Source organism: Chelonia mydas, chromosome 1 (assembly GCF_015237465.2).
Source record: "Chelonia mydas isolate rCheMyd1 chromosome 1, rCheMyd1.pri.v2, whole genome shotgun sequence".
NCBI classification, from domain to species: domain Eukaryota; kingdom Metazoa; phylum Chordata; order Testudines; family Cheloniidae; genus Chelonia; species Chelonia mydas.
Genome location: NC_057849.1, coordinates 217,708,800 through 217,780,888, shown reverse-complemented (window position 1 = coordinate 217,780,888; position 72,089 = coordinate 217,708,800). Strand labels below are relative to the sequence as shown.

Genomic DNA, 72,089 nt, shown 5'->3' with positions numbered 1-72,089 from the left:
TGTTCTGTTATTGGACTATAGACCAGCCAACACTGTTTCAGCAACAGATAGCTCCTGGGGGCTATCAAACCTCAAATTATGCCAGGCTTTATAAAACAGACAAAAATCTGCTAGGCAAGACAATGCTATTCTGCAATAGGTGCAGTACTGGGACTATAAACAGATGGATTATTTTTCAGTCATAGGTGTCACAAGACTTAGCACTTCTATGCAGCTTCTGCTCTTCCTCTGAAACATTTTACTGCCACCCACAATTTATTTAGCCTGCTACGTCGTCACAGCTTCAAAACAATATAAACATATTAAAGGCCACATTGTTCCGCATTTGATTACAGGGGACTGAAAAAATGATGAAGGTGGATTCTTGGAGCGTCTGCTTGATTATCCCCTCTGGGGCCAGTGTTTGATCCTGCACCTGTAGCGAGATGGTTTGTGGTTAAGGGCTGGGACTCAGTAAATCTGGGTTCAGTGGTCTGCTCTGCCACAGACTTCCTGTGTGATCTTGGGCATGTCACTTAGCCTCTCTGTGCCACAGCGCCCCATCTGTAAAATGAGAGTAATAACTTTCCCTTTCTCCCACCATTTGTCTGTTTTTGTATTGATTTTAAGTTCATTGGGGCAATATGTTTGTACAGTGCCTAGCACCATGGGACCCCAATCTTGGTTAGAATCATAAACTTTAGGGTCAGAAGGGACCATTATGATTGTCTAGTCTGACCTCCTGCACAACGCGGGCCACGGAATCTCACCCACCAACTCCTGTAACAAACCCCTAACTTATGTCTGAGCTACTGAAGTCCTCAAATCATGGTTTAAAGACTTCAAGGTACAGAGAATCCTCCAGCAAGTGACCCATGCCCCACGCTGCAGAGGAAGGCAAAAAGACCCCAGGGCCTCTGCCAATCTGCTCTGGGGGGAAATTCCTTCCCGACCCCAAATATGGCAATCAGCTAAACCCTGAGCATGTGGGCAAGACTCACCAGCCAGACACGCAGGAAAGAATTCTCTGTAGTAACTCAGATCCCACCCCATCTAACATCACATCACAGGCCATTGGGCATATCTACTGCTAGTAGTCGAAGATCAATTAATTGCCAAAATTAGGCTATCCCATCATGTCATCTCTTCCATAAACTTATCAAGCTTTATCTTGAAGCTAGATATGTGTTTTTCCCCCACTGCTTCCCTTGGAAGGCTGTTCCAGAACTTCACTCCTCTGATGGTTAGAAACCTTCGTCTAATTTCAAGTCTAAACTTCCTGATGGCCAGTTTATATCCATTTGTTCTTGTGTCCACATTGGTACTGAGCTTAAATAATTCTTCTCCCTCCATGGTATTTATCCCTCTGATATATTTATAGATAGCAATCATATCTCCTCTCAGTCTTCTTTTGGTTAGGCTAAACAAGCCAAGCTCCTTGAGTCTCCTTTCATAAGACAGGTTTTCCATTCCTCAGATCATCCTAGTAGCTCTTCTCTGTACCTGTTCCAGTTTGAATTCATCCTTCTTAAACATGGGAGACCAGAACTGCACACAATATTCCAGATGAGGTCTCACCAGTGCCTTGTATAACAGTACTAACACCTCCTTATCGCTACTGGAGATACCTCTCCTGATGCATCCCAAGACTGCATTAGCTTTTTTCACGGCTATATCACATTGGCAGCTCATAGTCATCCTATGATCAACCAATACTCCGAGGTCCTTCCCCTCCTCTGTTACTTCCAAGTAATACGTCCCCAATTTATAACAGAAATTCTTGTTATTAATCCCTAAATGCATGACCTTGCACTTCTCACTATTAAATTTCATCCTATTATTATTACTCCAGTTTACAAGGTCATCCAGATCTTCCTGTATGATATCCCGGTCCTTCTCTGTATTGGCAATACCTCCCAGCTTTGTATCATCCACAAACTTTATTAACACATTCCCGCTTTTTGTTCCAAGGTCAGTAATAAAAAGATTAAATAAGATTGGTCCCAAAACCAATCCCTGAGGAACTCCACTAGTAACCTCCTTCCAGTCTGACAGTTCACCTTTCAGTGTGACCCGCTGTAGTCTCCCCTTTAACCAATTCCTTATCCACCTTTCAGTTTTCATATTGACCCCCATCTTTTCCAATTTAGCTAATAATTCTCCATGTGGAACCATATCAAATGCCTTACTGAAATCGAGATCAATTACATCCACTGCATTCCCTTTGTCTAAAAAATCTGTTACCTTCTTAAAGAACGAGATCAGATTGGTTTGACATGATCTACCTTTTGTAAAGCCATGTTGTATTTTGTCCCAATTACCATTGACCTCAATGTCCTTAACTACTTTCTCCTTCAAAATTTTTTCCAAGACCTTGCATACTACAGATGTCGAACTAACAGGCCTGTAGATTGCTTTTTTTACCCATCTTAAAAATAGGAACTATGTTAGCAATTCTCCAGTCATACGGTACAACCCCTCAGTTTACAGATTGACTAAAAATTCTTGCTAACAGGCTTGCAATTTCTTGTGCCAATTCCTTTAATATTCTTGGATGAAGATTATCCGGGCCCCCCAATTTAGTCCCATTAAGCTGTTCGAGTTTGGCTTCTACCTCGGATGTGGTAAAATCTACCTCCATATCTTCATTCCCATTTGTCGTCCTATCAGTATCCCTACGCTCCTCATTAGCCTCGTTAAAGACTGAGGCAAAGTATTTGTTTAGATATTGGACCTTGCCTAGATTATCCTTAACCTCTCCTCCATCCTCAGTGTTAAGCGGTCCCACTTCTTCTTTCTTGGTTTTCTTCTTATCTATATGGCTATAGAACCATTTACTATTGCTTTTAATTCCCTTTGCAAGGTCCAACTCTACATGGCTTTTGGCCTCTCTCACTTTATCCCTACATGTTCTGACCTCAGTAAGGTAGCTTTCCTTGCTAATCCCTCCCATCTTCCACTCCTTATAGGCTTTCTGCTTTTTCTTAGGTTTCAGAGTAGCAGCTGTGTTAGTCTGTATTCGCAAAAAGAAAAGGAGTACTTGTGGCACCTTAGAGACTAACAAATTTATTTGAGCATAAGCTTTCATGAGCTATCAGCCAATGAAGCTGTAGCTCACAAAAGCTTATGCTTAAATAAATTTGTTAGTCTCTAAGGTGCCACAAGTCCTCCTTTTCTTTTTGCTTTTTCTTAATCACCTCTCTGAGTTGCTTGCTCATCCAGCTTGGTCTACAAATCCTGCTTATGAATTTTTTCCCCTTTCTTTGGATGCAGGCTTCTGATAGTTTCTGCAACTTTGACTTGAAGTAATTCCAGGCCTCCTCCACCTTTAGATCCACAAGTTTTTCAGTCCAATCCACTTCCCTAACTAATTTCCTTAATTTTTTAAAGTCAGCCTTTTTGAAATCAAAACCCCTAGTCACAGATCTATTTTTGTTTATCCTTCCATTTAGTTTGAACTGAATTAGCTCATGATCACTCGAACCAAGGTTGTCCCCTACAATCATTTCTTCTATGAGGTCCTCACTGCTCAACAAAAAATCTAAAATGGCATCCTCTCTGGTCGGTTCAGCAACTACTTGATGAAGGAACCCATCAGCTATCGCATCCAGGAAAATCTGAGCCCTATTATTATTACTAGCACTTGTCCTCCAGTCTCTATCTGGGAAGTTAAAGTCTCCCATGATCACACAATTCCCATTAGTATTTACTTCTTTAAAACCATTAAAGAGGGCTCTATCCATGTCCACATCAGATCCCGGTGGTCTGTAGCATACCCCAAGCACGATCCCAGGGCAGGCTCTAGTAGCTTTCTTCCCCAATGTGATTTTTGCCCAGACAGACTCCGTCTTATCCATTCCATCACTTCTTATTTCTTTACAGTCTACCTCATCATTGATATACAATGATACTCCACCACCTTTGCCTTTATTTCTGTCTTTCCTAAACAGCACATACCCTTCAATACCCGTACTCCAGTCATGACTACTATTCCACCACGTTTCTGTTATCCCTATAATATCTGGTTTCACTTCCTGCACCAGTAGCTCTAGTTCCTCCATTTTGTTACCTAGGGTCCTCGCATTGGTGTACAAACATCTTAATTTTTGCTGTTTGGCTTTGCTCACATTCTTTACCCGATTGGGCACAGACATTCTACATCCAATCTTACCTATTAGATTGTATGTACGCTACCCTTCCGCCTTATATCCATTCTCCTACCCATGGCTGTATCCTTTCTTACTTCGTTTTCTTCCGTCTCAAAGAGAATAACTGGCATGGAGATTACCTGAACATCTCCCAGCCATCTCCCCCGAATTCCTAGTTTAAAGCTCTCTTGATCAGTTCTGCCATCCTCCATCCTAGAAGTCTATTTCCCTCCTTACTCAGGTGAAGTTGGGGGAGCTAAGCACTACTGGCAAACAAACAATAAATAAGTAAAGTAACTAGCTGTCTAAAATGGATCCCCCTCCCCTCCCAGAAATGGCTCTAGCATCCAGTAAATCTTCTGAGATCTGTGGCTCTTGGAGGCTGAACTCCATTCTAGATTTGGTGGAGGTGAGGCGGGGTGGGGGAAGAAGGGACTGGAAAGGATCATACTGGAGCAGTAGTGTCACAGAAGTAATGATTATCCTTCCTGACATCATATCCCCAAATCCCTCAGGGTGGAGTTCGCATTGCAGGCATGGTGGAGTCTGGCACAGATTAATGCTTGTGGGGCCAACATTCAAAACACACTGGGAATGCCCACAAAGCAGAATGTAGACAATGCCATGCCATCTCAGGGAGGTAGAGATGGATGAGTAAAACAGAGAGGTGAAATGACTTGCTCGGGTCACAGGGTGAGTCGGGGGCAGAGTTCTTAGCTTGCAAACCCATTCCCAGGACAGAATTCAATGCTGTTGGATAGATCCTTCTTCTTGGATCTGATCTACTCCCCAAAACAGTCTTTCCTCACACCTAGCTAGCACATACCTCTATATTAGGGTGCCGACAGTCACCAAAGTACTCAGGTCCAGGTCCACAAAAGAACTTAGGTGCTCACCTCCCAGTTCAGGCACCTAAATCCAAAATTTAGGCACCATGGAGATCCCCAAAACCCCTGATCAGCTCAAGCCTAACCTTGTGTAGGTGCCTAAACTTCCCATAGGCATCTATATTTTTGCTCTTAAAAAACCCCAGTCGGCCAAACTTCCACCTCTGGGCATTAGGACTGCTGCCTCGGGTGGGTGGCCAGATGCTTATCCCACACCTATGCCCCAGTTCAATACGCAACCCAAGTGAAGCTAGGCGCCCCCCCACCTATCTCACCGTTCGAGCTCAGTGTGGTAGGTGTGCTCTGAGAATGCCTAACTCTGCACAATAGGTCTGGGATGAGGACAACAAGGCAGGCTCCCTTACAGCGTCTAGCCCAGGGCTCAGGGAACTCACGTGGGAGGGGGCGCCACAAGGGGCAGCGCGTTAATGTCGGCTGTGTACGGGCCAGTACCGGCGGCCACTTCTCAGCGGTACACCATACCGGCCCGTACTGGCCCACTTTCACCTCTGGCTGCCTCCCAGGTGACCGTGCTAGCTGCTGGACTATGGCATATTATAACGTAGCGCTCTCTTAATCTCTCCTGTTAAAGCTATTCCACTTGGTATCGTAATTAAACATGCAGCGAGCCAGAGAGCATGCGAGAATGACTCGACGGGGAGCCACCTGAAAGGTAGGGTGTGACTCGGGCAAGGGCGCCCTTTAGGGAGGGCAGGGGGGGCCGCCGCCCCTCCCTAGCAGCTGGGAGCAATGCTGCTTGCTCCTCTGCCTCCTCCCCTCATCAGCCAGGAGCAACATCGCTCGCTCCTCTCCCTCCTCCCCTTCCTGGGCGGGCTATTTTTGCTCAGGAATACAGAGGTGTATCCGGCAGAGCCAGCAGCAGGGCGGGCAGCTTCTGAAGCACTTTTTTCAAGTTAATTCCTGAAACAAACACTCTCAGGGAGTGGGGCGGATGGGGAGGAAGCTCTGTGCTTAGGTCACAAGACGCTTGCTGCAGATTTCATCAAGATCTGCCATTCATCTTCACACGTGGACATGTCACAAAGGCAGGCGCAAGCCCCTTGTGACACCAGTAGACACAGGGCTGCTCAGGCAAGGGAGGAGGCTGCTGCCCCAGGCAAATTCAGGGGATAATTAGCCCTACAGCCAGCCCAGCTTTGGAAGTTTCAGGCTGCAAGAGCAGTGCTGAAGAATGACTACTGGGGATCTTTCCCTGCTGTCAAGAAACAAACACGTGCTGTCACACCACAAATATTGTTTATATTACACTTAAAACTTTCCCCTTTTTTTCCCCAACTCTCTAAATTTGCAGTGAATGGCAGTACCCCAGTGTGGTCATTTATTCTCACCTGTCTGTGGGAGTTTTTCCTTTGCCAACAACGGGCTTTGGGTCAGGTCCATCGGCAGTGACACAGAAACACAGATTCCTCTGTGAACGCCTGGATTTTACCAAATCTCCCCATAGCGAGGTTGCACTTTTCTAGGACCTTTTTCTCAAATGCCTTTTGAGGAGCGACTGCTCCTCAACTACTACCCTTAAGCAGCCATTTTTAGCTTTCTGCTGTATTTCCTCTCTTTCAGCTGGTAAATATTCTTATCTCCTGTTGTACTTACTGTTTAATATTTCTGAGGGTGACAGAGTCTCTCAAACTTCTGTACCATCAGTGAATTTCATAGAGGTGATGTTTACTCTCTCAAATCCTTACAGCAACACACTAGAAACCTCCTTCCAACTTAATCCTTTCTATTTATCATAACTTATTTGTATAAACCCTTCAGTGAACATAAACCCAAGCCAATCTGAACAATTTGTAAGATTTGGCTGCCAAAATTTGTTATAGATCTATGCGGCTAACATCCATCATTTAATGATACTCTAAATAGTGATTCTTTTTGAAAGTATAGACTGTAGTATTAATAAAAAAAATTGTTTAAATAAATAGATTGGGCTAGTTTTTAAGCGACTATGGAGTATTGATGCAGTAGAAAACAGCCCCTGGAATCATGGTTAAAGTCGCCACCCCCTATCAAAATCTGAAATGGCACCTCTTCTGGGATGCTTAGAGCAGCCCTCACTGAAAATGCCAAAATCAGCGTAGGCTGCAAAAATGGGAGCAGATTCTCCCCCAGACTGGTGGCTAACATGGAAGTTAAACTCACCAACCATGCGCCTGATCCCCGACACTGGTCATCAAGAAGCTGAAAAAAGAAATCACAATGCCCCCTTTATTGCATTTCAATGCTTTGACTCCCAATCAGCAAATAGGTCCGGTACAGTGAGAAGTTATTTAAAAAGTCTGCTCACTATACAAAATGTTCTTCTGACCCCAAAGGGCCAGCCATATTGCCAGATCAGAATTAGTTTGGATCTTACCCAAAATACCATGCTGCCAGCCAATCCTTTAGTGTCTAAAACTAAAGGAAAAAAGAAAGAACAAGGAGAAGTTGTTAAATGATAAAGCACTCAGATACGTACAGAGACTTCAAAGTCCATATATCAGGTTCTTAGCAGTACTGGTGAGTTTGCTGGCTTCAAAGTCCCTCTGGAAAACATCCACAGCTTGGATGGGTCATTCAGTCCTTTGTTCAGAGCTTCAGTTTGTAGAGAAGTTGCTCCAGAGGTAAGAAGACAAAACTGAAGACAAAATGGAGAAGATGCAGCTTCCTTTCTATATCCTTTGCCATATGGCCTGTACTTCCTTTGTCTCAAACACAAGCTTCACAGCACATGGTATGGAAAAGCCTTAAGCTATGTCTACACTGGCAGAATTTTTTTGCCGAGAGTTTGGTTGATGATCAAAAAGCATTTAAAGAAAATTGTCACTGTGTGCTCACATTATCTTCCACTGGTGGCATAGCGCATTCACACTTGGGGCAGTTGCATCAACAGTGAGAGCAATGCACTGTGGATAGCTATCCCACAGTGCAGCTCTCCCCCTTCTGCCACTAGGTCTTGTGGGAAGGCGGAGGGGATTGCAGCACATCAGGGGTCTGGGCTCAATGCCCCATGATGCATTGTTTTCCGTCCCAGCATTCCATGTGCTTTCGTCTTCAGTTTGCTGCATTTTTCAACGTCCCTTATTTTCTGCTCACCCCACCACATCTATCTGCAGGATTGGATGCCACGCTAATCTCCACTGTTCTACTAACTGTCACTTGCACACTGCAAATGGCAGTGGAATTATTCTTGAAGTCACGAAGACAACGGCAGTCATATTTGCTCAATGTGGTGTCCGACATGGACAGCAGCAACATTAGATTGCTTTTGGCATTCACGGAACAGCTGAACACAGAGGAATGTAGCTTTTAGGCTTGGAAAACTAGCACGGAGTGGTGGGATCACATCGCTATGCAGCTCTGGGATGACGAGCAGTGGTTGCAGAACTTTCGGATGCTGAAAGCCACCTTCCTGGAACTGTGTGCAGTGTCGCCCCAGCCCTGCAGTGCAAGGACACCAAAATAAGAGCTGCCCTCTTGGCGGAGAAGCATGTGGTGATTGCAGTGTGGAAGCTGGCGACTCCAGACTGCTCCTGACCAGTTGTGAATCAGTTCCAGAGTGGGAAAGTTGACCACTGGGGCTACGTTAATGCAAATGTGAAGGGCCGTTAATTGTATCCTACTGTAAAAGACAGTGAGTCTTGGCAACAAGCGTGAAATTGAGGATGGCTTTGCAAAAATGTGTTTCCCTAACTGCGGAGGGGTGATAGATGGAACACATATTCTAATTCTGGCACCGGACCACCTTGTGATGGAGTACATCAATCAGAAGGGGTACTTCTCCATGATGTTGCAGGCGCTTGTGGATCACCGCGGACATTTCACTGACATCAACACAGGGTGGTCCGGAAAAGTGAATGACGTATGTATCTTTAGGAACACTGTCCTGTACAGAAAGCTACAAGCAGGGACTTTATTTCCAGACCACAAGATCACTGTAGGGGACGTCAAAATGCCCATGGCAATCCCAGGGGACCCAGCGTACCCCTTAATGCCATGGCTCATGAAGCCGTACATAGGAAACCTAGATAGCAGTAAGGAGCGGGTCAACAATAGGCTGAGTAGGTGCAGGATGACCGTGGAATGTGCATTTGGCAGATTAAAGGTGAGCTGGTGATGCCTTTATGACAGGTTAGACCTTAATGATGAAAATATTCCCATGGTCATAGCCGCGTGTTGCCCGCTGCATAATATTTGTGATGGGTAGGGTGACAGGTTTGCTCAGGGATGGACTGCCAAGGCAGAATGCCTGGCTGCTGATTTTGAGCAGCTAGATACCAGGGCTATTAGAAGGGTACAATGGGGGCAATAAGAATCAGGGAGGCCTTGAGGCAACACTTAGAAGATGAAAACCAGTAACGTTTGTTGCTATGCTTGGGACTGCAATGGTTAATGAATTTTGGTAGGCTAGGAAGCAGTTGTGATTGTTCAGGCCTAGGATTCAATGTAAATAACTGATAAAACTGTCTGTTGATTTGCAAGTGTCATCTGCTACCATAGCTTGCATGGAAACAAATAAAAAACGCTTATCATTGAAACAACTTTGCTTTTATTGCCAATAAAAACCACAACACCCACACACAGAGTCTCTCTCTCTCAGGGGGAGAGGAGGTAACAGGGGAGGGCTGACTTTCAGAGCTGAGTGGAAGTCCAGCTTTCATTTGAAAAGGTGTCTGCAGAGGTGGAGCATAGGGGAAAGTGCCCAGACACTGGAAAGGAATGTGAGGGTGGAGTTTGGGGAGAGTATGGGAAAGAGTTCTGAATGTGCTGAAGGGAAGGACGGGCACACATCTCCTCAGTCTGGAGTGTAAGGAGGGACTGCAGCATGTAGGTTTGCTGCTCCAAAACTTTTATCAGGCTCTCTGTGGTGTCACTAGTATACACCTCATTTTCTTTCCTTTTCTGCTTGTCCCTTTCCCTCCACTGCTTGCATTCCATCTTTTCTGCGTCTGAGTGCTGCAGCCCCTTCCAGAACCTTTCTTCCTTGATCCGTCTTGGGCACTTTCTTATCTGGTGCAGGCGCTCTGTTGCTGTGTGTGTGTGAGTGTGTGTGTGTGTGTGAGAGCTTTCAAGGACATATTTACAGAAGCACAAGTAACAAACAGAAGCACTATTGTTAACTACACGCAAAACATTGAAACACTACATGAAAATACACCGCTGGTGACATATGTATCACTTTCTCGGTGACCCTAGGCAAACACCCCAAGCATGGTGAGTGCACCCAGGGGAGGGACATTGTTCATTGCAGAAAAGCAATGTGAAAGGGTTGTGGGGCACTTATGAGGGGGCAACACACTAAACTTTCCCACTGTTTTCCACAGGTGGAGGTCATTATGGATGATATCTCACTCCTGAGGGTAAGCAAGGAAGCCAAGGGTGCATCTACTACACACTTGTGGCTTCCGCCCAGTCCCTATGCTACTCGCCTGTGTGCCGCTTTGGTCCCTGCACAAGTGATTGCAGGGTGTGGCGGGAAAGTGTCCCTCAATGGGAGAAGGAACAAAGCAGCTCTGCCAAGGAACCTTCAGCAGACGATTACCGAGTACCTCCAGGAAAGTTTCCTAGAGATCTCTCTGGAAGATTCTCATGAGATCTCAGAGTGCATCAACACCCTATTCTGCCATATTGACTGGACGCAGCACCAGACGACCCCGGCACAGGCTCCACATCTTCTTCTGCCTTCACCTCTTCATCGATGACTTTCTCCACTTTCCACTGGCTCCAGACCCACCTAAGTATCCACGGAGGTCTTGGCAGTGGAGCTGGGGTCGCCACCTAGGATAGCGTCCAACTTCTTCTAAAAATGGCAGGTCTGGGGCGCAGCACCGGAGCAACAGTTTGCCTCCCTCCGCCTTCTGGTACATGTGCCTCTTCTCCTTCAGCTCTGCACTGCAGTGTATCCTGATCATAGCCCTTTTTGTGCAAGCTGCATGCAATCTGGCCATAGATATTGAAATTCCTATGACTGGAGTGCAGCTGGGACTGGACAGCCTCCTCTCACCAAATACTGATCAGATCCAGTAACTCCACAGTGCTCCAAGTGGGAGAGCATTTGCTGCATGGAGCCGCCATGATCACCTGGGAAGGCACAATGTGAGCTCTCCATGCCGAGCAAACAGGAAGGGGAATTTCAAAATTCCCAAATTCCCAGGGCTTTGAAGGGGGAGGGGCAGAAGGTTGTTTACCTAGCAGCAGGGTAGTGGAGTTGAAACTGCTGACCAGAGTGGTCAGGATGGGCATTGTGGGACACCTTCCAGAGGCCAATTACAGCAATAAAATCCAGGTTTTCTCACCCCCCCCCCACACCTGGATTTGTGCTGGAAATGGCACAACTTGATTATCATACACATTGTAAGGAGAGTGATCACTTTAGATAAGCTATTACCAGCAGGAGAGTGGGGTGGGAGGAGGTATTTTTTCATGCTTTGTGTGTATATAATAAAATCTTCTAAACTTTCCACAGTATGCATCCGATGAAGTGAGCTGTAGCTCACGAAAGCTTATGCTCAAATAAATTGGTTAGTCTCTAAGGTGCCACAAGTACTCCTTTTCTTTTTGCAAATACAGCCTAACACGGCTGTGTCAAGGTTCCTCCCCCACTCTGAACTCTAGGGTACAGATGTGGAGACCTGCATGAAAAACCTCCTAAGCTTATCTTTACCAGCTTAGGTCAAAACTTCCCCAAGGTACAAAATATTCCACCCTTTGTCCTTGGATTGGCCGCTACCACCACCAAACAAATACTGGTTACTGGGGAAGAGCTGTTTGGACACGTCTTTCCCCCCAAAATACTTCCCAAAACCTTGCACCCCACTTCCTGGACAAGGTTTGGTAAAAAAAGCCTCACCAATTTGCCTAGGTGACTACAGACCCAGACCCTTGGATCTTAAGAACAATGAACAATCCTCCCAACACTTGCACCCCCCTTTCCTGGAAAATGTTGGATAACAAGCCTCACCAATTTGCATAGGTGACCACAGACCCAAACCCTTGGATCTGAGAACAATGAAAAAGCATTCAGTTTTCTTACAAAAAGACTTTTAATAAAAATAGAAGTAAATAGAGATAAAGAAATCCCCCCTGTAAAATCAGGATGGTAGATACCTTACAGGGTAATTAGATTCAAAACATAGAGAACCCCTCTAGGCAAAACCTTAAGTTACAAAAAAGATACACAGACGGAAATAGTTATTCTATTCAGCACAATTCTTTTCTCAGCCATTTAAAGAAATCATAATCTAACACGTACCTAGCTAGATTACTTACTAAAAGTTCTAAGACTCCATTCCTGGTCTATCCCCAGCAACGACAGAATATAGACAGACACACAGACCCTTTGTTTCTCTCCCTCCTCCCAGCTTTTGAAAGTATCTTGTCTCCTCATTGGTCATTTTGGTCAGGTGCCAGCGAGGTTACCTTTAGCTTCTTAACCCTTTACAGGTGAGAGGAGATTTCCTCTGGCCAGGAGGGATTTTAAAGGGGTTTACCCTTCCCTTTATATTTATGACAGGCTGTTACTCTGAAACCTGTCATCATATAAAGTGTCTCCCAATTCCATACAGCATCTCATGCGAAACCCCTGTTCAAACCCCTTCTCATCAGGAAAAGGGGGGGAATTGAACTGTGGTCTACTATATCCCAGCTGAATGCCCTAATGACTGGGCTAAAGGTTATAAGGGAGGTCACCTCCTCCCACACCCAGCCATTGTGTGTGGCATGAGGTGTGCACTGGTACTGTTCTTGCATGAAATAGGTTGGTTGCCTGACTCCAGGAGGGGGTTCCCAGCTGTGGATCCCAAGCAGACATAGGCTAACTCCCTGAAAAGGGAAGGGCTTCAGATGCACCCCTCCCTTTGGTGTCTGTGATTGGCTAGCTTATGCAGCTCCCCACCTAGATGCTCCTTTTTGTGGATCCCATTATTAGGCACTTATCTCTCCCCATGCATTGTATCGGGAGTCTTGGTGCCTAGCCCAGCATTTATGGATTCCATTGGGTGGCTAGGCACCTAACAGCTAGGCACGGCCATTCTGATCATTGCACCACCTAAGTCCAGACCTTAGTTCCTTTTTTGTACTGGAGAAAGGCGAGGCATCCTTTGCTGTCCTCCGCCTCTGGCTGTTTCTTTGCCTGCATGAGGAAGGACACTCTCCGCTTTTTCTTAGCCTGTCAAATATAACTACATTACATGTTCTTTATGGTCAATAGATGGCATAAATCCAAATCAATGTTTGATGTGCTAGAGCTGCAACCTATCATGCCAAGCCCATTTCCAGATTTAAGTGCAAGATTTGAAGGCAAGCCCAAGCTGATTCTTTCCCCATATCTACTGCAAACTACATTCATAGTCATGAATTAGTCACTTAATCTCCACACACCTCTGCTTCTTCATCTACAAAATAGTGACACCACCAGCTCCGTCACACAGGCTACATTCCTGAATGCTTTCACAGCACTTTGAAATTCTTGGGTGGGGGGCACAGCAGTTGTTCCCTACCCTGACTACACTCTCATATTCCCCGATTGTGGATGAGGAAGAAGAAAGGAAAATAGAGCAGGAAGGCTCAGGAGGTGATCAGACACAGGAAGAGTTGACCTGGACTGTGGATTCCACCAGAGGGGAAGGTCTCTGAGCCTTTCCCCGACCCACATGGTGGATCAGCAGAGACTGCAGGGATTGTTTTCCTTCCTTTTCCCCATGCTGGCAAGTGATGAGGTTATCTGCGTAAAACAGCAGATTTGAGCCACAAAAGTGGCCAAACTGAGGGCTGCCGTGAATCTCTGAGGAGAGCAAATCTGCCAATAAGTGCAGGACCCACCAAGGTAGAGGAGGAACTTTGTCACACAGCTTAGGTTAAAAGCTTCCCCAAGGCACAAATCCTTTCCCTGTCCTTGGACAGTATTGCTGTCACCACCAACTGATTTAGACAAACATTCAGGAAAAGGAGCATTTGTAGTCCCTATTTCCCCAAAATATCCCCCCAAGCCCCTTCACCCCATTTTCTGGGGAGGCTTAAGAATAATATACCAAACAATTGCCTTTAATATAAGTACAGACCATAGATTCATAGATACTAAGGTCAGAAGGGACCATTATGATCATCTGGACCGACCTCCTGCACAACGCAGGCCACAGAATCTCACCCACCCAGACCAGACCTTTTATCTTTAGGACACTAAAATCAATCAGGCTTTTAAAAGAAGAACTTTATTATAAAGAAAAAAGTAAAAGAAGCACCTCTGTAAAATCAGGATGGAAGGTAACTTTACAGGGTGATAAAAAGATTTAAAACACAGAGGACGCCCCTCTGGACTTAGCTTCACAGTTCTAAAAACAAGAATAAACTACCTCTTAGCATAGGGAAAAGTCACAAGCTAAAACAAAAGATAATCTAATGCATTTCCTTGCCATTACTTACAATTTTGTAATCTTAGATGCTCATTTCAGGTATGTTTTTAGAAGATGTTTTTCCAGCCTGGTCTCTCTCTCTCTCTCTACAGAGAGGGAACAAAACAAAGAGAACACAACAAACCCTCCCCCCTAGATTTGAAAGTATCTTCTTTCCTCATTGGCACTTTTGGTCAGGTGCCAACTAGGTTATTTGAGCTTCTTACCCCTTACAGGTAAAGATTCAGTACAGCTACCCAGGAGGGATTTTATGCTACCCTTAGCTGTATGTTTATGACACGCCCCCCAAATCATAGACGGTGCTGGACAGCCTGTTCCACATTGGCTGTGATTTTTTCCTGGAGCTCTAGGAGAAAACAGAGCTAATAAGACACATGCACCTCTAGATATACTACTGATTATATAAAAACTAACAATATTTCCCACATTTTAAGGATGATTTTAACCAGTTGATTCTGGGAAACTTTCATAAGAGAGTGCATCAGCCACTTTGTTAGAAGCTCCCGAAATGTGTTCTATTTCAAAATCAAAATCTTGGAGAGCTAAACCCCACTGAAGAAGTTTTTTGTTATTTTCTTTCATGGTATGAAGCCACTTCAGTGCAGCATGGTTGGTCTGCAGCTGGAAATGTCATCCCCAAACGTATGGGCGTAGCTTTTCCAGAGCGTCCACAATGGTGTAACATTCCTTTTCAGTGATTGACCAGTGGCTTTCCCTCTCAGACAGCTTCTTGCTGAGAAACACGACAGGATGGAATTCTTGATACAGTCCTTCCTGCATTAAGACTGCTCCCACACCACACTCAGATGCATCTGTGGTTACTAGGAAACGTTTGTCAAAGTCTGGGGCCCTTAGCACAGGGTCAGACATGAGTGTCGCTTTAAGCTGGTTAAAGGCCTTCTGATACTCTTCAGTCTACTGAATTGCATTTGGCGGTTTCTTTTTGGTCAGGTCTGTCAGTGGGGCAGCAATTTGGCTGTAGTGCGGTACAAATTGTCTGTACTATCCGGCCAAGCCTAAGAAGGATTGGAACTGTTTCTTTGATTTTGGGACAGGCCACTTTTGGATAGCATTCACTTTGGCCTGTAGGGGGTTGATAGTTCCTTGACCCACCTGGTGTCCAAGGTACATCACTCTGTTTAGGCCTATTTGACACTTTTTAGCCTTAACAGTTAGTCCTGCCTCCCTTATGCGCTCAAAGACTTTTCGTAGATGCTCCAGGTGTTCTGCCCATGAATCAGAAAATATGGCCACATTGTCAAGATAGGCAACTGCAGATTCTCCCAATCCTGCTAGGAGACTATCTACAAGTTTCTGGAAGGTGGCAGATGTATTTCGCAGCCCTAAAGGGAGCACATTACATTCATACAGCCCCTTATGGGTGACGAAGGCTGACCTTTCCTTGGCAGATTCATCTAGCAGTACTTGCCAGTACCCCTTGGTTAAGTCTAAGGTAGAGATGAACTGTTCACATCCCAGTTTCTCCAATAGCTCATCTGTGCGTGGCATTGGATAGTTTTCTGGGCGAGTTACAGCATTTAGCTTACAATAGTCCACACAGAAGCGTATTTCCCCATCTGGTTTGGGAACTAGAACCACTGGAGATGCCCATGCACTTTCAGAGGGGTGGATTACATGCATCTGTAGCATGTTCTGGATCTCCTGTTCTATAGCAGTTTTGGCTTGAGGAGCCACCCGGTAAGGTTGGGCTCTAATTGGGTAAGCATTACTTGTGTCAATGGAGTGGTATGCCTGTTCGGTGCATCGTGGGGTGGCTGAGAACATTGGCGCGAAGCTAGTGCACAACTCCTTGATCTTTGCATACGTCCGAGGGTCATGGAGAGTTTACCTCTTCCACGCCACCAGCACTTTTTCCTTCATAGTAGACACCTTTAGGCCACTCAGCATCGTCTCCTCCCTGGGCTGCAAATTGAAGAACTTTTAACTCTCTGGAATAGAAGGGTTTTAGAGATTTAACATGGTACACGTCAGGCTTTAGGTTTGAGGCTGGGCACACTATAAGATAGTTAACAGCTCCCATGCACTCCTGGATCATAAATGGCCCTTCCCATGATGCTTCCATCTTATAGGCCTGGAGCACCTTCAAGACCATGACCTGGTCCCCTACTTTGAAGGAATGCTCTCTGGCATGTTTATCAAACCAGGCCTTTTGCTCTTCCTGAGCATCTTTTAGGTTTTCTCTAGCAAGGGCTAAAGAGTCTCAGAGGGTGTTTTGTAGGTTGTTTACAAAGTCCAGAATGTTAGTTCCTGGAGAAGGCGTAAACCCCTCCCATTGCTGCTTCACCAACTGTAATGGCCCCTTAACCTTGCAGCCATACACATTTTTCAAATGGTGAAAAGCCCAAATTGTGATGTGGTACAGCCCTGTAGGCAAAGAGCAACTGCTGCAACACTAGGTCCCAATCATTGGAGTGCTCATTTACGAATTTACACATCATGGCCCCCAAAGTTCCATTAAACTTCTCCACCAGGCCATTTGTTTGATGATGGTAAGGGGTGGCAACCAAGTAGTTCACCCCATGAGTTTCCCAAAGACGTTTCAGGGTCCCTGCCAGGAACTTAGTTCCTGAATCCATAAGGATGTTGGAGGGCCAACCTACCCTGGCAAAAATGTCTGTTAATGCCTGGCACACCCTTTTAGCCCTGGTGTTGCTTAGAGCTACTGCTTCCGGCCGTCGGGTGGCAAAATTCATGAAAGTCAGTATGTACTGCTTTCCTCTGGGTGTCTTTTTCGGAAAAGGACCCAGAATATCCGCAGCTACTCGCTGAAATGTAACCTCAATGATGGGGAGTGGCTGGAGAGGGGCTTTGACCTGTTCTTGGGATTCTCCCACTCTTTGGCACACCTCACAAGACCAGAAATAAGTAGAAACGTCCTTGCCCATTCCCTCCCAGTGGAACGACTTCCCCAAATGGTTTTTGGTCCTGTTCACCCCAGCATGGCCCTAGGATGATTGTGGGCTAAGCTTAAGAGCTTTACCCGGGACTTAGTTGGAACTACCAACTGTCTCTGAGGATGCCAGTCCTCCTGGTGCCCACCAGAAAGAGTTTCCTTGTATAAAAGTCCTCTTTCTACAACAAACCTGGATCGATTAGAAGAGCTGAGAGTGGTCACTCCAGCCCACTGTCCAAGCTCTCTGGAGGCTTTCATCTGCTTCCTGCTCTGCCTGGAACTGTTCTCTTGATGCTGGAGACATCAGTTCTTTACTGGATTGTGGACCTGGGCTTGGTCCCTCTGGAAGCGATGCAGGTGATGGGGCTGTTTCTGTTGCCTGTGAACCGCTCTCCGCGGTTGCACTATGGGGTATTTCAGGCTCCAGCTGAGCCTCTTGCACAGGTTTATCTGCTGCTGCCAGGGCAGGCTCGGTGGTGCCCTCTGGTGTCGGGGTCGCAAGCACTGGATTCAGTGCTGGCAATGGTTCTGGTGCTGGTTGCTCCACCAGTTCTGGTTCTGGGAAATCTGTCAGCTATCACATCCAGGACAGTCTGGGCCCTACGATTCTTAGTAGCACTTGACCTCCAATCTACATCTGGGATATTAAAATCTCCCATAATCACACAATTCCCAGTAGTATTTATCTCATTAAAAACAATAAAAAAGGTCTCTATCCATATCAGGTCCTGGGGGCCTGTAGCATACTCAGGCACTATCCCAGGGGAGCATCTGGTAGCTTTCTTCCCCAAAATGATTTTGATCCAAACAGACTCTGTCTGATCTGTTCCATCACTTCTAATTTCTTTACAGTCTACCTCAGCCATGTCTACACTTACCGGGGATCGATGCTGCTGCACTAGACTCGCTACATTGACCACAGAGCGCTCTCCAATCAACTCGGGTACTCCACCTGACTGAGAGGAGTAAGGTAAGTCAACGGGAAAGTGTCTCTTGTCAATGCAGTGCAGTGAAGACACCGCAGTAAGTTGATCTAATTATGTCAACTCCAGCTATGTTATTCACATAGCTGGAGTTGGGTAACTTAGGTCAACTTACCCCGATATTGTAGATAAAGCCCTCATCATTAATATACAATGCTACTCCATCCACCACCTTTACCTTTATTTCTGTCTTACCTAAACAGCACATTCTCTTCAATACCTGTAACTCCAGTCATGACTACTATTCCATCATGTTTCTGTTATCCCTATAATATCTGGTTTCACTTCCTGCACCAGTCGTCCTAGTTCCTCCATTCTGTTACCCAGGATCCTTGCGCTGGTGTACAACCAGCTTAGTTTCTTCTGTTTGGCTTCACCCAGATTCCTCACCTGATTAGATACAGTCATTCTATTGCCAGTATCACCTACCTGACTGTTCATTCTCCTACCCACTGCTCTATCCTTTCTCCATTGCTGTAATCTCTTTCTTGATTTTCCTCCCAGTCAATATTAAGAGAGATGACAGCTGGGAGCTGGAAACCTTTAAGTGAGTGTCCTTGGTGGACCACGGAGGGGGAATAGTTTCTGGGCAACAGCACCAAACTTTTCTCTTTGAGCTGTCAAGGAAATTAAATGGAAGTAAATGGATAAGCAAGTGCTGGATCCCAGAACAGGGACTACTGGACCTAGGAGGTTTCTCCCATCTCTAACATCTGCATTTCCATGAGCTTCAACAAAACCGCCATACCTCACTGAAGCTGGAGAACAGGAACCCAAACAGCCTACACATAGGCATCATCACTACACAAGTGAGTTACAAAGTGACCGGAGAGGGCCCAAACATAAGCCTAACTGACTGGAAACTCAAATTGCTGGTAGAAGAGGCTCTGATTTAAACATATACCCCTAATGGTATTTTTAAAAATTACTTCCTCTCACCTCCAAGTCGTTTGAGTATCAAGAAAACCAGATGGCTTAGATTCTAGATTTCTTCAACTCAGTGAACTACAAAACATAAGACCCAAAACAAAACAAAAACCCACTGACAGATTAACCCCACGTCCCAGCCAATTTGGGGGCTCCCACAGGCACACCAGAACTTGGGTAGAAGTGGCAGAGCCCCACTAGCTCCAGAACTGTGGCCCCATCCCCTGCTCCCTGGCCAGGCTGGAAGCCAGAGCAAGGCTGTAATAAGAGCCTACCAGGGAGCCTGGGCCTCTGTGGGGAGCCCTGGTCCTTCCACCTGCCCTGGGAGGGGACCAGGATGCCAGAAAGCAGCCCTCAGCCTCGGATCCAGAGGCAGGGGCTCCAGTCCGGCCTCCTGCCCCTTCCCCAGGGCCTGCAGACATGGGGGAGAGGAGACCCTGCCCCGGCCGGGAGATGGAAGAGCCCTGGGAAGGTCACAGGCAGTGAGAAGCTGGGCAGGGAGAGCTCCTCCGGTGCAGCTCCCGCTGCTATTGGCCCTGTCTTAGCAGCAGACCTGCTGCCCCCTGCTGGGTCCCTCCTGCTCCTAGTGACAGGCTACCCCCACTGCCACCTGGGCTTTGTGCTTGAGGCAACCACATGCGGTACCACTCCTCCTTTTGCCTCTGAGCCAAGGCTTGCAGTTTGGGGGGCAACACCCTCTTACCCCTCCAAACTATTCCCATGCCGCTGCTGCTTTGCACCTGCCCAAGGATACTACATCCAGGTTAAAAAGTAGGGGGCCATGGGCCCCCTGGAACTCCGGTTCTGGCACTTCTGGGCCCCCAGAGTGTGGGGGGCCCAAATGTTCTGTGTGTCCAGGGCCCAATAAATCTTAACCTGCCTCTGCAAAAACCCCTGTAGAAACATTGATCAATAGTGATTGAATATTTTTTCTTAATTCCCAAAGATTCCAAATCAGAAGTGTGAATAGTCTTTCTGGTTATGATTTACGTATCAAATCTTAGGAGTTAAACCTAAACTTTTTTTCCTTTTGTGTTGCATAAAGAGAGTCTGAAGATTGATTGTTTTTAAATTCTAAATTAATTATTATTATTATAACACATTAGAAACTCAGATCCTATATTTTAAAGCAAAGAGGAAGAATGACAACTCTGGCAATTATTGCATGGCAAATCTAACATAAGAACGGCCATACTGGGTCAGACCAATGGTCCATCTAGCCCAGTATCCTCTCTTCCAACAGTGGCCAATGCCTGGTGCTTCAGAGGGAATGAACAGAACAGTAATCATCAAGTGTTCCATCCCCTATTTTCTTTACTTAGTAAAATGGTGAAATAATCAGTCTAATTTAATATCTTCATGAATAGTTTTGAAGGGTAAATAAAGAGCATGTTAATGAAATAAACAGATGATACTATCATGGAAGTGTTGGGAAAACTAGTGGGTCTGAAAATGAAGAGGGATTTAGAAAAATTGGAAACATGGACAGAGAGCAACAAAATTAGATCATCCAGGAAAAATGCAAACTAACAAGGCTGTAGTAAATTAACGGGAGAAGCCTAAAAGTCAGTATATCCTGGGGTGATAATGATCAAATTAGATACAATATGGTAAGGTGGGGGTGGGTGGGGAGGCAGTGTGATTCAGGATTTAAAGTACAGTGGCATCCCATCACAGGCCAGGGATATCATAATTCCGGGCTGGTAAGACCATGTCTGGAATATTGTGCTCAGTCTGGACATCTTATAATTACAAAAATGTAGACACACAAGGTGGGTGAGGTATTATCTTTTAGTGGATCAACTTCTGTTGGTAAAAGGTAGACAATTGGGAGGGAGTTCGGAGAAGGTCATGGGGCAGAAGGTATTGATTTATGGAGACAGAGAAATGTGGATAGCTGTCTAAATGATTATGTGGCACGATAGCCATCTGCAAACATTTGAAGGGTGTCTGCAGCAAGGGGAGAAACTGATACTTCAAATGGCACAATGGGCATCTATAACTAGAACTGCTTTGAAAAGAAAATTTAGGCTAAATACTGGGGGAGAATGGGTATGCTAATTCCTGACATTAAAGTTTTTAGGTCTGATGCTGAGGGCTGCACAGCACCTTGCACTCCCATTGAAGACACTCAGGATGAAACAACAGATCAGTCTGAATCAGGCAGAGCAGGGGCTTAAACCTCAGTCTCCCACATCCCCAACCAGCTCCCACATCACCAGGCTATAGAGTGCAGTAAAGTCTGTCTCTCAAAACCTTTCCACACAATGTTTCAGCTTTGACAAAACAGCATATTGCCATGAAATGTAATTTCACCAAAAAGGTTCCAACCAATTTTTCCATCATGGAACAAGAAGCCGGTTCGGAGCCTTTGATTTTAAGGTCATGGGGACAGAGATTGTGTTTTCATCTGTAAAAAGCATTGTGAGAGACAACTAATAATAAAGCAGACATGAGAAAATAAGGTGAAATGTAAATACACACTGAGCATAAAATACAAATAGGGCCAGTACGAAACTTGCTGCATGAGAAAAGTATTGAGGGCCACAAATTTGACTGTAAGATGGTTCCTTGTAGGTCACCAACTCCTTTTGTTGCACTAAAAGGACACAAGCAACATAAAAATAAAGAGCCTCTCTGCCTCACCATGGGTTTAAGAAAGGTTCTTTGAAGAGAAATTTAATATTCCAATCCCTCCTATAGGCCAGCAGAACTATGGGACACAAGTGAGTTGCAACAGAAGTTTCAATGTATATGGAAAATGTAGAGATGAATTTGCAATAACTATCACAGACTGAATATAAATTAAAAATCCTACCAAGGTTCTGGTGATCTAGAGAGTCACACACCTTGTTGCTTTTATAGGCCAGCTGTACACCCAGCCAGGCCCCTTTACTTCTTTCCCATGCTGGTCAGAAACCTACTGATTATGATGAAAATCAGAAAGCAGGGAAAGCCTGATTTCCACTAAAATAAGGCTATTCCAGTTTTCTGACTTTCATCAAAAATCAATATGAGACTACTCATTGATGCCTAGAACATTCTCTTAAAATTTTGGAATTGATTGGTAGTGCATTACTGACAGTCAGAGAAATACAGCATAAAAATAAATAGCCTTTCCTCCTATCCATAGCTTTAAGGAAAGGGGCTTTGAAGAATATTTAATACTTAAATATTTAATATTATTCCAACCCCTGCTATCGTCTCACAGGATATGGGAAAAAAGTGCGTTGCAAGAGAAGTTTCAATGTGTATGGAAAATGCAGATGTGAATTTGTAACAGCTATCAGTAAATGAAGAGCAATCAAAAATCCTACCAAGAGTTGAGTGTAGGGCTTCGATTCATTCAGCCTAACAAGTGTAAAAATAAAGGATGGACTCTTGGAAGGATTGAGAGATCTAGAGCTTTTAGTTTTAAAAACAGGCTTCATGCAGAATTTAGTCCACCTGAAGGGGGCACATGGCTCACCTACTCAGGCAAAAAGAGATGGTTTTGAGGCTTAAATACAAGATTAGAAGGCAGGAGACGATGGTTCTAGTTCCAGCTCTAACACAAAATTCCTTTGTAGTCATGAATGAGTAATTTAACCATTGATAACTACTCTTTTAAGTACAGTCTTTCAACCAGTTGTGCACCCACCTTATAGTAATTTCATCTAGACTGTATTTCCATAGTTAGTTTATGAGAATGTCATGTGGGACTGTCAAAAGCCTTACTAAAAACAAGACATATCAAGCCTTCTTTCCCCCTGATCCCCATCCACAAGGTCAGTAACCTTGTCAAAGAAGGAAATTAGGTTAGTTTTGCATGATTTATTTTTGACAAATCCATGGTGGCCATTCTTGATAACGCTAGGTGCTTACAATTAAATGATCTAAGTGATTGTTAAATAATTTGTTCCAGTATCTTTCCAGGTACTGAAGTCAGGCTGACAGTCTATAATTCCCCAGGTCCTCTATGTTTGTACTTCTCCAGTTGTCTGGGATCTCACCCATCCTCCATAAATTCTCAAAGATAGCTGCTCACAGTTCCGAGATTGTTTCCGCTAATCCCTTAAGTAGCCAAGGATGAATTTCATCAGGCTCGGCTAACTTGAATACATCTAATTTATCTAAGTATTCTTTAACCTCTTCTCTCCCTGTTTTGGCTTTCATTTTTTCCCTCTTGTTAATAGTGCATTGAATATCAGGTCACCATTAACCTTTTCAGTGAAGACTAAAGCAAAATAGGCAAACTCCTCAGCCTTTTTGATGTCATGAGTTATTAGCTCTCCTTCCTCACTAAGTAGAAGACCTACAGTTTCCTTCATCTTTCCTTCTCCTCATGTATTTAAAGACCACTTCTCATTGCCTTTTATGTCCCCTACTTGGTGTTTCTGATTTTGTCCCTACATACTTGTGCTATTCTTTCGTATTCCATCTCAGCAATTTGTCCCTGTTTCCAATTTTTGTAGGACTCCTTTTTGGTTTTCAGGGCATTGATGAGCTTCTGATGGAGCCATATTGGCTTCTGTCATGGAATGTGGGGGAGTCCAGGCCCTGCACCCCTCTTCCTGGGATTCACTGAGACTCTCAGCCAGCCAGTAAAACAGAAGGTTTATTGGACAACAGGAATACAGTCCAAAACAGAGCTTGTGGGTACAACCAGGACCCCTCAGTCAAGTCCTTCTGGGGGAGCAGGGAGCTTAGACCCCAGCCCTGGGGTTCCCTGCGTTCCTCCACCCAGCACCAAACTGAAACTAAACCCCTCCAGCAGGTTCCCTTCTCCAGCCTCTGTTCACATTCCTGGGCAGAGGTGTTACCTCCCCCTCCCCCTCCCGGCTAGGTTACAGGCTCTCAGGTCTCCCATCCCCAGGGCACATTCCCAGGTCAACACTCCCCCCTCCCTGCTGCGTCACATCGTCACAGCTTCTTACTATTCTTCCTAACTTTTCTTCACACAGGGATAGTTGAGAAACTGCCAGCTCTCCTAAACTCCTTTATCTCTTAGATTTTCTTCCCATGGTACCTTTCCTACCAGTTCTCCAAGTTTGTTAAAATCTGCCTTTTTGAAATCCATTGCCCTTGTTCTGTTGCTTTCACTCCTTCCTTTCCTTGGAATGATTAAAACTATCATTTCATGACCACTTTCACCCAGATTGCCTTCTACCTTCTGATTCTCAACCAATTCCTCCCTGTTAGTCAGAGTCAAGTCTAAAATGGCTGTCTCCCTAGTTACTTCTTCCATCTTCTGAAACAAAAAGTTGCCCCAATACATTCCATGAACTTATTGGAAACTTTGTGTTTTGCTGTACTACTTTTCCAACAGATGTCTGGGTTGTTAAAATCCCCCATCATTACCAGGTCTTGTGTTCTGGATATTTCATAGTTTGGGTCCATCCCTTATATACAGGCATCTCCAGAGGTGTTCCATAGGATTCAGCTGAGCGGCAGCGAACCAGCTGAGCAGCGGGGACAGCAGAGCAGCTCACAGCAGGAGTTTGCCTGGGACTGGTAAGTATCCGAGTGTGTGTGTTTGCTTGCTGAGGAAGTATCCGAGCGTGTGTTTGCTGGGAGGGCAGGGAGAGAGCCTGAGTGAGTGTCTGATTGGCTGCTAGCCTGCAGGGGGCGGGCATTAGGGTGTCTGTGTGTTTGCGTCAGGGAAGCCTGGCTGTTTAAAAATAGCCAGAGCCTGGCGAACCAGCTGAGTGGCAGCGAACCAGCTGAGCAGCGGGGACAGCAGAGCAGCTCACAGCAGGAGTTTGCCTGGGACTGGTAAGTATCCGAGTGTGTGTGTTTGCTTGCTGAGGAAGTATCCGAGCGTGTGTTTGCTGGGAGGGCAGGGAGAGAGCCTGAGTGAGTGTCTGATTGGCTGCTAGCCTGCAGGGGGCGGGCATTAGGGTGTCTGTGTGTTTGCGTCAGGGAAGCCTGGCTGTTTAAAAATAGCCAGAGCCTCGTGAACCAGCTGAGCAGCGGGGACAGCAGAGCAGCTCACAGCAGGAGTTTGCCTGGGAGTTCCCCTGGAGTGAGCCCAGTGAGGCTTACATCTTGCCAACGTCTCTGAGGAAGCTCATAGTAGGTAGGTGATATGGAAGGGGGGGGTTCAGCTGTTGTGACCTGCACTGGATGTGCCATGTTTGTCTTTCTTCCGCAGGACAGAAGCGACTTTGTCTGTACAAAGTGCAAGCTGGTCTCCATACTGAAAGAGAAGATTGAAGGTCTGGAGCAACAGGTAACGACCCTGCGTTGTATACGAGAGACTGAGGATTTTCTGGACAAAACTCAGGATAGGCTTCTAGGGGCACAAAGCTCTAAAGATATAGAGCAGGTTGCACAGAGGAGCCAAGAGGCCAGTGAAGAAGCTTGGCAACATGTGACCTCCAGAAGAGGTAAGCGGAATGTCCGGGTTCCAGTAACACAGACACAGGTAACTAACCGCTTTCATGTTCTCTCCACAGGTACCATTGAGGAGAGTGGACCAGATGATATGTCTGGGGGGAGAAAGCAGAAGGAGACTCCGCTGGTTGGAAGGCATGAGATGCGATGTCCTGAGGTTGGGGGTTCCACGACCACCACTCCCAAGAGGAGAAGGCGGGTGGTGGTGGTCGGGGACTCTCTCCTCCGGGGGACTGAGTCATCTATCTGCCGCCCTGACCGGGAAAACCGAGAAGTCTGCTGCTTGCCAGGGGCTAAGATTCGCGATGTGACGGAGAGACTGCCGAGACTCATCAAGCCCTCGGATCGCTACCCCTTCCTGCTTCTCCACGTGGGCACCAACGATACTGCCAAGAATGACCTTGAGCGGATCACTGCGGACTACGTGGCTCTGGGAAGAAGGATAAAGGAGTTGGAGGCGCAAGTGGTGTTCTCGTCCATCCTCCCCGTGGAAGGAAAAGGCCTGGGTAGGGACCGTCGAATCGTGGAAGTCAACGAATGGCTACGCAGGTGGTGTCGGAGAGAAGGCTTTGGATTCTTTGACCATGGGATGGTGTTCCATGAAGGAGGAGTGCTGGGGAGAGACGGGCTCCATCTTACGAAGAGAGGGAAGAGCATCTTTGCCAGCAGGCTGGCTAACCTAGTGAGGAGGGCTTTAAACTAGGTTCACCGGGGGAAGGAGACCAAAGCCCTGAGGTAAGTGGGAAAGCGGGATACCGGGAGGAAGCACAGGCAGGAATGTCTGTGAGGGGAGGGCTCCTGCCTCATACTGGGAATGAGGGGCGATCAACAGGTTATCTCAAGTGCTTATATACAAATGCACAAAGCCTTGGAAACAAGCAGGGAGAACTGGAGGTCCTGGTGATGTCAAGGAACTATGACGTGATTGGAATAACAGAGACTTGGTGGGATAACTCACATGACTGGAGTACAGTCATGGATGGTTATAAACTGTTCAGGAAGGACAGGCAGGGCAGAAAAGGTGGGGGAGTAGCACTGTATGTAAGGGAGCAGTATGACTGCTCAGAGCTCCGGTACGAAACTGTGGAAAAACCTGAGTGTCTCTGGATTAAGTTTAGAAGTGTGTGCAACAAGAGTGATGTAGTGGTGGGAGTCTGCTATAGACCACCGGACCAGGGGGATGAGGTGGATGAGGCTTTCTTCCGGCAACTCACGGAAGCTACTAGATCGCATGCCCTGATTCTCATGGGTGACTTTAATTTTCCTGATATCTGCTGGGAGAGCAATACAGCGGTGCATAGACAATCCAGGAAGTTTTTGGAAAGCGTAGGGGACAATTTCCTGGTGCAAGTGCTAGGGGAGCCAACTAGGGGGGGCGCTTTTCTTGACCTGCTGCTCACAAACCGGGTAGAATTAGTGGGGGAAGCAAAAGTGGATGGGAATCTGGGAGGCAGTGACCATGAGTTGGTTGAGTTCAGGATCCTGACGCAGGGAAGAAAGGTAAGCAGCAGGATACGGACCCTGGACTTCAGGAAAGCAGACTTTGACTCCCTCAGGGAACAGATGGCCAGGATCCCCTGGGGGACTAACATGAAGGGGAAGGGAGTCCAGGAGAGCTGGCTGTATTTCAAGGAATCCCTGTTGAGGTTACAGGGACAAACCATCCCGATGAGTCGAAAGAATAGTAAATATGGCAGGCGACCAGCTTGGCTTAATGGTGAAATCCTAGCGGATCTTAAACATAAAAAAGAAGCTTACAAGGAGTGGAAGGTTGGACATATGACCAGGGAAGAGTATAAAAATATTGCTCGGGCATGTAGGAAAGATATCAGGAGGGCCAAATCGCACCTGGAGCTGCAGCTAGCAAGAGATGTCAAGAGTAACAAGAAGGGTTTCTTCAGGTATGTTGGCAACAAGAAGAAAGCCAAGGAAAGTGTGGGCCCCTTACTGAATGAGGGAGGCAACCTAGTGACAGAGGATGTGGAAAAAGCTAATGTACTCAATGCTTTTTTTGCCTCTGTTTTCACTAACAAGGTCAGCTCCCAGACTGCTGTGCTGGGCATCACAAAATGGGGAAGAGATGGCCAGCCCTCTGTAGAGATAGAGGTGGTTAGGGACTATTTAGAAAAGCTGGACGTGCACAAGTCCATGGGGCCGGACGAATTGCATCCGCGAGTGCTGAAGGAATTGGCGGCTGTGATTGCAGAGCCCTTGGCCATTATCTTTGAAAACTCGTGGCGAACGGGGGAAGTCCCGGATGACTGGAAAAAGGCTAATGTAGTGCCCATCTTTAAAAAAGGGAAGAAGGAGGATCCTGGGAACTACAGGCCAGTCAGCCTCACCTCAGTCCCTGGAAAAATCATGGAGCAGGTCCTCAAAGAATCAATCCTGAAGCACTTAGAGGAGAGGAAAGTGATCAGGAACAGTCAGCATGGATTCACCAAGGGAAGGTCATGCCTGACTAATCTAATCGCCTTTTATGATGAGATTACTGGTTCTGTGGATGAAGGGAAAGCAGTGGATGTATTGTTTCTTGACTTTAGCAAAGCTTTTGACACGGTCTCCCACAGCATTCTTGTCAGCAAGTTAAGGACGTATGGGCTGGATGAATGCACTATAAGGTGGGTAGAAAGCTGGCTAGATTGTCGGGCACAACGGGTAGTGATCAATGGCTCCATGTCTAGTTGGCAGCCGGTGTCAAGTGGAGTGCCCCAGGGGTCGGTCCTGGGGCCCGTTTTGTTCAATATCTTCATAAATGATCTGGAGGATGGTGTGGATTGCACTCTGAGCAAATTTGCGGATGATACTAAACTGGGAGGAGTGGTAGATACGCTGGAGGGGAGGGATAGGATACAGAAGGACCTAGACAAATTGGAGGATTGGGCCAAAAGAAATCTGATGAGGTTCAATAAGGATAAGTGCAGGGTCCTGCACTTAGGATGGAAGAATCCAATGCACCGCTACAGACTAGGGACCGAATGGCTAGGCAGCAGTTCTGCGGAAAAGGACCTAGGGGTGACAGTGGACGAGAAGCTGGATATGAGTCAGCAGTGTGCCCTTGTTGCCAAGAAGGCCAATGGCATTTTGGGATGTATAAGTAGGGGCATAGCGAGCAGATGGAGGGACGTGATCGTTCCCCTCTATTCGACACTGGTGAGGCCTCATCTGGAGTACTGTGTCCAGTTTTGGGCCCCACACTACAAGAAGGATGTGGATAAATTGGAAAGAGTCCAGCGAAGGGCAACAAAAATGATTAGGGGTCTAGAGCACATGACTTATGAGGAGAGGCTGAGGGAGCTGGGATTGTTTAGTCTGCAGAAGAGAAGAATGAGGGGGGATTTGATAGCTGCTTTCAACTACCTGAAAGGGGGTTCCAAAGAGGATGGCTCTAGACTGTTCTCAATGGTAGCAGATGACAGAACGAGGAGTAATGGTCTCAAGTTGCAATGGGGGAGGTTTAGATTGGATATTAGGAAAAACTTTTTCACTAAGAGGGTGGTGAAACACTGGAATGCGTTACCTAGGGAGGTGGTAGAATCTCCTTCCTTACAGGTTTTTAAGGTCAGGCTTGACAAAGCCCTGGCTGGGATGATTTAACTGGGAATTGGTCCTGCTCCAAGCAGGGGGTTGGACTAGATGACCTTCTGGCGTCCCTTCCAACCCTGATATTCTATGATTCTATGATTTACATATGGGGACCTCAACAAGCATACAATATCCCTTTAAAATAATTTGCAAAGCCCCTAAACACACACTTCTCCCCACCTATTTATTACACTAGCAACTAGCTATGTCAGCATTAGAAGACAAGGGCTGCCAGAATCTCCAGTGTAAGCCAAAATCTGCAATAATGCCCTTCTAATTGACATTTTGCATGAGTAACACCATTAGTATGTGAGCACACACTCAGAAAATACCTGTGGGAAAAATACCATATTGCCCTGATCCATACACATGCAACCCCCATCCAGATCAGTGACAGCGCTGCTGGTGCCTGAAGGCAGTATATGACACGGAGAAGTTTAACATGCCTTCCAAATATCACTGTCCCCCTGCTGAATGGTATTACTCAGGTGTGTGTGTGGTGATTGCCCGGTGGTAAAGTTTTCTCTTTCTTTTTAATCCTCTCAACCTTAGCAGCACTGTAACCTCAAGAAACATGTGTTCCCCCATTGTTCCTAGACCCCACATAGCTGAGTCTGTTCCCACTTCCAGCCCTGAGATTGAGCTGGAAGAGTACTTTGATGAACTCTAGCTGACTGCAGGCAGAGCACAGAGATCATGGATGGCAAAAATCAGTGGGCAAAGCATGCAGAGGGTATGCATCCGATGAAGTGAGCTGTAGCTCATGAAAGCTTATGCTCAAATAAATTGGTTAGTCTCTAAGGTGCCACAAGTCCTCCTTTTCTTTTTGCGAATACAGACTAACACGGCTGTTACTCTGAAAACTGTCAGAGGGTTTAGATGAGCCCAGCTTTACAAAAAAGACCATCAGTCTCTGCTCTCGTAGTGCCCTCCTGTGGTCAGTGTGGCAAACAACCCTTGTGTTCTATATGAAACCTTAGTTTCACTGTTAAATTGCTTTGAGCAATTTCCTGTAAAGAGGAAACAGGATTGGCTACATTTTCAAGTGCCTGCAGTTGAAGAGCCTTCTGCAGCAAAGTGTATAGCTTTGCTGTACAAATTCATTGTGGGCTGAGAGTTAGTATCCAAGGTCTTCACTATTGGAGTAATACTTTTTCCACTACAAAATCATGAAAAGTCAATTGTGTGTTTTCTAATAACAATTAAATGAAATATGACAAATAGAGAAACCAGGTCCTTTCTTCTTCCCTGTTCCTGACTTTGTAAGCATCAAGATGTCTCCCCCACTCCAAGCCCTCCTGAATTTAAAATTTAGGAAATTTTTACATGAGCCAACACCACTCTCCTGACCAAAAACAATACTCTTCTCAAGTGACAAAGAGAAACAAAACCAGAATCAGCACCACACACTCCATATTCTGTGCTACCAGACATTTTACCAAACAGCACCTCCGTTGGAATAATTTCAAACATTATTAATAATTAATATGGGAACCCAAAAATATTTAACTATAAATTCCTTTATTAAATCCAAAGGCCAAATGGTATGTATACAATTGCACTAAACATGCCTAGAAAGCCTAAATGATAAACAATTTACTATATCCAAGCAGTATCAAAACATTTATAAGCATTTAATCAAGATACTTTTACAAACAGGCTAAACCAAAGGGTGCTTATTGACAGTGGTGAGCTGGAGCCGGTTTGCACCGGTTTGCTAGAACAGGTTGTTAAATTTAGAAGCCCTTTTAAAACCAGTTGTTCCGCGAGGGACAACCGGTTCTAAAAGGACTTCTAAATTTAACCAGCCAAAAGTGGCGCCTTAGGCACCAACTCCATGGGTGCTCCAACCCTGGAGCACCCAAGGGGAAAATTTGGTGGGTGCAGAGCACCCACCGGCAGCTCCCCGCCCCACCCCCAGCCCCAGGTCACCTCCGCCTCCTCCCCTGAACGCGCCGCCCCGCTCTGCTTCTCCGCCCCCCCAGGCTTCCTGCGAATCACCTGTTCGCGCAGGAAGCCGGGGCAGGCAGAGAAGCAGGCCGCGGCTTCCTGCTCAGGCCCAGGGAGGCGGAGGTGAGCTGGGGCGGGCTGCCCATGCGGCAGCAGGTAACCGGGGGTGGGGGGGACACGCAGGGGAACCGCTCCTTGCCCCAGCTCACCTCCACCACCCTTGGCCTGAGTGGGAAGCCGCGGCCTGCTTCTCAGCCCTCCCCGGCTTCCCTCCGAACAGCTGATTTGCGGGAAGCCGGCGGGGGGGGGGGGGGGGGTGGTGGTGGGGGAAGGTGCAGAGAAGCAGAGCGGGGCGGTACGTTCAGGGGAGGAGGCGGAGGCGGAGCAGAGGTGAACTGAGATGGGGGCGGGGTGGGGAGCTGACGGTGGGTGCTCTGCACCCACCAAATTTTCCCCGTGGGTGCTCCAGCCCCGGATCACCCAGGGAGTCGGCGCCTATGGCGCCACTTTTGATGTGATCAGTGGGGGGAGCAGCTGCTCCCCCTACTCCCCACCTAGCTACGCTGCCCCGCCCCTAGGAGCCAGAGGAACCTGCCAGGTGCTTCCTGGGAGCCGCCCCAGGTAAGCACTGCCAGGACTCCCCACCTCGCCCCCTGGCAGGTGCCTCTGGCTCTTAGGGGTGGGGTAGGCACCCACTACGGTGGCCCACGAGACCCTCCTGTCCGGTTCTGGGGGCAGTCAGGGGACAGAAGAGGGGTTCTGGGGGGGGGGGGGCGTCAAGGAACGTGGGGGGTTGGATGGGGAAGGAGTCCTGGGGGGGGCGGGGGGGGGGGGGCAACGACCCCCTTGTGGGGTGAGGAGGGAACCCGTTGTTAAGATTTTGACAGCTCATCACTGCTTATTGGTCAGCTCCAGCGTGGTCAGGCAGGTATTATCAACAAACTGTTAAAAAGTCTACTCTTTATACTCTTTAACCAACAAGTGATCATTGCCAGTTACTGATGTCAGCTAAAAACCAATCTGAGACAGTTCACCCTTATTTCCAGTCTTAATCAGGAGAAGATTTACAACCTCTTTTCTTCCCAAGGCCTTTCCTCCCCTGGGTTCACACAAGCTAACACGGGTGTGTGGGTAGCTAAGGGCCACGTTGTCTCATTTTAAGACAGATTCTCTTTGTTTGATTTAAAGCCATTTGCACTCACTCATCCCTATTGGTCAGAGGCCTCCTTTTTAGAAACTTCCTCTTATCTCATTAGTTATTCTTTGAACCAGACATCCTCCCTACTTCATTCCTTCTAGCCTTATAACTTATTACTTTCAAGGCCTTCCCTCTACTTGCTACTCAGGACCTTTGTTTACAACACACACATTTCCTTAACCAAACTTAAGCTAACTTTAATTCTTTTAATTTTATACCTATCCTACAACCCGTCCCAGACAAGAAATTTAATGCTTTAGTCTAACCCAGGGTATTCAGCTCATTACTGGAATAATTGGGTGGCGGTGATGTGCAGGTTACAGTAGGTCCTTTCTGGACTTAAATTCTATGAAACTAGAATCTCCTCACAGAGGAACAAATCCTGAAAGGAGCAGAACATGTGCAAATTGCTCAGAAGCCAGTGGAACTTGTGGATGCTCAGCATCTGGCCCTAACTGTATTTTGCACCATATATTTCTACAGTAAAATTCTTTGACATTTCCCGTTTCTGGAAAGTGTCTTGAAAGTTTCACTTTCCAGGTTTACATTTATTCCCCCCAAATAATAATTCCTAGCACTTACATAGAGCTCTTCATTCCAAGATCTCAGACATTACAGAGGAGACTCGCAAATATCATTATCCCCATTTTACAGATGGGGATATGGAGGCACAAGAGAGGATAAGTGACCTGCCCATGATCACACAGCAAACAGAGGGTAGAGTTATGAACCGAACACAGCTCTCCACACGCCCAGTCTAGTGCACTAGCCTCTGGACCATGCTGTCTTTTGAATAACCAAATGTTCTACCATGAATGAGTTGGGAAGGCATGATGGACTATATGCCATCCCTCCCTCATCTTAGCAGATGCTTCAGAGGTTTTGTACTATATTTACCATAGAAATGTTATACCAAATCTGACAGATGGAGGCAACCAGAAAACTCTAAGCTAGTTGGAATACAAGTGGTGAATGAGAGTGTAATGAAGGGATTTAAACTATGGAATAGGGCATATTGCGAGGAAACAGTGTAAAGAATAATGTTAAAGTGTGACTTGATCACAGTCTGTAAATACCTACATGGAGAACAGAATTTGATAACAGAGGGCTTGTCAGTGTAGCAAACAAAGGCACAAGATGCAATAGCAGAAACCTGAAGCTAGACAAACCGAGGCTAGAAATAAGGCACATCTTTTGGACAGTAAAGGTAATTAATCACTAGAACAACTTACCAAGGCTTTTTGTGGATTCTGCATCACAAGAAATTTTCATATCGAGATTGGATGATTCTCTAAAAGATATGCTGTAGTTCAGTGGTTCCCAAATTTCATTGTTTCACATACAATATTTGTAAAGAAGATGTTTGAAGTACCACATGCAAATTTCTCCATCTTGTGCATTTATTTTAGGCCTTAGTAGGCTTAGCTTAAGTATTTACGAACTCCTTATAAAAAAAGTTTTGAATTTGGTTGGTGGAGATCTGTCTGGAGGAAATCACAGGTGAAGAGAGTTTGGCTGGGGGAAACTGGGTGGGAGGGTTGTAGGTCATGAGATTTAGAGATGGCTGGAAAATGCCTATTTGTCAACACTGAAATTTTGCAGGAACCTACCTGTTTTGATGAAAATTTCATCACAAAAGATTTCTCAGGTCTAGGATGGAACTTATGGTCAAGGCCAGAGAGAGAGAAAGAAACCCACCTCAGAGCAGCCTGGTAGTCAGAGCACACACCTGTAGCGCGGGAGACCATTCGCTCTGCTCTGCCTGATTCAGATGAATGCCCTGGCCACCAGGCTATTGGCTACTCTGGGTTGGATGGGTCTCTTTCTCTCGTGTGCACTCGCTGATTTTTCATGAACAACTTTGAAAGTTCTGCCATCAGGATGAAACCGAGAATGAAAAGAATTTTGACATCACAAAAAGTTTCATGTAATGAAGAACAATTTTCCACCCAGCTCTAATGAGGTTAGATTGAGACAAGATTCTGGATGGAGAGCAAGGGGGCTTTTTTGGGGTGGGGTTTAGAGAAAAAGAAAGGACAGGGAAGACTCTGGTGGTTGGTGTGTGTGACTCAGGCAGGAGGGGCATAGAGGTGTGGGGAGTCTTGGCTGGGAGTGAGGGGCTTTACCTGGGCATCAGGCTGCTTCAGCTCCAATTCACCCTCATTACAAGGCTTCAGGTTCCCAATCTCCCTCAAGCTCCTTCTGCGCCATGGAGCTGAGGCAGTGCCAGTGTAGCCCTTGGATTCTTTGGAGTCTTTCCCACAGGTCTCCTCTTGCCTTGCTCTCACAACTCCTTCTCTTTGGATAAGGGATTCCACAATCCTCTTCCATGGGGGTATGCTGTGATTCAAGCAGGCTTCCCCAGCCCACCAGTATCCAAGTTCCAGCCCCACTTCACGGAGCTTGCCTTGGTCCTTGGACTCAGACTATTCATCCCCTACCAGCCCCCTTCTTGTGGCCGTCATTTGATGGAGGCAGGTTTCCCCAGCCCACCAGTCTTCCTGCTGCTTTTGGTTCCCTCCCCAAAGAGTTTTACTCCAGACTGGATGCCCCTTGCAGTTCTCCTCTCCAGGCTGTCTGTCCTCTTCCTTTTCCTAGAAGTTACCGATCAGCTGGGTTTTATCATGTTAAGGAGATAGCTACTTTTCTCCACTACTCTGCTGCCCCCTTGAATACCTGGTTCCTTAAAGAGGCCAGGTCCTATAATAGGGACTGGCTGGCCCCAAGCCCCACTACCTCTTCAAGGGAACAGACCACTCTGTTACAGCACAGAATCCTAGAAATGTAGGGCTGGAAGGGATCTTGAAAAGTCATCTAGTCCAGCCCCCTGAGCTGAGGCACAACCAAGTAAACCTAGACCTTCCCTGGCAGCCATTTGTCCAACCTGTTCTTAAAAATCTCCAGTGATGGGGATACCATAATCTCTTATGGAAGTCGATCCTAGAGTAGCATGCCTCTTCCAACAAGCTCATGTACCACTAGTACACACGTCACCGTTTGGGAACATCTGCTGTAGTTCAAACAGGTATTAATGCAAGGGAGTCCTGTGTTATACAGGAGATCAGACTAGATGATCACCATGGTCCATTCTGGCTTTATGACATATGAATGAATGTTTAATCTAGAGGTAAAATTTGCATCTAAAGCCTTCTCTAGAACTATCAAAGTACTTCAGAGAAACTGAATCACTGTATTCAAAGTGACATGGATGCCAACTATAGGATTAAAGTCACCCTGTGGATTTTGTTGCATTCTACTTGCAAAAAGCCTTCACGGTTTATTGGATATGCAGCTATCTGCAGTCAAAAAGCCAAGTAAGAGCCACCAACTTACCCGATATTCCAATTACACGAACAAAAACTATGTTAAAAACTCCATTATTATGGTCGCTAAGTGAAGCACTCAAAAAACAGGAAATGCCAGAATTAAGGTTTCCCAGGAAAACTTAATGCAGCCTCCTTGTGCACATGCATGATGATAGTTTTTAATGACATGATCACATACTATGTTTTCCACAGGCATGCTTCATCCAATGCTTAGAATAGATGATGGCCACTGAGCTGCTGTTCAATATTTTGTTTTATCCTCATTGCTCAACATGTAGCTCAGGCCTTATGCACTGAACACTAGTCAAATCCTGCCCTGAAGACAGAATTACTAATTTCCTCATGGGTTTTGTTATGGTACTCAACAGTATAACATCTGAGCGCTTAATAACCTTTAATCTGTTAACAATACTCCTCTGAGTGGAGGGGTTATCATCCCGATTGTATAGCTGGGAAACAGAGGCAGAGATTTCAGGCCCAAAGTACCTACTACTGCGGTGCCCAATTTGAGATGCCCGGTATCTGATTTTTCCAACTGTCTCTCATTATGTACCACTTCATATGCTCAAAGCACAGCTCCCACTGATTTCATTTGCAGTGAGAGTGCTCAGCACTTCTGCAAGTCAGACACCAGGAAATGAGGAACACACAGTGACCACATGTGAACAGCCTGGTTTAAGTGACTTGTCCAGCATTACACAGGAGCTCTAACAGAGGCAGGGATAAAATGTAGTTCTCATGGGCAGCATTCAACTGCCTTTACCATGAGCCCTTACTTTCTCTTCCTGCAATCCTTGGCCTCATTCTTGGCACACCTTCAAAAAACTGAAACAGGTCCTACAGAAACAGCCTCTTTCACTACATACTGCTAATTCAACCCCAGAGCAGGTCCCTCGTGGGCACTGAATAAGGCGGGGGCATCTGAAAAAAACAGTATTGATCATGTAATTAAAGACTGCATCATAATAATTCTGTGCAACCTTTATTCTGGCATTTCGTAACTTCTGAGAGCTTGACTTTGCAACCTTACTATTCTTTTAACTCTTTTATGTGTGTAATTTCCTAGTTTTTAAAAAAGCAAAATGAAAACACATATTCCATCACCAGGCATCATATTAACATCCACTTGGTTCATCAGCAGGGTTGGAACCATTAGCTCCATGATACAGACTTCTGCCACTTCACCTAATGGGATAAAAGATAGCAGTACTATGTTTCAGAGTAGCAGCCATGTTAGTCTGTATCCGCAAAAAGAAAAGGAGGACTTGTGACACCTTAGAGACTAACAAATTTATTTGAACATAAGCTTTCGTGAGCTACAGTTCCGGAGTACTTGTGGCACCTTAGAGACTAACAAATTTATTTGAGCATAAGCTTTTGTGAGCTGCAGCTCCTATGAAGTGAGCTGTAGCTCACGAAAGCTTATGCTCACATAAATGTGTTAGTCTCTAAGGTGCCACAAGTACTCCTTTTCTTTCTGCAGTACCAGGTTGTCATCCTCTAGGTAGACAGCACTAGACAAGGACAAGGCACTGTCAGCAAATATGTGTGAAACACACAGGCAGCAGAGGAATAGTGAGACTCAGAAATTTTGGGTTCCATTGCAGGCTCTGGAAGGGTATGTTCTCTGGTGGATACAGACTCTTTTGCCCATTCCTCCACATGTGACACATTCTATCGTGTCCCTCCCACCTGTCCTTATCTAAGTTATGGCTCAGGCTCCTCCCTGGTTCTTTTGTTACAGTTCGATTCTCCTCACCTAGCCAATCCGTCTTCACTCCTCAGACCTCTCATCCCACTGCCAGTTTCCTTGTCCAGCCAGTACTAATCTCCCGCTTTTGAACGTCTTGTCCCAGTTCTCAACCCCCTCTCCTCACACCCAACCCCAGTATCGATCTTCTTGCCCAGCAAGTCACAATTCCTCCCTTCCTTGTTTTTCATTTGATCTCTCCCATCTCAGCTTCCAGTCACCTCCAGACACACGTTCCCTGTCCCCACTGTGTCCCAGTCCCTGTCTCACCCCCCCCTTCCTTGTCTGATCTCACTCTCCCCTCCCCCTGCCTCCCAGTCCCCTTGCCCAACCCAGTTTGCCACCCAACTCCCACATTTCCTGTCACGCCCATCAACCTCCCACCCCAGTCTTCCCCCACCTAGTTCTTTGCCACAATCTACACCCACAACCTCTTGTCCCCTTTGCATTTGATTCAGGCAGCTTCCTCCTCCACGCTGACGGGGTCCAGCAGGGTGGGGCATTGACAGCACAGGACAGGCAGGCCCCCTACTCTCAGTTCTGGTGCTCAAACTCAGACAAGCATAAGCAGCTAGGAACTGTGATTGCAGGGACAGTCCTGCTTACTCCTAGACTGCAGCGTTCAGATGGAATCTTTGGGAAAAATCAAACTGCAAAGCTCTAGCAGGTCTCTACTGAGCATATGTGAACTATAGGTTTTCAAAGCCTTATAACTTGGCCAAACTCAGGCAGATTTTCACAGGAAGAGCAAAAGGCACATCCCTGATACAAAATCTGACCACTGGCCAAATTTCAAGTCCCTGCACCAAAAGCGTGGTGGCACTTCAGCTTCTCAAAGAAAAAGTCACCAGAATTATTTTGATCAACATAATCTTTTTCCCTAGCCTTGTTCTCAAAAATGTCTGAACTGCTTTGACTGAAATCCCCACCGCCTCAAAATAAAAGCTTGAGGCAGACACCCAGCATGGAAAATTTCATCCCAAATGGTTAAACTCTGGCAACGTATAAGCAACTAAAACCAGGGTCTTATAGTGAGAACTATTGCATAACCTTAACAGGCAGCACTACCAGCTTCACCTATAATAAGGGAAGGCTTCTAAAGTCTGATGGAGGAGCACTGAAGATGAGAGGACAAGGGCTCTAAATTTGTTGAGCTAGGTTACACTAGGTTACAGTAAGCCCACTGTACAGTGGTTTTAAGATAGGAAGAAGAAACTGACTGTATTGTTTAGGCTCCCATGAGCTAAAACATTTAATGATCACAAACTGAGCAACATCATGCAGTATGGATTAGATGAGCTTTAAAAAAGGAGAATTACAGAAAACAGATCTTTTTCCCCCATGATTAAAATCTTGAATGAAAATAATGACGCGGCTGAAATAACGCTTACATGATCAACATAGGGATTTTACTTAGTATGTACAGAATTCTCCAAACAAAGTAGGTCAGCACAAAGGCAGTCTGAGAAGCACCAGAAGCCACCTTGGCCACTGTTAGATGGGAATAGTCTTTGATGGTTTTATCTCATCCAGCTCAGCGTCCAGCCAGCGATATCTCCGGTGACGGCGCAGAACCTCAATTGCTTTTAGCTCTACGGGAGTTGGTTGAATGCCCAGGTCCTCCAACCCAGGAAGATCAGGGAACTTCATGTCTGTTGTATGAAACTTTAAAAAAAAAAAAAAAAAAAAAAGGAACTATAAATGAGCATAGCAGAGAGAACAGCTATACATGTAGTTACTCAGCTATTACAGTGAATCTAATCCTTACTGTACTAAATACATTATATTATACTTATAACTGAGCTCGCCTTTTGTCCTCCGGAAAAACTGGTATGGAATACTACGACTAGAAACAATTTTAAATAAGTCTAAATGCAATGTCACAGCATCACTGCAGATCCTGGTAAACTCTACTTCCAACTATTTGCAAAATTCCCTTGATATTAGTGCAGACTGCTGGAATAAGATTTTTCCCAGGAGAAATAACGCTGCAATATAAGGCACTGCTGGATCTTATAATGGATTACAGAGGACTGTGCAGCTACTGCTGAGGGATTAGGTAACCACATACCACCTCCAGATCTCTGATCACAATATGCATGCATGGATGGGGGTGTTTGGAGGGAGGGAGGCGGCAGCAGGCAGGCCTGATCCAAAGAAGCCATGTACATTTGTGTCCTGAATTAGTTTCAATAGGAGTAGCAGATTTATATTAGGGTACAGGGGAGACAAGCAAATGCACTGCATTTCTTTATTACGTCCCCTCTCTTTCATATATTAATGGGAAGTTTATTCTGCACCACCTGCAAAGAATTAATTAATGCTGACCTTGTATTCACAAGCACACAGCTGGACTGAAATTTCTTCTCTGGCACTTTGTCAGAAAACTTACACAGAATTAACAACTGTGATGGGGTGTTTTATGCAGTTTGCAGTCCTGAACAGATTCTGTCATACAAAGATATGTTCACTCATCTAGCCCCGCCTTACTGTATATTCCCCAATATTTTGGTTCAAGTCCAATTTTAAAATGGCTCAAGTGATGGGACCTTGGGAGAATATTCCATAACCTCTTCCATTTCACACGTCACAACTGAGTTTGAACTTTAAAGTCACCTACAAATGGCTAAATTTGTCATTTTAAAAGAACTGTTATAACTTTAGATAATTTGCAGTTTTTAAATGAAGAAAATTAGCTACCTTTGCTATGAAAGCTCTTTAAAACGAGGTAACTAAAAACTGATTCTGGATTCCTGAGGTCAGCATTTGCACCATGTCCTTGCATCAACAAAACCTAAACACATATCTTTGTTTATGCTATTTATGTTCACCCTATTTAGCTGCACACCGGCAGCATGTATCCTCATCTCTACTACACCACAGCTTTGAACTCCCCATTAAAAACACTTCCCCTGCTTCTCTGCTGTGTGCTCCAGCAACTACATTATCAAACTCTATTTAATCTTGACTACTGCAGCTGCTCACCTTAGAGCAGGGAAACAGCTGGAGTTTGCTTGTTTTGGTTTAGAACATTGCAACCCCTGAGAACCTTACTGCTGCGGGTATCCCACCATGATCCAACAACAAAGGCCCTCAAGCAGTTTATCCAGCTGAGCCCACTGAAGGTGGTGTGCCTATGAGCTGCATTGTTATGATCACAACAGACCGACTGAGGGCAACTTTCCCTAGGGTGGCAGAGGGAGGAAAGAGGGCCAAGTTTTTGCAATATGTCCTGGATTAGCTCATGAATAAATAATAAGCTCTTACATAGCACTTTTCACAAGGGATCTCAAAGTGCTTTACCAAGGAGGTGAGATGTTTCTATTTCACAGAAGTGGAAACTGAAGCATAAGTGACTTGCCCAAGGTCACACAGTGAGCAGATCTGGGAACAGAACCCAGGTCTCCCGACTCAGTCCAGTGCCATGTCCTGCGGACCATGCTGTGTCCAATTAAAAGTGATGCACACGTTATGTTCAGACAGACTATTGCTGCCCTATCTTAGTGAAAGATTATCTAAATAACTCCATTTATGCAAAGATTTGTAGAATATCATCATCAACCTTTGGAAAAGATTACATCAGGTACTGACATCGAGGATATGGCTGCATTTTCGCTAACCCTACCCGTGGAATAACAGGGCTCTGATATGTAAATATTGGCTAATACCCACATTTTCACAGTTGAAACAAGGTTTGGCAAGAGCCACATGGCTAAAACCACATTAAAAACAACTATGAAAAGTTATGGATAAATGTCAAGAGGCAACACTTTTGCCTATTGGTCAGAAGATCACGGATTCCAGTGTTAAATTAAGACTTCGGTCATAACCAATGCCGAGTTTTCACCTTGAGTTGTTAAAGGTGTCATCATCTGGATGGGATATTAAACCAAATTCCCTTCTGCCCACCCTAGTAAAACAAAAATCCTGCTGAAAATAGCTATGTAGGCTTAACTGTGCTACAAGGGAAGGTGCTTGTGATTTATTTAAGTGCCCATAAAACTAGGAAAAAAAATCCTCACTCACTGCACACAAACAGGTAAACTTTCCAACAGAAAACAGTCAGCTGCATGCCAGATATCTACTTACAATAGTTTTCTCTTTCCAGCCACCCCTTCCTCTGATACTTAAGAGAAAAGGTTTATCTTTCCAGGTTACTATCAACAATTCTGTTGTCAGTCAGCCTGGTTCCTTCCTTACATGTTTAAGAGAAATGTGCCAAACCCAGCTGGCCCTGATTTCCCATTAAACAGCTGCCAGACCAAACCAGGGGAACCTCCAGGCTGCTTCAGGTATGCATCCCTTTGCAGTCAACCCCCACATCATCCAACAGGCCTGGACAGGTAAAGTAAGTGGGAATTCATGGGGTAACAGTGGCTGCAGCAACTATGCTATGTATTCCATGAGGACTTTTGAAGACAGTAAAGGAGAACTCTGAAATCTTAACATCTCCATAAAGAGATTTTGTCTCCAAGAACAGTCTGCAAACGTTTGCAGGGTTTATACATTCTGTTAATGACACGCCACAACACCAAATTCTATTGTGGAACACATTGAAACACTGCAATACACAATCTGCAGGGACATCATGTTTCATTACTCCTTGGATTGCTAAGAAACACTCACAACACTTCCCCAATGAAAAGATTAACTAGTGCTGCCCCAGACCTACCCGATCCACTTTGTCTCTCGTTGTCCATGGTTCAAATGGATTAATCTCAAAGAATCTTGCAAATAAACTGTAACCATGAAAAATGGTACAAACATGAGAATTGTCATAATACAGATACACAGAAGGCAATTCAGACAGGCAACAATATTCAGACTACCCAAGGAATTAGCATTTTCTGTTCCATATTTCATTTTCCTAGCTGGAAATTCCATTAGTGCATAGTAAAGAATGTTAAGGTTTCAGCAAATTCTCAGTTATGGTTCTTATTACTATAAATGATCACTACCACATTCTTCCATCTCCCAACCCCAGAGGAATGATATATGTGTGCGCGGAATCTGGGGAGGGAGATAAAAATCCACATCTAATTAATGCTCACTTCTACCCCCACTTTTGAAACTGGAGAGACTAGTATGCCTCTTTTTCAAGTTCTGCTCCTTGGCAGACATAAGCAATAATCTCACCACTCATAAGCGCTACAATTCAAAGCCTCTAAGGCTAAAACGTGCTTGCTGACAGCAACAATTTAATGGATGTGCAAGCTAGGGGATGTAGTTTGGAGCAATCTGCATATATAATTTCCATATTATAAAAAGTGCAGTTTTAGTCTTTAAAAAAATGATTGAAAATGGCAGTAGGGTGATGAAGCTCAATGTTTATTTTTGCTCAATGCCTCAACATCAGATTTGCTCAGTTTAAGTGAACAAGTGGGTTTTCTAACTGCTAGCCCTGCAAACGAAGCCTGAAATCTAAGAGCCAAGATGTTTTTTTTTTTTTCTGGTTCATGCATTATAATCCAATAGTCATGATTCTGTAGGCCAATTTCTGCCTTCAGTTATCCTTACACAATCCCATGGTCTCCAGACGTAAAAGGGCAAAATTTGGTGTTGCAGATTTACTTGACAGCTCTGTCGACGATACTCAAGGCCAGAAAAGAATCCAGTTCACCCTCATAGCTATGCTATCTCTGCAGTGCTAATAAAAGTGAATTCATTTCGCCACTGAATGACAGAACACACAGCAGATCTGGACACCTTTGGTTAGTTTTGATTTAGCAAAAATGAGACCATTTAATAATTGCATAGTGAGCATGCACAGTGAAGAGTTACCTTAAGACTACTACAATTGCACACTTAATTGCAGTACATCCTAATGGGTGGATTTTTGGCTGAGCATGAGAGCTAAAATAACTTATGAGTATTTTGGGAAATTCAGTTTACATCGACTTCTTATTATATCCCTTGCACTTATCCTGTAGTAAAGTTTAAAGACTAATGTAAATACTCAGTTACTTTAAATTCTTCATGCTTCTATCCACTTGATGGGCAGCAATTTCTAAGCCAAGAAAGAATTCTACTTACTGGTAGAGAAGACGTGGGAGTGGGTATGGGAAATAGTATCTATAGGCAGTCGCATACAGATAGTCTACCAAGTCATAAAGAAGGTATCGATGAGGTCTGCAAAAAAAGGGTACCAGGTAAATTATGCTGTTTCATGCCTCCTTTTGCAAATATTCAAGTAACCTAGCAACATCTAGCTTTCTTCAATCTAAATGATTTTTCATTCTTGTTGCCAGAGGGCAATATTAAGGGAAATTTAATGGCTCAAGAGAAAACTGTGTTGTTTGAAACAGTAAGCAATGAGGTCAGTAAAATGTACAAGCATCATATACAGAGTGTGAGGACACAACAGGTTTTATGAGCTTAGTGATACCAACCAGATTCATCCCCAAGGTGTAAGTCTATTGCCTTCAGTGAGCTTACCACAGGTAAATAGGGTCTTATTAAACCTGGATACAACATTTTCAGTGTTGGGACTGACCTGGACTTGCAGTGTCCTAACACTCAGACTTCTATCCACCTTGTCCTGGAAGGAGGCCAGGAAGCAGTGGATCTTGTTTAGATTCACCAACATCTTGTTTTGAACTAGGACCCCAAATAGAAGACTTTGCAAGGAAAAGGGGGTGGTACCCAACTCGAACAGGGGAGAGAATAGGGGCTACCAGAACACCTCTGGACCAAGAGTTTATCTATGTTTATCTGGAGGACTTTGCCTACCAGTGAGAAGGCAGAGTGGTAGAAATCAATAAGAAAACCTCCCAGAAAAAAAAAAATGCATCCACCGCAGGGCTAATACCTTTAGCAATGGAGTGTCACTTTCCTGCTTAACAGGTTGGGCACTAGTTCCACACATAATTGTGGCAGATTAAGAAGAAAACAGATTACTGGAGTTCCCACTCCCCTGCCTGGTTCTTGATCATGTTTTGCCAGTTTGTCCTGGCAGTTTAGTACACTTGTTAAGTAAAAGGCTGAGCCTAATAAAGAATTTCTCTTGGCCCATATAAGGATTTGTCAGAACTCTGTTGCCAAATCTTTGAGACTTCTCATGGAAGCCCTTTATTACTGAGCTATGTGATATGTCACACAGTCTGTTTGAATCCTCATAATGTTGTCATGCAGATCATGATCAAAGGACCATTGAACATGCCAACAGATTTGGTCTCTGAAGGATTTATTGGAAATTCTCAGCTAGCAACCAGTGGCCTTGATGAACCATGAGCCCGGACGTGACTGCTGCAACTATCATACAGTCGGGGCATTCCAGAAGTAATATTTTGTGGCATTTTCATATTTAGTATCCAGGGGAAAGTGGGATTTCAGATCCCGCTGTAAACACAGGAGGATCAGACAGTGCCAGGATTATGGTGACCAGTAGGTGAGCTTGTTAAACTACACACATTACATCTATGCAGATAGCCATGAAACTGCAAGTTGGGACAACTGACTCAGAGAGGTGAACAAACTTTAGTTTGACAAGCCATGGTTCTGATGGGAAAACTTTGTGTTTCTGTGTATCAGAACTCGTGCCCACAAATGGCAAGCTCTTGGAAAGGAAGAGCAACATTTAATAATTGTGTAATTCCATTTTCTTAAAGAATATGGAAAGTGTTATTGTATAACCACAAAAGTTGTCAGGGGGCACCAGAGCAAGGATAGTACAGCTACACCTTTTACTATTTTTGTTTCAACTGACTAGGTCAAATATTTTCTCATTTGTGTGCCTAAAGTCAGATATCTAAATACAGAGTTAGGAGCCACCTAATGTAGGTTGCCTGATTTTCAATGGGGCAGGGCACCAGCAGTTTCTATTGACTACAGTGGGATTTGTGGATCTCAGCACCTTTGAAAAATCAAGCCACCTATATTGAAAATGTTGACAGACTTCAAGATGACGGTGCCCCTTTAATACCTCATTCTTATAAAGCCACATTAAATTCTGTTCTCTTGATACAGCTGATAAAACATGAAATGAAAATGAACCTCCTTTAGCCAGTTACTTGCTTCTTCCTACTGCTTTGCCATTTTTTGAGAAAGATTTTGTAGTGTACTTTTCAGGAAGAGCGAGTAATGGCTGGTTCTGGACAGACAGCATGAAGCACACCTGCCACAACAGCTAGGACACTGCCCCTTCTAGGACCCTTGTGTTTGAAAGATTAATTACAGTGCTGAGGACAATGAGATCACAAGAGGGAAAGACTGACCACCCGCATATGAAACTGGAGGGCTACCATACTGACAATATAATAAACTAATGAAAACAGAAAAGTTATTTAGTCACAGATAGGGTTTTTACAACCCAAGTCCCAGACCACTAAACATATTTTATATAATTGTATGGAGGTTTTTTCAGAAGCACTTTGTAACTTGACTACTTAGTTACCATTCCTCTCCATGTTGTCACCTCATATACTAACTAGATCTAATTTTGCTTTGACCCCACATTACATCACTGAAATGATTAAGTCAGAGTAAAATTTGGCTCTTGGGAGTTTGCTGATATCCTATTCTACCCTGGAGTTTTTGTGCTTAGACCACTGAGTGGCTACCCAGTTTGGTTCTAAGTGCCCCTACAGAGCTGTTCCAGAATTCTCTCCAAATCTAAGCGTCTGCATCAGAGGCTTTCACCAAAGTCAATGGGATTTCTCCTTTAGTTTTTGCCTCTACCTTGTATTACTACTTTATCTTAAATACCAGGTATTGTAAATCAGAATTACTCAAAAATAAAGATTAAGTGAGCTGCTTCTACTTCATGAAAACATCTAAATGGGGCTCTTAACTAACAGAGATAAACTTGTTAATGTGGAATAAGGGAGATGTAACTGACAAATAGATTTCTAAATTTACAGTAAGATGTTAAATTATGTTCTTCAGGGAACTGACTGATAGTTCTCTCCATGCTACTGAAATAATGCATACAAATTTCTCTTTAAGCTTACTCCTCTCTCACTTCCTTTATAGAATATCATGACAAGCACATATGCTATTCAGTCCTATACAATAAAAATCAGTGTTTATAAGAACTGTTCCGTGTGTTGATGTTTACAATATTAGACAAAAAAGAAAACCCAGAACAGAATGTCTTGTGTTAAATATGAACCATCTGCCTGTATGTTGTATCCCTTTCCTACACTATCTTATCTATCTTGTCTAGTTAGATTGTGAGCTCTACGAGCAGGACTGCCTATTTCTCTGGATATGTACACAACAGTAAATACAATGGAGCTCTAATTGGGATTACCAGAATATTAACAATAATGGCTTAAGTCTGTGTTTTTGTTGGTTTTTTTATTATTTTTTTTTCCCAACAAATGAGATGGAATTTATTCCAGCTAAAACGGCATGCATAACACAGCGGAGATGCACAATTTCCTGCATAATATGTAGGGCCCTTCGTTTTCAGTTTTCATTTTATTTAATTTTTCCTGGGAATTTATCAGTGTTTATTACCACAACAAAAAAGCGAAAACCAGTGCAAAAAACTATTAATAGTTTTCCTGGGTAAATATCGGGGTTTATTTTGGTGGCCGGAAAGACAGGGGGAAAAAATATTCAGTAGATTAATGCTTTGAATTCCATTCATCAATGTGGTTTGTTGCAGAACTAAAACAGAACTCAATGCCACCTTTGAGATTAAGAAAATATATCTCTAATCCCCAATAAATCTTTTCATTTGAATAAACAGTTTACTGTTGTAGACTTAGAACTATTAGCATATAAATATTTACATTTAATAATTGGGCCACATTATTTACAGCGCATACACTCAACTTCATCCCTTTCTCCTGTTTTTGTTGTTTTTAAACTTTTGAATACTTCCTTGTGTTCTGAAACGTATTCTGATACAGATTTTCATTTTCTTCCCATTTTAGTGTGTCAAATCTTTAAATCGTTATCTGCTAACGGCTTGAAATGTGTATGTGGTGGGCGTGAGATTCATCAGTATGTTCAGATGCTCATGCACTTCAGAGTGTGTGGACCTGTTTGTTTATTGTGTGTATCTTCTAGACTAGTACATAGCCTTACTTCAACAGGTAACTTTACATATACACACAGACTAATGTATTATCATAATACATCTATCTCATGCAATGTATTGTATTTTCCTAATAAAACAAGTTATTTTTTATATTTTTGAATTATAGAAAAGTAGGGTGAAAATCAGAAAAAAGTGAATAATACATTTTGCAAAATCTGGGAATTTTTCAGTAAAAATCGGTTTAAACTGAAAACGAAGGGGTTTAATAATATGTGAAAAAAGGCACCACATAGAAGCACTACAGTTAATTAGAATCAGATGGGTAACCTACCCAGTCAAGGCATATGTTTTTCCTTTAGCATCAGGATCCTTAATTGCACTAATAATTGCCTTGGCTACATCAACAACCTAAGAGAAATATTTATGTTAGTTTAAAAATATTTTTAAAATAACTTTAGAAAAGCAATTATACATTTTCTACAAGTGGTTTGAAAACAAGTTTTTGTTCTCCCCCTCCCCCCCCCCCTTTTTTTTTTTATAATACCTACATATACAGGTTGCTTCTCTGTTTTCTTGCCCAGAGCAATAAGTGGCACACCGCCAAAGGAACGCATATCTGGTAAAGAAGACACATGAGTAACTTAAGAATGTGATCAGTGAATCAGAGCATTGGGCAATAACCAACACATGATGTTTCAGAGCAAGGCAGAAGAGCCAAAATGCAACTACATAGTGTTGAACTATTGTGGAAAGGAACTATGTTTAAAAGGTGCATAAAAAGTGTTGTTCGACCACAGTCTAAAATGTTTATTAGCTTTTATTGCAATTAGCAGTGCAGAACCCATACAACCTTGGGAAAGGGACCTGGATTCTATTCTGCTGCATGTATCCGCATCAGAATTGCTACATAAATTACAGTTGCAGAATCTTTATTCTTGACGATGCATGAGCCAGAAAGAGAACCCAGCTCAACTATTGCACTCCAGGACTGGCAATTAGATAAAATAAGCAGAGAGTGTCTCAAATACTCCAGATAACAACATGAAGTCCAACACTATAAAGTCACTTTTCATAGTAGACACTGCATATTCTTTCCTAATCCCCACAGATCATGGTCTTAAACATGAGGTTCAGTTTTATTTACATTATATAGATGATGACTTAAAGTACAGGAGATTTTTAAAACAAGTGTGCTTATGCCCTTGAGAAGGGAAATTATTTATTCCCTACTTCCTACAGCCTCTAGGGTTAGTTATACAGATTGCATATTGTTTTATTGTAATACATACTTGCATAATAATTGAAAAATCGGTCCTCTCTTCCAAATATCTCAGCGGGTTTCATAATGATAGCGTCTGGAAATTCCTCCCTGACTACCCTCTCTCCAACAGCCTGCATTAAATCAATATGAACAAACCAAACAACATCTCATTAACATGATTCACTCTAAACAGACTGGGTGTTTCTCAATCTTTTTGATACCAGGCTTGCTGCCTTCCTAAACTGCGTTCTCCAGGACCAGCACCGGTCCACAGATCGGTTGTTGAGAAACACTGATATACAGAGTACTATCGTATCATACTATTGTAGAAATACCTGAACAAAATATTCCATGAACTAACTCTGGCAATAACATCTCAACATTATTTCCATCCAGGCCATTTGGTCTTTGATATGCACAGAGTTATAGCAATGTGCATTTCCCAGGGCAACCCACAAAAGCACCACCAACATTTCTTTAAGGCTACTCAGATATAGTTTACCTATGTAACTCCCTCCTTAGTGACAAGATAAATATGTAAAGTAAAGGAGTTTAAGAAATAGCTTGGCCTCAGCACATTTCTCTGACCATGCAGGGTTCAGAATAAGTCAGGTGAGTCACAGGCCCCCACTTTGCCATCAAAACAAATGACTTGAACAACTCTGCTTGACTACAGTTTAAACTTGGTTGCAGCTGAAATGTTTTCTAACATTTGACTGGCCTATGTTGACAAGGTCAAACTATTTTCTAGCTTAGTTAGAAACCAGGGCTATAACTCATTTTTTAAAATTGTCCTAATATGATTTGGCCCCAGTTTTTAAATTTTGTTTTGATACTATGAAAGTCTAGTGAGTTCATTGAGCGGCCTACATACCCCAAAATGAGACAGAAGCCATCTGAAAAAAGCAAGGGAACAGAAAAAAAGGGTACCTCCTATTAAGAAAAAGAGATTAAACACTAGTACGGATAATTGTGGTGCAAGAGAGCCTATGTGCTGTAATCCCAATACAAAGATAGTACTTTTGAAACCTTTCTATACTCTCGTCCCCCATTTCTTCATTTCCACTACCCACTTATCCCACTCATATGCCACACCACCACCGGTTGTTAGGCCTGTTCCCAAATATCAACTCATTTTTGCTGACCAAGACAGTTTCCTCCTCTTAATAAGAATGGTACTAGATGCAGGGGATGCTTGAGGATATAGGGGTAAACCAGATTAGATCCAAGATTACTTTTTTCACCTATAAATGTGTATGGAGAGCTAGGTGGGTCTGTATACACACTGAAGGGCACACTGCACTGGTCCCAGGCACTCTGTGTCTAATGGTGTAAGGAGACCACATTTTAGGAATTGCTCTCAACCAGGGAAAATGTAACTAAATGGACATAGTTCCCAAAGTACTCTCTTGAAATGGATCTGGCAAAAGTTTTCAGTCTTCTGAATAAAATACAGACTGAATTCAGACTCACTTTATTCCTAAGGTATTTGGAAGGACTTTTCATGTCAGCATTCAGGTGAGAGATGTGAATGAGCTTTTCTACTCCAGCTTCCCTGGTTACCTGGGCAATATCTCTAGGAATATTTACAAATTCATCTTCAAAACTGAAGTTTCTAAAATAAGAAAATAAATGTTACTTTAAGAATCTTAAGAACAACCGAGCCTGTTATCTGGTTCACTGTCATGTTTCCTGAACAGATTTCAGAAGCGCATTATGATGCTATTGTTAGAAAAATGTCCTTAAATTAAGGGACTCTGCATATTCAAGACACAGGCAACTCAAACATAGCAGAATACTGTACCAAAGCAACTCTACTTTGTGGTTTTACCTTGTCTCTAGTTACACTAAAGCACAGCTTTAAAAAATTCACTCATCTGCTTGTCTGTGGCAAGCAAGAAATTTTTCCAGGCAAGTGCTATCAATTTCAGCAGAAGCTAAACTTTTCAAAAATAAAAAATATGCTTATAGCCCTTTTTTCAGGCTACCTTTAAGCCACATGTTAAGACTGTTAACCAATGTGATGTGTAATCTTCCTTAAAACTATCAGTTTCAGTGCTTCTAACTGTTGCTCAGTTTTTTCAAGTTCCAGCCTTGTGAAATCTGACTGGTTTTGTCAGTTTTCACCACATCTATTCAAAACATTGTGAGCTGCCATGAAACTGACAAGAATCAAGTCAATTTCATAGTGTTGCTGCTTGGGAAAACTCCAAACAGCTTCAGAAGCGGGAATTGGAGCTATTCAATGGGAAGCAGAACATAAGAACTGATGCTCGGAAATGGGTATGTTCTCATGGAAGCCAGAAAACTGAAAGGGGCAGAGCAGCAGTGATCACCTCACAGAATTGAAGAGGCACTTGAATAGGGGTGGATGGAACACAGAATGTTCCTTCTCACATTCAGCATCCAGAAGGGCTTGAGGGAGGAGTTTCAAATTTATCAGATACCTCCTAGACTGAGCCTTCTACAAAAAACAGGTCCCCACAGCACGCTAGAGATACAATAACCTGTAGAAATCCCAACATACTACCACTGGCCAGAAACTGAAAAGGGAGGGAGTTGACTTCTCTTGCCTACACACTATTCCTGGAAGTACTCCCAGCTTCCATTATCATATCTGTCTTCGGACAGCAGAAGTTTTAGTCCAGTACCGCTATTATAATCTGCCACCCCAACTCCACAGATCTCACTGATGTCTTTATTTTTGAGCATTCCAGAGTTATGCTGATCCTGGGCAGTTCTTGGAAATGTTACTCTTGCTCTGCTTGCAAAAATGCATATACTAGAAACACACAACAAGAATGAACAGCATCTTGTAGAATTATGCAGTGTCTAAACAACATGGGATACCAGATCAGATCGGATACTAAAACTGCGCAGAAAGGCAAGTATTTCATGAAAGGCTCAGTAACGGAGGTTAGCCATAAAAGGAATCTCACTGTTTTTCTTCCTGCTTATGTGGTTTACAGGTATTAGGACCAGAAGGGATCATTATGATCATGTAGTCTGACCTCTTGCACAACACAGTCCATAGAATTTCATCATTGGGTTCCTGCATCAAGCCCTATCTTCTGGTTGAGCTACAGCGTAGTAGTTGAATTTTTGTTAATGTTTAGTCTTGTAAAAGGTGTCACTTCAATAACCAGACAATCTTCCCCCTAGATAAATCAAGGTTTCTATATGGGGCAGACAAAGGCGTTTTAAATGAGCATGTGAAGAATATATGTAATCCCAGTGGCAAGTCTACAGACACTTCCCCCTCCTTCCTCCCATGCACACAGACAGGCTCTGCATTTAAATTTATTCCAGGATCAACTTTTTGTCTCCCAAATTAGCATTAAAGAGTTCAAAGCTACTGTATTCAGACTTTAGAGATAATGAACACAAATCTGATGGTTTAGATATAACTAGTAATATATAAACCAAGGTCTAAGGAATGGATATCAAATAATATAGACCTTGTTAGATACACAGAGCAAGTAATTTTTTAAAGTAAGTGAGCATTCAGTAGATTCAACCGATGTGACAGGAGGCTAAAAAAGCATCTACTAGAGCAGAAGTAACTAAAACGGCATCTACCAGACAGAAAAGAAAAAAAGCAGGGCCTCCATAAACTAATTGTGATCATCAAATGAGCCTGTCAAGCAGGTTCCCTCCTGAAAGTTATGTGATCTGTTTGAATAGTCAGGTGTAAGTTGAAGCACATGCTTGCTTATAAAGGCATACTGCTTTAGTCTCTAAATTCACAAATATTTTTTCTAATGACACCAACTGACTGTTTACAGAGAAAAGAGAACCATATCGCTACAAATTTTTTGGCCACAATTAAGGATGTCCATGTTGTAACATTTGCTTCTTTGCAGTGCGGACACAAAAAAACATGTTATATCACATTAGGGAGCCATGTTGTAACTTAAATTAAAATGCATGCTACCAATTTTTTTGTCCTTGCTGACAAGAAAAGAAAGTTTTAAATATAGATGCAAGTCACAACTAATCTTCGTAAAGAACTGAGTTCTAGTTTGGGTTGTGTGTATAAACAGGGCCTACACAAACTTGAAGTAGTCATCATCACAAGTAAAAAAACTGGAGACTATCACAGGTCTTTCTTTCAATCTAAAACACGCTTTAGTTTTTTTATGAGTTTCACAATTTATTCTAAATCCCACGAATGTTAATAAATTAGCAGTATAAAAAGGAGCATATTCCTTCTGAAGCTAATAAGGTGTTCATGACAAAATCCCAAGGCGTACATGACAAAATCCCACAGAATTGTAGAGTTCATTCAGAGATTTAGGAACGCTCCTCTAGCTATTCTCATTTATTAAGGTCTACACATGAATAGGAAATGCTTGGCCAGAATTTATATTAGGCCAGAATTCAATCCTGCATCAAAGTGGCGGTGTTCAGTCAGAATACTAGGGTCTCCATTTGCTACAAGTTCTATGAACATTTTTACACTACAAATGTAAATCCACAAAAACTGGTACACATTAATGGAATCATATCATTATTTCAGCAAACCAACATACATTATGATTGAGAAAGCAGTAAATTCAACTCTTTGTAATGGAGCAAATCTCATGCAAATCAGCAAAACTCTGTAACTATGGAAAGAAAGTAAAGCTTAGCTCCAGCTCAGACTCAAGACCCCAGTTAACCCCTCGGTCACACAGAAGAACTGTGGCACACAAGATTTCAATCTTGTCTCTTTATAGATAGGGAGGATAATCCCAAAGTGATCACGTACCATACCTGTGGTGCTAATTATGTTGCTAAAAATATCCAATACCGGTTATGAATCTATCCAAACAGAGAGACAAACAAGAAAATTACTTTGTTTCCCATTCTTGTCCAACAAGATTAATGACCACATTGCTGTGTTCCACGGCTCTTCGGGTAGAGTCTTTGTCTCTAGAGTCCCATTCCTGTAACCATAACACCAAATGGGAAGGTATATGAGATAATGTGCAAACAGGTGTAATCAAAGGAAGTTCTTTCACATAACTTCCATGTACAATTTAAACAGATAGAACTCTGTGGTTTACTTCACAATTGATAACCACTGGCTTCCTAGCATAAATCAAAAGCAATATTATTGCTAAAGTCAAAGCCAAAAGACTCACCAAGAACAGAATTTGTCCCAGGTCACCCATGGGTCGAAGATACATGAGCTCATACTGATCGCAGCGATAGGGTATGATTATCTGGGATCCAATACGCCCTAAAATGTTCAAAACAATATTTCTTGATTTAAATCAAACTATAATATAAATATTAAAGGAAATGCTGCTGTTAAAGTACAATATTTTCTTTTTTAACTGCTTAAAATAAAAACTCAATAGATGAGCTCAAATAACTGGATTCTAGAGATAACCTTTGTGATCAGACTAGTAATGACTTTCACGCATCTGAGGATCTAAAGGTACTGTACAAATAAGTTAAGTTTCTCAATAGCCTATTTTAAGAATTCTTATGGATGCCTCATGGATCAAACCCTGTAACTTTATAATAAGTTTACAGAAGTCAACTGCCTGCAAAAGAAAAATTCTGTGTAATAATATGCCACATACGTGTGTGTATTACAATGATATGACTAGCGAGCCCAAGAAAGTGCCTTACATCTAAGGAGATATATGATTTGCATTGTGATTAATATAATTTTTTAAAAGTTGGGGGAAATTGCAAATATTATTTGACATTTCAAATGATAAAGCACAACTTTAAAGGGTCAGATCAAAATTCTAAATAAAAAAGTACTGCTGCAAAAATGATTCTATTATACAACTAAACACAAGTTCTCATCACTATTTACTTAAGAAACATTATTAATGTTGAAAACATAAGAACTGACCAGAAGCTTCACCTAAACCTAGAACTGGATTTTATGAGTTCAAACAAAAGGTAATTCCCCTTCAAGCATTATTCCCATTACTTTAAAACACGTTCAGATTCTTCTGCACTCCCTGGATCAAAACCAGAAATCTTGTGAAAATAAGCCAGTTTTCATTTTTTGGGACTACAACACTAGACAAACATTAGGAATGTACCATTGAGAACAATCCTACACTGCCGAGGTGGGCAAACTATGGCCGGCGGGACTCTCCTGCCTGGCCCCTGAGCTCCTGGCCCGGGAGGCGAGCCTCCGGCCCCTCCCCTGCTGTTCCCCCTTCCCCGCAGCATCAGCTCAATGCGCCGCCGGAGCAATGCTCTGGGCGGCGGGGCTGCAAGCTCTTCCCAGGCAGCGCAGCTGCAGAGCCGCGGCCTGACCCGGTGCTCTGTGCTGCACGGTGGCGTGGCTGGCTCCAGCGAGGCGGCACAGCGGCCTGTCCTGGTCTCTTGGCAGCGTGGCTGTAGCGCCGCCAGCCACCAGTGCTCCAGGCAGCGTGGTAAGGGGGCAGGGGGGATTGGATAGAGGACAGGGGAGTTTGGGCTGGTGGTCAGGGGCGTGGGTGTGGATAGCGGTCGGGGTGGTCGGAAGGCGGGGAACAGGTGGGTTGAATGGGGGCAGGGGTCCCGGGGGGCGGGGGGGGGGGGAGAGGGGCACTCAGGAAGAAGAGGAGGGATTGGATGGGGCGGCAGGATGCAGTCAGGGGCAGGGGTTCCGGGGGTAGTCAGGGAGAAGGGGTTGGTGGATGGGGCAGGAGTCCCCGGGGGGGGGGCAGTCAGGAATGAGAGGAGGGGTTGGATGGGGCGGCATGGGGCAGCCAGGAGCAGAGGGTCAGGGGGCAGTCAGGGGACAGGGAGGGGTGGATGGGGCAGGAGTCCCGGGGGGGCCGTTAGGGTGTGAGAAGCAGGGGGTGTTGAGTAGGGGTGGTTGCCGGGCCATGCCTGGCTATTTGCGGAGGCACAGCCTCCCCTAACCAGCCCTCCATACAATTTTGGAAACCCGATGTGGCCCTCGGGCCAAAAAGTTTGCCTGCCCCTGCTACACCGGGTCAATTTCTAACCTCCAGTACTCAGGAGATTTCCAGCCCAACTTTGCAGACTGAAAACATGTGGATAGTTTAGACAAACATCTGAACTGCTCAATGTTATTCTCAGGAAACATTACCCAGACGGGTGACAACATATCGTCCCAGAAATCCTGTGGCCCCGAAGACAGTTGCCACAATGCCACTAACGGAGGAACGCCCGCTTCTTCCATGGGGGATCACACTATAATGTACGTGACGATGCTGCTGCAGTGCAGGAGATATTGATGCAGGAATGCCAGAGCCTGAAATACACAATCAAAGGGAGAGAGCATGTGAAGTCACTGCAAGAGTTATTATTTTCACTCCACAGATAAAGTTGAAGTTAGCTTTCCATTAAAACCCTGATTTTAAAACCACCTCCTTTTATTTCCCTCCAAAGAAACCAGTCCGCCCTGAAGTTTCCCATACTACATCTCAAGCTCGGGTAGGATATTTCAGGGAAGTTTGGAAAAGTCAACAAAGGAATGGGTTTGGATACAGGATCAGAGTGAGAGAGAGTTGTGGGGGAATTACAAAGACATAATATAAACACCACAGTAAGACAGACAGGGAAAGGGGTTAACTAAAAGATCATTAAGGCACTGATACAGACAAACACAAGGTAGCTCCTGTAGGGACCTTGAGGAAAGGAAATGTTCTTCTTCCCCAATCCAGGCAACTAGGGGAAACTGATCACTTTGCTATACTGTTTATAAGACAATTTCAAATTAAGATCTTTTTGCTCTTGTCTATACAATGGACCAGGATGAAGAAGTGCTCTGTTCAGCTGTATGTGCTATAAGATGGCAAGATGCAGTATTTTCTTTATCTGTAGCTAAAGCCTGTTATTTCTTATTTGTATTACCATAGCACCTAGGAGACCTAATCAAGGTCCAGAACTTAATTGTGTTAGGTAAAAAGATGGCCCCTGTCTCAAAGAGATTACAATCTATGTATAAGACATGAGACAACAGATGGATACAGGCAGATAGACAAGGAAGTGCAAGGAAACAATGAGACAACATTGGTCATCATGGTAGGCAATGATATCGGTACACCAGCAACCTAATAGCTGTCAAGCTTTCTGCAGGCTTTATGGCAAAGGAGAGTTTTAAGAAGGGATTTGGAGGACAACGATGAGGTTGCTTTGCAGAGGTTTATGGGAAGTTCCACTCAAGCATGAGGGGCAGCATGGGAGAAAGCACAAAGCTGTTTTCACATGTACAAGAAGCAAAATTAATAAATATAAACTGATTTGCCATTGGGCACAGGGATACATGGTAGGAAATGAGGGGTGGGAGTAGATGTGATGACACAGGCATCCGGGAAGGGACACGAGGGGCAATGGACTAGGTGGTTATGAACTGTTACCTGCTCCTGGAATATCTGGGAGACGGGTGAGTAAGACGGGGTAGGAGACTAATAGGGCAGAGGGGGCTGAAGGGGTGGTGGTGTAGACCATGGGCAGGCATGGATAGGGACAGGGGAAAGTAGAAACTTTTAACATTAAACTTCAAATGCTTATTTTCTAGATATAAAAACCTATTCCCTTCCACTGTACTGAAGTAACAATTGTACACCTAACTACCCAGATCCTGAAAGGAAAGCATCCTCCTTGTTTCCCTTGTCTCATCCAAGTACAACTCCCACACACTTCCTATGGACTTGCTAAAGACTGCAGCACCTTAATGTCTAACAGTGCAGGACTACCCTCTTGTGGACCTTACATGCCAACGCAAGTTAAACTATTAGGGCTTATTTTAAAAAATGGGAAATTCACAAACAAAATAATTTGTTAAAGAGTTCAGTTGCAAAGAGTCCAGTTAATGCCATCATCAGTTATACTTTAACACAAACATTTAACATTTTTTTAAAAACCTAAACATTAGAATCCCTCAAAATCAACATTTGAGGAATCTGCCAGTTCATCACGACCATCCTTCACCACTCACTATCACCCCAGCTGATTTACACCTCTGAGTCTACTTGAAAGTTGCCCCCTGAAATCTATAAAGATATACACAAAGGTAAAAAAAAATTACTAGGAGATTATAGAATCTTATTTCCTACTTAAGGGATTCATTTCAATATAGTGTATTACTAATATAACCTGGGTTATTACTCACTTCAGAAAACATTAGCTGTTAGACAATTTTGCAAAATCTACACACACACACACAACTCCTTATAAATAATATACTTCGTAACACTAAACATTTAGTCATAAAAAATATTATTCTACTCAACCAATCCATTTCTTCTATGAGAATTTATAGAACTCACATAAGTTAATATAGGCTAGGACTATATTCCTATCAATATATAACTTCAACAGTATACCTCCAACAATCTTTTTCCTTTATAGAACAAAGCAAGGGGCAATGTTTAAAGTAGGCTAGATGATATAAGTGAAATAGGTGAATAGTGTGTGATCCAGAATTATGTTGTGGTAGAAAACTGGATGGATGGTTTAACTTCATTTTAAAGTATTCTAACATTTGGGGTGTCTTGAAGAGGTAAATAATTTTTGCAACTAAAGTAACTGCTTTTTGAGTAGTTGAGCTGGACTCCTTTGAAAATACACTTTCTACCTTAAATGTTGTAAGTTTTTTTGTGAAAACAGTATATATAATATACACATACAGTATTAGTGCTACTAGTTGTATTACTAACAGCAGGAGAGTTTCAGTCACAACACATCCTCCCAAAAGCAACATTACCTTAGACAGGTATGAACGGAATTTGAAAAATGTGCATTACTAGACAGATGATTAAATCTAGTGGCCAGAAACTAATATGAAAGATGGGGCAAAAGGTTCACCAACAAGATTCCAGTAAACATCCGCAAAGCTACCTCATTATCTTCCTTCAAATCTCTCCACAAAACTCTCATTTTCCATGATACCTACCAAAAAATCTGACAACGGTTAGGCTGATATTGCACTGATACCACTGCCTACCACGCTGACCAATACTGTCTCGTCATTTTCTTGTACTCCCTCATCTATGTCTGTATCCATCTGTTCTCTTGTCTTATTCTCAGATTGTGAAGTCTATGGAGTAGGGGACATCTTTTTGTTCTGTCTTTGTACTCTCTAGCACAGTGGGGTGCTCATCCATGACTAGGATTCCTAAGTGCTAATACAAATAAATGATGAGACAAGATCCAGAGGCAATACTCTGGTAAGAGTCTCGGTCTCTCAGTTGCTAAGAAGGGAAGGATACTGATATTTTCCCCAAAACTATGATCGTGGACCCTATAGGGATTCCATCTTCCCTGTAAAGATCTGATATTTCATCACTGAAACTTTGATTCTTTTGGTTGATGGAAAGAAGCACATCTCTCTCCACCCGTACTCCCTTCTGTTACACCTCCAGAAACCTTCTGATGCTTTTGGGAGGAGTCGTTCTGTTACTCTGCCCTTCCCCAGCTTCCTTCCTTCTCGCTCAAAATAGCTCCATTGCTTGTTCTTGCTGCTACCTGTAATTTTCTGAGGCAGCAGTAGATCGACAGATTTTGACAATGTTACTGCTGCCCAATGTGTTACGAATTACAACAGTGAAACCAGGTTTGTTAATTTCACTCTGCTGCTTCCCAGAGCTATTGTAACTGTCTGCAAAATCAGGAAGGTAGTTCTACATTGGGTCACATTCAGAAAGCTATGTTTGCAACGGTAAGAGTTAGTAACATGGCTTAAAAGTGTTGCTGCTCCAATTGAAGTCACTAGTAGAATTAGTTCCTTTGGGGATTTTGAGGACTTTTAAGAAAGTTTACACACTGTAGAACTTGTTGGCATAGGTATTTTCACCGACCAGGGAGTCTCCTATTTGCCATTAATTTGATTTTAAAAGCCCTGCTTGACTAAATTTTACAACACCCGAAGAGGCAAGGAAGTATCATCTATCTCCAGAAAAGGCATATTTTTTAAAATGTAAAGTGTTAAATGCTCAAAAGAGCTGCCCAAGAGAGGTTTTGGTTGCCAACCTTGAGACACATAGGTCCAGATTATCTGAGGTGCTGAGCATTTTCAGGTCCCTTTGAAATAAACTGAAGTTCTTTATCTCCTTGGGACTTGGCCAAGGTCACAGAGAAAATCTGTGGCAGAGCCAGGAATAGAACCAGAACCCTAATTCCCAAGCCGTGCTCTGACCACCCTTGCTGCAGCTCATCAAAATGGCATTTATACTACATTTAATTAAATTAGATGGTTGCATTCTCTATATACCAGACTACCTCGAGAACAATGCTTATGGTGATGGAATTAAATTTTAATCACTAACTTGTCATGCCATTTATCATTTTATATGCTCCATGTGACTTTAGCATATGACGACCACACAAATATTGAGAAATGAGAGGGAAAAGCTATTCCCAGCCTGTGGAATAACCAACTTGATTGATGCATATAGAACTTACTGAAAGAAAGCTATATCAAAGAGACGAGTACTGAACACAATAAAATCTGTGGTTATTTTTAATCACTTACAGGAATAAATCCAATAGTTTAATTCAGTCCTGCAATCATGCCCCTATTCTCTGCATTTCCTACTCCAATGGTTAACAGTTTCATAGAGTTTGCAGTGTAGACCTGGCCTATGTCAGTTTAGGAATGTGAAAAAAATCCATCCCTAACTGACATGTTACAGAAACAAGGTGGGCAAGGTAATATCTTTTATTAGACCAACTTCTGTTGGTGAAAGAAACAAGCATGACAAAATCCCCCATGTAGACTCAGTTTATACCAGCAACTTTTGCCAGTGTATAGTATGTTGCTCAGGGAGATGCATGGGCAGCAGGTATCGAGGCAGGGGTATGCTGTGCCTCCCCAAACAGCCTAGCGTGGCCCCACTCACATTCCACCCCTAGGCCAGGCCCCCTCCTGTGGTTCCCAGCACCCTGCCCAGGCTGGCTGACCTGCCTCCCACAGGGACTCAGGGCAGCTGGTGCTGAGGCTGTGCCACCCAGCGCAGCAGGGCTGGGGACGCTGACACCTGGTGCACCAGGGCTGGAGCCTCGCTGCTGGGACCTTCAGTAGAGGTGCTGTGGGCTTGTGCGGGTGAGAGGGGGGCAGAAGAGGAGAGGCAGGGCCTTGGGCACACGGGGAGGGGCTGGGAGCCTGTCTCCCCCAGTGGCTAGGTCACTGGTCACTCATGAGGAAATGGATTAACTATGGACTTGTCCACATGGACAGCACTGCTATGGCACCACTGTAGTGCTTTAGTGAAGACGCTATCACGCCGATGGGAGAGAATCTCTCGTTTGCGTAGTTAATCCACCTCCGCAAGGGGTGGTAGCTATGTCGACGAGACACAGCACTGTGTACACTAGGGGCGCATCTACATTACACACTGGATTGACGGGCAGTGATTGATCCAGTGGGGGGGGTCGATTTATCGCGTCTCGTCTAGACGGGATAAATCGACCGCCGAGCTCTCGCCCGTCGACTCTGGTATTTCACCGGAGCGAAAAGTGTAGGCGGAGTCGACGGGGGAGTGGCAGCCGTCGCCTTACCACAGTGAAGACACTGCGGTAAGTAGATCTAAGTACGTTGACTTCAGCTACATTATTCACGTAGCTGAAGTTGCATAATTTAGATCGATTCCCCCGCCTGTGTAGACCAGGCCTAGGTTCACACCCCTGAGCGACATAGTTATACCGATGTAAGTTTTCAGTGTAGACCTGGCCTATATTGATAAAAGTATTCCTTTTGTCAGCATAAGTTCACTCTCTACTAGGGAGCTTTGCCAATAAATATAACTACTGCAGCATAGAGTAGCACATATGTCCAGTGCAACGCAGCTTCTGTGTACGTTAAGGTAAGGAGAGGTACTGTCTCACACTTGTTCTATAACTAAAATAGGTCTACCTTGCTACATTGCCCTGGAAAACATCATGCCCTGTGCGATGTAGGTAGTTTGATCTAATCCCCACTGTAGACACAGCTAGACTGATGGAAGAATTCTTCCACTGACATAGCTTCTACCTCTCCGAGAGGTAGATTCACCAAAGCAACAAAAGAAACCCTTCTGTCACTGTAGTTAGTGTCTACCTACACTGTTGCAGCTGTACTTCTGTAGCAATTGTAGCACTAGAAATACCCTAAAGTAGCTAGGGCCAATCCAATGCAGTACTTTTAATATCAAGACAGATCTTACATTGAACTCTATTAACTGGGGAGCTGGAGCAAAACACCAAAATCATGATAATCCCTGTAATGATTCATAAATTTAAAGAATTCTCAAAACTGTAACCCTATGAGCTTTTCCTAGTGCTCTGCAGAATTACCAGCGGCAGCCGGGGAAGCAGGAGCTCGTGCCCCCTCGCTCGTCTCCGGGCAGCGCGGGGCAAACCCAACGGGCAGCCCGCGCCGGGGGCGGGCGAGGCCGGGCTGCCTCACGCGGTGGCGCCGCGGCGGTGACACTCACCTGCCCTTGGCAGCAGCAGGAGACTGCGGGCAGCCCGAAAGCAGCCAGCCGCCGCCATCTTTCCTCTCCCACAATCCCCCGCGGCTAACGGGTCCTGCGCGGGGACAAGCTTCCTTCCTCCGTCGGCCGGGGAGGCGGCCGAGCCGCCTCCGAGCTGCGCATGCGCCACTGGGCGGGGCAACGGCTCCGGCCCTTCTTCCCCGGGAGGTGGAGCGCGGAGCCGGGCTCAGGGTGGGAGCGCGGGGGAAGCAGCAGGGGTAGGGCGGGGTGTTCGCAGGGAGCCACCCGGGGACGGGGAAGATGGACCCGACCCGATCATCCAACAGCCTGGGCCCTGCCCCCTCCTCTGCCTGGCAGGCCCTGTCTGCGCCTCCGTCGCCCAGCCTCGCCCCGTGCGCCCATCGCCGTGGCGTCGGGGCGTCGCCCGGCACAGCACTGGGCAGGCGCCAAGGACTCGTCGTCCTGTTAGTTTCAGTCAGTGTCACGTGCGCTGTGACTTCACCCCACCCCCCCCGGCCCCCCACGCACACACACTCTCCTGGCCAGGGAGCCCCTCCGGCGGTGTGCTCTGCCCCTCCCCGTGCTGGGGTCCAGCCTCCTGCTCATCAGGCGGCTCGGGTGCTCCCACCGCGGGGACCGTCTCTCGCAGGCGTGTCTCTGGGACGTCGGGGCCAATCCCAGCACCGCCCCTGGCAGGGTCTCCTCTGATGGCTGGGTCCTCTGATGGTGTCACTAGAGGACCCAACCACATGAGCCACACAATCAGGGGCTCATTCCGCGGCACATCCGCTAACGAGATATATGCCATCATGTGCCAGATCCCCCTCTGCCATGTACATTGGCCAAACCGGACAGCCCTTACGTAAAAAAATAAATGGACACAAATCAGACATCAGGAATGGTAACGTACAAAAGCCAGTAGGAGAACACTTCAGTCTTCCTGGACATTCAATAACAGATTTAAAAGTAACCATCCTTCAACAAAAAAACTTCAAAAACAGACTTCAAAGAGAAACTGCAGAACTACAATTCATTTGCAAATTTAACACCATCAATTTGGCCTTGAATAGGGACTGGGAGTGGGCTGCTCACTACAAAAGCAATTTTGCCTCTCTGGGTATTGACACCTCCTCATCAATTATTGGGAGTGGACCACATCCACCCTGACTGAATTGGCCTTGTTCACACTGGTTCTCCACTTGTAACTCCCTTCTCTTCATGTGTCAGTATATTTATGCCTGGATCTGTAATTTTCACTCCATGCATCTGAAGAAGTGGAGGTTTTTACCCACAAAAGCTTATGCCCAAATAAATCTGTATCTCCCTTAGGTACATTTGAAAATCCTAACCTCACTCATTAGTTTTTCTGGAGGGATTGCCATTTGTCAGGTATTTATGCCTACTTCTGAATGCTTGTCCCACTAAGAAACAAACTTGAGACCAAGGGTTCAGCTACAACAACTTTTGGTCGCTACCTTACTGCACTGATTTAAATCATACTTCGTAATTCATTACTTATCCTTTGAACCACCTGGTCCCACTACATTGATCTTGAATGGACCCTAAGGTATTAATTATATGAATTCTGCATATTATCTGTCTATTAAGGACATCCAGCAGTTCTATGATTCCTAACTCATTCCTCCCCCAGCTCTTAAACTTGTTTTTCATCCTGCTGTAAATGTTGCATTATAGCCAAACACAATGTTCTCTAAATCTGCTACATGCACTTGTATAGCCTGGATTTTCCTACAGATTCCTTCTGCTTTTTAGTCTACTTTGAATACAAATAACCAGTCTTGTAGGTTTCAGGGTAACAGCCTTGTTAGTCTGTATTCGCAAAAAGAAAAGGAGTACTTGTGGCACCTTAGAGACTAACCAATTTATTTGAGCATGAGCTTTCGTGAGCTACAGCTCACTTCATCAGATGCATACTGTGGAAACTGCAGAAGACATTTTATAAACAGACACCATGAAACAATACCTCCTCCCACCCCACTCTCCTGCTGGTAATAGCTTATCTAAAGTGATCATCAAGTTGGGCCATTTCCAGCACAAATCCAGGTTCACCCCCTCACCCCCCTCCAAAAACCACACACACAAACTCACTCTCCTGCTGGTAATAGCCTATCCAAAGTGACCACTCTCCTTACAACATGCATGAAAATCAAGGTGGGCCATTTCCAGCACAAATACAGGTTTTCTCACCCCCCCCCCCCAAAAAAAAAACACACACACACAAACTCACTCTCCTGCTGGTAGTAGCCTATCCAAAGTGACCACTCTCCCTACAATGTGCATGATAATCAAGGTGGGCCATTTCCAGCACAAATCCAGGTTTGCTCACCCCCCCACCCGCATACACACACAAACTCACTCTCCTGCTGGTAATAGTTCATCCAAAGTGACCACTCTCCCTACAATGTGCATGATAATCAAGGTGGGCCATTTCCTACACTACAGTGCTAATAAACAATGGTCACATAAACACCACCCTATACCGGAAACCTACTGACCGCTATTCCTACCTACATGCCTCCAGCTTTCACCCTGACCACACCACACGATCCATCGTCTACAGCCAAGCTCTGCGATACAACCGCATTTGCTCCAACCCCTCAGACAGAGACAAACACCTACAAGATCTCTATCAAGCATTCTTACAACTACAATACCCACCTGCGGAAGTGAAGAAACAGATTGATAGAGCCAGAAGAGTTCCCAGAAGTCACCTACTACAGGACAGGCCTAACAAAGAAAATAACAGAACGCCACTAGCCGTCACCTTCAGCCCCCAACTAAAACCCCTCCAACGCATTATTAAGGATCTACAACCTATCCTGAAGGATGACCCAACACTCTCACAAATCTTGGGAGACAGGCCAGTCCTTGCCTACAGACAGCCCCCCAACCTGAAGCAAATACTCACCAACAACCACATACCACACAACAGAACCACTAACCCAGGAACCTATCCTTGCAACAAAGCCTGTTGCCAACTGTGCCCACATATCTATTCAGGGGACACCATCACAGGGCCTAATAACATCAGCCACACTATCAGAGGCTCGTTCACCTGCACATCCACCAATGTGATATATGCCATCATGTGCCAGCAATGCCCCTCTGCCATGTACATTGGTCAAACTGGACAGTCTCTACGTAAAAGAATAAATGGACATAAATCAGATGTCAAGAATTATAACATTCATAAACCAGTCGGAGAACACTTCAATCTCTCTGGTCACGCAATCACAGACATGAAGGTCACTATCTTACAACAAAAAAACTTCAAATCCAGACTCCAGCGAGAAACTGCTGAATTGGAATTCATTTGCAAATTGGATACTATTAATTTAGGCTTAAATAGAGACTGGGAGTGGCTAAGTCATTATGCAAGGTAGCCTATTTCCCCTTGTTTTTTCCTACCCCCCCACCCCCAGACGTCCTGGTTAAACTTGGATTTAAGCTGGAAATGGCCCACCTTGATTGTCATGCACATTGTGGGGAGAGTGGTCAGTTTGGATGAGCTATTGCCAGCAGGAGAGTGAGTTTGTGTGTGGAGCGGGGGGGAGGGTGAGAAAACCTGGATTTGTGCTGGAAATGGCTCACCTTGATTATCATGCACATTGTAGGGAGAGTGGTCACTTTGGATAGGCTATTACCGGCAGGAGAGTGAGTTTGTGTGTGTGTGTTTTTTTTTGGGGGGGGGGGTGTGAGAAAACCTGTATTTGTGCTGGAAATGGCCCACCTTGATTTTCATGCATGTTGTAAGGAGAGTGGTCACTTTGCATAGGCTATTACCAGCAGGAGAGTGAGTTTGTGTGTGTGGTTTTTGGAGGGGGGTGAGGGGGTGAGAGAACCTGGATTTGTGCAGGAAATGGCCCACCTTGATTATCATACACATTGTGAAGAGAGTGGTCACTTTGGATGGGCTATTACCAGCAGGAGAGTGAGTTTGTGTGTGGGGGGGGGGGGGGGCGGAGGGTGAGAAAACCTGGATTTGTGCTGGAAATGGCCCAACTTGATGATCACTTTAGATAAGCTATTACCAGCAGGAGAGTGGGGTGGGAGGAGGTATTGTTTCATGGTCCCTGTGTATATAATGTCTTCTGCAGTTTCCACAGTATGCATCCGATGAAGTGAGCTGTAGCTCACGAAAGCTCATGCTCAAATAAATTGGTTAGTCTCTAAGGTGCCACAAGTACTCCTTTTCTTTTTGCAGTCTTTTGTAATCTTTTTTACCTCATTGTAATGAGCACTCATATTGACTCAAAATCTTTTAAAAACATGAACTCAGCCAGTGAGGTGGAGAAGACAAAGATCTGTTCCAGTAATTGTGGAAGTGCAAGAAACACATCATGTAAATGGAAAGAAGTAGGATAATAAATGGGCTAGAATATGATCTCACTTATGCTGGAATAATTTCAGAGTAACCCTCAAGATGCTTTTCATATACACTGGTGTAAGACAGTAGACCTCGCATGGTATTTATATTGACTTCAGTAGACTTAATCCTAATACACATACATGCAAGTGTAAGTGACAGCTAATCAGGCAACACTAGAATCTAATGTAAAACAACCTCAAAAAAATTATCCAGTTTTGTCCTAATTAAGGGCCCAGTACTGTACTCAGGGACGGGGGCTGTTGCATATCACCCCTTCTCTTTCCCAGGCCCTTGCCTTTTCTTTGGTGTGTATTTATTCTGAGAGTGGGCTGCATTGATGGAACATATTTGCTAGGACAGAGGCTAATTGCAAATTTGTTGTTATACAGTGGGCCAAATTCTGTGTTGGTGTAACTATTTGTCACACTGCCAGTGAAGTTACACTAGCTGAAAATATGGGATAGTGTCAGTTCCTTAATGGGCAACCAGATGTGTTGAGGCAACATTTTACTACTAAAAGCAATACAGTCTAGATTCTGAAAGCCTTACTAAATTTTCTCAGCACTTTCTCAGACACAAATTTCCTTCCAATCAATGGAAGTTTGGCTTAAGAAAGGTCTGATCTGACTTCAGGTTTCAGCACTATATCAATAAGTATATTGTACTGCGTACTCAGGTGGAAACCATGGAGACTTACAAAGCATAGTTGGAAACCAGTCTCATTTTAACCTCAGAACTGTAACTTGTGAGTTTGTACTTTAGGCATCTAAATAAAAGAGAATTTCAGGGATGCTGAACAGCTACAACTCACATTCACGTAAGTCTATAAAGCCATTCCGTTCCCAAGCAGCTGCATGGATTTTCTAATCTTTGCCTTCCTTCTCCCAAGCTCCTAACCCTCATGTTGCCCTGTTCTTGTCTTAACCTTGACTGGAAGCTTTGTACTGCAAGGACTCCATCTTTCTTTGTGCTGTACAATTCCATGCACATGTGTGGTGGTATATAGAAAGTAATAATGTTGTTATCTTAATGAGCAAGGATGGATTGTGACTGAGACAATAGATTGAAAGTCATCCAATCTGGGTTCCATTTCTGGCTTTGTCACAGACTTCCTCTGTCATAGGCAGTGAGTTATATGGGTGCATGGTGTCCGTGCTCCACCAACATTTAGGAACATGGGCCTGGCTCCACCAATGTTGGGGCTTACTGCGCTTTGGGGGCCCCGCACTTCAGGGGGATGAGGGGTCCAGGGCGGCCTGGGGAGATAGCGGGGGGCCTGGCACCAGCAGTAGCCCCAGCCCGCTCTGCTCTGCCCTGTCCGGCCCTGCCGGCTCCTGGCATCGCTCCGGGGAGAGGGTGGAAGCCAGAAACGGGTAGAGGTGGGGGCTTGGGGAAAGGGGTGGAATGGGGGTGGGGAGGGGGCAGAGCAGGGGCGGGCTGGGGCCAGGTTGCTCGCTGCTGCCAGCACCAGGTCCCCTGCTAACCCCCCAGGCTGCCCTAAACCCCGCATCCCCCTGAAGCGCAGGATCCCCCAAAGCACGGGGCCCGGGGCAGTTGCCCTGGTCTGTCCTATAGACGGGATGGTTCTGCTTGGACCCATTCTGGGCACCACCAAAAATTATACAAACCTGGCGCCCTTGTCTTCTGTGACTGTGCAACTCACTTCCCATCTCTATGCCATATATTCTCCTTATATAAAATAATGCTTTCCAGTCTCACAGTGATGTGAAAGTAGATTTGTTAGTTTGCCAGAGATGCTCACTTATTTCAGTGATATTCGTTATTTAAAAGCCTGTAAAATAATAAATAAACCCTGATTGCCTTGATCATGCAGTGAGTCCCATTCAAATCAATTTTAATTAGTTGTGTGACTCAAGGTGAACAGGATTTGGCCCTTTATATTTTAAAAGGTTTTGGGAAGGCAAAGCTGAGTGGGAAAGATCTTATCGTATTCGAAACACAGGAAAATAAAAACCAAACACCAAAAAGAATTCTAACTGTTATTGATCACCTGAAGATCTGGTAAAAAATCACATACTTCAGCAGTCATGTATTTCTGCCCCATCCCCTACTGTACCCCAGGGCGGAGAAAGTATAGCTGCAAACTCTATATTACTTAATGTGCTAGAAGAATGGGGATCAGATATAAATGGTATGTCTCATTTTCCATTTGCCCACCTAGTCTAGATCTCCTCCATGTGGTGTTACAGTTGCTATAGAAACACTGATGTCTCTAGAAAGCCTTGTGATGTCACTCTACATTCTGACAGGAGGAGATTAAGTGGGTGACCACAGCTACTGTCTTGCAAGAACATCCTAGCAGCTTAGTTGATAAAAGTGTCCTTTGAAATCCTTTTGGGCCTTCCACTTTGATGGCGCAGAGGTAGGAAAGTCCAACTGGTTTTTTATTCCACAAGTTATTAAATGTGAGGATTAAACAGTAACCTAGAGAGAGCTTCCTTATGGACCTACTCAGAGTGGAGTAAAGTACAGATTACTCAGTCTGAGTAAGAGGGAAAGAATTAGGCCATGAGTTACTCCCTGCAGGTTCCTTCTATTTGTATCCTCACCCTGTGAATTGATCCAGATGGCTGAATGTTTAAAAAACAATAAAATGTTCTAAAGCTATTTGCTGAGTCCTCCCATCCCCATCTTCCCAAGGCTGTCCTTGTCCCCAGTTTGACATCTGTGAGTGTGTGGCAGGGTGGGGAGCAGATCATCTCTTCCTTCAGGAATGCTCATTTCTCTGTTAATGAGCTCAGAGAAGTTTGGCTAGTGCCTAAGAGGATAAAGCAGAAGTCCCCAAACTGTGGGGCACGCCCTTCCGGGGGCCGGGCATGGAGGAACATCTGGGGGGAGCGTGGCGGGGCCCAGGCCAGCCCCCATGGGGGGCGGGGAGGGATCACCACCCAGCCCCTCCCCAGCTCTGCTCTAGTCCAGCACATGTTCAGCTCCCGGCCCCACGCCTGGCCCCAGCCCCACCCTCAATGCAGCTCCGCTCCCATCCCCAGCCTTGGCCGCTGGCTGCGGGGGGTGTGTGTGAGGCCATGGCCCAGCTGCCAGCCCCCACCACAGTCCACCTGCGACTCTGCTCCCACCCTCAGCCTCGGCCTCTGGTGCAGTCCGAGCCCCAGCCTCGGTCCCCTTACCCCCGTCCGCGTCCCTCCCCCACATCTCACCCCAAGCCAAAACCCTGCTCCAGGGTGAAGGTGGGTGCAACCCTCAAAAGTTTGGGGAACACTGGGATAGAATATAGTGTACCAGGGGTAGGAAGCACCCTTGTAACACACAAATGCAACCAGAATAAAGTGATTGGAATGCGGTCTATTATCCTCTCTAACATGAGAGGTTAAATTATTTCCCCAAATCAAAAACTTCTCATGTCAAATTAAACACTCCCAGGACACTAGATTGGTGAGTGCAAGGGGACAGTCTTCAGGTGTTGAGACCACTGCATAGGGATGGTATTTAATGTCTCTCTTCTGTTGTTACTTGTCAGTCTGTTTTGCCTGAAGTTTGATTGATTGAGCTCGGTGACAGATAGTAAAAATTAGTTAAAGCTATTGCTGGGGAGGCAGTGTTGCCTACTGGCTAGAGTGCTAGATTAGAACTCAGGAGACCTGGATTCTAGTGCCCCCTCTGCTACTAGCCTGTTAGGTAACCTTGAGCAATTCACTTCACCTCTCGTATTGTCTGTTTCCCCATCTATAAATGAGATAATGAAACCTCTTTTATCATGCTCTTTGAGAGCTACTGATGAGAAGTGCTATAGAAGAGCGAGGTATTATTTATTAATAGTCACTATTTTTTCCCCAGGTAGCCTCTCTTGTGGACTGAAATCCCAACTCTACAATCTCCCCTGTTTTTATAAAAAGAAAAGGAGTACTTGTGGCACCTTAGAGACTAACACATTTATTTGAGCATAAGCTTTCGTGAGCTACAGCTCACTTCATCAGATGCAACTGTAGCTCACGAAAGCTTATGCTCAAATAAATGTGTTAGTCTCTAAGGTGCCACAAGTACTCCTTTTCTTTTTGCGGATATAGACTAACATGGCTGCTACTCTGAAACCTGTTTTTATAGTTATTTATATCTGTTGACCATTGTTTACCTTTATATAATTTTTTATGTCTTTTCCCTAATTGTCCCTTTAATAGCAGAAATCTCTTGCTGCTTCATTTTTCTCTTGACACAGCGGTAACGTAAATTGTCACTTGATTCTGCCTCAGCTTTCCCCACAAAATTCCCTTTCCCATAATATACTTCAAGAAAAAATCTTTGAGAAGAGCAGATGTGGCAGCTCACAGTCAGACCCATTCAACCAAATTACCTTAGCATCCGTGTAAAGACCTGCTTTTAGCTGGGCAAAATTCAAGCTAAATTCAGTCTAGAATCTACTGTAATGAAACCTGGTGTTACACCTAGACACAGGGAGCCTGAGGCAGAAAGTCCAATAGGAGGAGGTTGGGTGGGGGCACAGATCAGCCCAGACTCCTTTCCGTTGGGGTGGAGGGAGGCTAGTTGGAGCCCCACACAAAGCATGAACCAGCACATCCTCTGCTTCAGGAAGTGACTAGTTTTTAAAGCTGCCTCCCTTAAGTGGAAACTTCAAGGAAAGCAGGGGACAGTAACACTCCCTGCCCTTCCTGTGGTGCAAGGCTCTAGGCTGGTAGAAGGAGGAGGTATAACTTATACTTTTCAGCACCACGCTCAGGAAATCTCTCCCAGTACCTAATTAAGACATTGCTGTAAATGATTAGCAAAACTCATCTCTTCCTGTCATCCATACTATGTGAATCTTAATACAAGCAGATTGTCCCTTACAGGCATGAAGGGGTGTAATTTGCTGCAACTGATGTGGAATTCACTTTCTGGATAGGTCAGGCAATAGTATTTAAGGGTTATGCCAGGGCCAAACTTCTAATTTATAGTCAGAGCCCCTAGGATTGCTGCATCTCTTGGGTACCCTGTTCCCACTTTGTAGCTGGACCTGCCCACTTGCACAGCTGGCCCCAGGCTTTCCAGAAGAATGGGGATTGCAGGCAGCTTGCATTGCTGTTTGCCTATTTCCTTTTCCCTCAGCCATGGCAGCCTTTCTGCCCATGGCCTAGGTTTCTCCAGTACAACTTAGTGAATCAAGCCCATTCTTTTCTACATTACGGGCAAATAGTCATTTTGAAATGTAATCATCTAAAAAAATTAGATGAGTTGTTTCAGCTACTACACCTATCCCTGTGTCTCCCTAACAATTTTTGTGGTTTTGTAATCATATTTTCCTAAAATTTTAAATGTTTTCTCCCAGCTATTGCTACATGAATGATCCAAACACATTGACTATAAAGGGGAAATAGTGAAACAGATGATAAACAAAGTGCATCAAATGCACAAAGTAAATAAATGGAAATAATCAAGCTTCTTTTTTCTCTAATCTTTCAGCTATATTAATCTCAGGTGGTACTTGTAGTAGTAGACACAACATATTCAGAGCCGTGTAATTTTTAATTTGACGATTCATCATTCCCATAACCACGTTTATGTACTCTGTGTCAAGCTTGATCTAAATTCTGTAGCACTCTAGTGCAGCAGACTGGAAATTCTGTGGCATCTTCAGATTCCTTGAATGTATTTGATTTATTGAA

The 72,089-nt window shown here is 44.5% G+C and overlaps 1 protein-coding gene across 1 annotated transcript; it reads right to left on the bottom strand.

The window, feature by feature from the left end:
- Positions 1-38,651: 38,651 nt before the first annotated feature.
- On the bottom strand, positions 38,652-62,276 carry NDUFA9 (NADH:ubiquinone oxidoreductase subunit A9). Its single transcript, XM_037913539.2, has 11 exons — positions 62,061-62,276; positions 55,733-55,897; positions 53,805-53,902; positions 53,515-53,606; positions 50,152-50,293; positions 48,707-48,809; positions 47,966-48,033; positions 47,749-47,825; positions 43,463-43,558; positions 42,102-42,168; positions 38,652-39,094 (listed from the first exon to the last, which is right to left on the bottom strand). Exons 1-11 carry the CDS (start codon positions 62,116-62,118, stop codon positions 38,924-38,926), a joined length of 1,137 nt encoding a protein of 378 aa, XP_037769467.1. The 5' UTR covers positions 62,119-62,276; the 3' UTR covers positions 38,652-38,923.
- Positions 62,277-72,089: the final 9,813 nt, after the last annotated feature.

What these genes read in the sequence shown, in the direction of transcription:
- NDUFA9 (XM_037913539.2), bottom strand. Translation starts at nt 62,118, where the DNA reads ATGGCGGCGGCTGGCTGCTTTCGGGCTGCCCGCAGTCTCCTGCTGCTG. An exon ending in GGACAAGAATGGGAAACAAA is followed by an intron (nt 50,294 to 53,514) that starts GTAATTTTCTTG and finishes TTCTTATTTTAG; the next exon opens with AAACTTCAGTTTTGAAGATG. An exon ending in CCAAATACCTTAGGAATAAA is followed by an intron (nt 48,810 to 50,151) that starts GTGAGTCTGAAT and finishes GATTTAATGCAG; the next exon opens with GCTGTTGGAGAGAGGGTAGT.